At 49.5% G+C, this 70619-nt stretch overlaps 1 protein-coding gene across 1 annotated transcript; it reads left to right on the top strand.

Moving 5' to 3' along the window:
• Nucleotides 1-25064: 25064 nt before the first annotated feature.
• Nucleotides 25065-64690, top strand: SUSD3 (sushi domain containing 3). The gene is made up of 5 exons (XM_074602691.1): nucleotides 25065-25274; nucleotides 44553-44741; nucleotides 46251-46398; nucleotides 50029-50196; nucleotides 61895-64690. Exons 1-5 carry the CDS (start codon nucleotides 25193-25195, stop codon nucleotides 62106-62108), a joined length of 801 nt encoding a protein of 266 aa, XP_074458792.1. The 5' UTR covers nucleotides 25065-25192; the 3' UTR covers nucleotides 62109-64690.
• Nucleotides 64691-70619: the final 5929 nt, after the last annotated feature.

Here is a 70619-nt window from a genome sequence, read left to right as displayed (position 1 = left end):
AAGGGAGCTGCCAAGTGCAGGGGTAAAAGCAAGTGAGAACGCGAGCAGACGTGGCAAGTCTTTGATGACTTATTGTCTTTCCTAGATGAGGCCTTTGGCAGGTGTCTAATTCAGGGGATGAGGAGAAGCACAGGGATGAGGGTGAAGAGTAACTCATGGCTCGGAGAGTCACAGACTTCCAGGAACGAGCTGTCTCCAGTCTGAATGTCTTCTCCACCTGCATTTGGGCCTTCTATACTGCAGTAGCTGAGCTCTTTATAGCCGCGCCATGGTCTTTGCAGGTTGGACCAGTCCCGCTGTCAGCACCAAGACTGCAGAAATCAAACCAGTCACTGAAGAGATTTTTTCCCAAATCACTGTCACCACTTAAAATGATGGAGAAGGAATGAGAAATGGTCAGGGTGGAAGTTATGGTTTTGCTAAATGATGTGTGACCTTTTAATACCTCTGGCCCGGAATTACTTGGTCCTCACAATCCGATGCATCGTGAGAAACAGGAAATGGTAAGATGGACGGTCCTTGTCTATTGTGCCCACCGGGACCATCGGCACAGGGTGATCTGGGCTGGGGTCTGATAAAGGCAAATGGGACTCATCCATTCAGCTGGATTACTTAGTATTCTCCTTCATCTTTTATAAAATGTCTAGATTTCAGTGTGCTTGTTTGGTTTATTCATTCTCCAGCCTCCATGTTGCCTACTAGGGGGCACCCAACGTTCGTTTGACTTTTTCCAAACAGAGAAGAACAAATCTGAGGTTTTAGGAGAACTAGTGCCACCGTTTCAGAGCTTCGTTGTGAGCAAGTGAAGCCTTCTGGTAAATCTGAGGGACATGAGGCCCCAGGAGGTGAGCACAGTCACGTAACTGCGACAGCCCCTGTATGTCAAACTGCTTCTGAAGGCGGCCTGAGGGAGGGGGGAAGATGGGTCTCAAAGCGTTTCTCCTGTGCTCGTGGATTGCCTTGTTACTGACGGATGTTTATAGCTGCTTCAGAGGGGGAGATGACAAAGCTCTGAATTTCTTGTTTGGAGAGAGAAAATACAGTAGAGCAGTGAAACTGAGGTATGTGTCCCTGCGTGTGTATATGTGTTCATTGTAAACATCTTTACAGAGGGAACGAAGTAATTACTGTGCTGGAGCACGTTGGTGCCGTGTTTGTGCCAGTGCCCCTTCTCCGACACTGGCGTGGTGATGAGGCTGGTGGATTGGAGGCGACCACCGGTATTGGGAACCTCTCTCCAGCCGTGGCCAAGAGCAGATGTGAAGGAGCATCTACGGATGTGCTCTAGTGCGACTGCCACACGCCTGATGCTCAGAGGCATCCCAAGCTAGAGGCAGGCAGTACCTGGCCTTTAATAGCCCCTTAGAGGATTTTTGTCCTAGACCTTAGCTGATGGGGTTTTTTTCCACCGGTGTGTTTTTTAGGTTTGGTTTTCTTTTTTAATATATCCACAATATCCTGTGTCAAAGAATCCTACAACTAAACTCCGCTTTAGGTAGAAAGTACCTTCCTTGTTTTCGAGGCTGTCCTGATCAAGAGGGATGTGTCAGTGCTTTACTGGTTGCTGTTATTTCCTTTGTTCAGTCCCTTTAACAAGCTAGAAGAAGAATTATTAACCAATATCAGCTTCAGGCTTTTTTGAAGTTGATACTAGACTTGTGCTCGCATATACTTCAAGCACTGCCCTTTGCTAAATGAACAAGCTGATGATGTTGCAGAGCATCTGTGCAATTATATTCGAATACACCGCTTAGAGACTGGGACAAATCCATTGCATGAAGTGAAAAGGGCAAAAGGCTATAATAAAAATGGCTTAATAAAATGAATCATTGCAATAAGCAATTTAAAATTGCACAGGGGGAAATGCAGCACTGTGAAAAACGCCGAGCATTCACCACGAAAAAAAAACTTTATTTGTAAAAATGGACAGCGGGCAGCTCCTTGGCTGGTGCAAGTAGATGGATTTAGTTACAACTACGTCTGTTAGATTAGCTGAGGATCTGACCATGTGCTTTTGTTTGATCTGTAAGCATGAGATAATTTCTGCCTCCTGCCAAGCCTTAGATAATCAGGGACTTACAACCCGGCTTTTACAATCCCTAGATGTACAGGAGACTTGTGCAGTTTTTCAGTTCCATGATACTGTTTCCCTCTTGGAGCAGCCATCCCTGCCCTCCGGTACGAGCTCTGGACACCCGCGGATGCTCAGCACACCACCGTAGTCGTGCTGAGGGCTGTGGCTCAATGTCCCCAAACCCTGGGCACTGCTTTTTGGTTTGCTGTGGCGTCCAGCAGCCAGGAGAGCCAGCTCCGTGGTGGGCAGGGTAGGCAGCGGCTTGCTGCTGTTAGCCTTGGCATGGACTAAGGGGTTGGGATGCACTGTCTGGGTTCGTCTTCTCGGCCCCCAGGATAGTCTTTGAACAAAAAAAGCCCCACACGCCTCTGTTGACAAATGCGGCACACCAGCACTGACGACTTCCACGCTGGGGCTCCAAAATTCGTCCTTGTGTCCTATTGACAGGCAGGCGTGCGGCGGCACCGCCTGCGGGACCTCGGGCAGCCCCTGCCGTGGCCACCGAGGACGGGAGGCTGAGCCAGCACACAGCAGTGTGGAAACCAGGGAGGGAAGTCTTCAAAAAGAAAAAAAGAACACCTATGTAATCCAGTAGAAACTGCTGGGTGATGAGAGAGAGAGCTTTGCATAATTTAATCTGTACGGAGGTTGGGTTTTATCTTGCTAAAACTCATGTCGGTCTGCCAAATTATCACACGGCAAGGGAAGATTGCATTGCACACCCTATACAGCCAAAGCGTGGCTATCTGCGCTGCACTTCTTGTCCTGAGCGGTAACGGTGCGCCGAGTCAAGCTGTGGGTAGAAGTGGCAGTGCCCGGATGTGAGCACAAATATCTTTTAAAAAACTATTACTTCACTGAGCATTTTTTTTTTCCTAAGGTTAGTGATTGATTTGTGGTATTTGTGGCATTCAGATCAGAAAGACGTAGTTAAAAAAGTAAAGATGCTCTGGTTGTCAGGTCGTGAGATAGCGGTAAGGGCTCGAGAGAGCTGCCTTGCTGCGGCTGAGTGTGAACGTGAATTAAACTACTCACAGCACATGCAGCCCAGGAACGGGGCAAAAAATGTTGCCAAGGAAAGAAGCGTTTGAGTTCAAGTCGGCACCTGGGATAGGGGAAGTCGTTATTTCTCTTCGGCTAAGTCCGAGGACTCCCAGAATGAGAAACTGAGGCAGCTTCAGGCTGTGTCAGCGCTTTCAGACAGCAGCGTGTTAGGGCCGTGGTTGCCCACAGCAGGAAGCCATTCAGACAGCACACCAAGGCCATGGAAGCGGAGCTTTTGGGACTAAACTGAGCTGAAACTGCGCCTCAATGTGCTTGTAGGGCTGAGTGAATTTCACAGTTGCCGCAACAAAAAAAGGCGGTCTTGTGATTGATTGAATTGTTCCTCATCTTCTCAAGAGAGCTTTACTTTTAAATTGGGACTAATAAACAAAAAGAAAATGTGCTTGAGGCCCATAGGGTTTTCACGGGGTGGAGGAAAGGGGTCACTGCAGCTGTGTCTTGCTCTTGGGAGAAGGCGCACGGGGCGCTGGACGTGGAGGTGCCCCCTGGGAGCCGGCATCACCCCTCTCCCCGACCTCCGGCAGCCGCAGCTGCCCCTCGGGAAGGGAGATGCCAGGTCCCCACGGAGTCATTTGGAGACCAGGTCTCACCAGAATTCTACTGGCCTTTGTCTGCAAACAGCTCTTCAGTTAATTTTCTCCCTCTTCAGTGAATTTTCCCCAGTTTTCGTTAGCACGGAGACAACCAGCCACTACAGTGGTATTGCAATAGCTGCTACTTCTTTTTGCCTGAGAGATCATTTTTGTGTCAAATCTGTGGCATATTAGCACTTCCTCCCTAATTTCCAGAGTAAGCACGAGGCTTAGGATAATAATGCACTACTTTAAGTCTGTAATGGAGCCATCACTTAGGAACGGTACACCGATGCTTTACTATATTTCTTAGAGGTTGCTGTTTTGAAGGGATAAAGCTAATCCAATGTGCATCTCGTGAAAGTTTCTAAAACAGGCACCGGTATCACATGGGTTCAATCCTCTTCCGAGTTACGCAGATCCAAATCCCCAGGACTCGTTTGACCTGGGGACTTGGCAGTTGCGTGTCTGCCAGCGTCGTTACACAAACATTACCCCGGCGCCCTGGTCTGGGCCGCGCTTGGCCGGAGATGGAGCTGGTTCCACTAAGTGAATGGCATTTCTTTGAAATCAGGATTACGTACTTGGTATTGGAGCAAGTCACTCACGTGTCACCTTTCGCTCTCCCAAAAACATCCCCAAAACAGAGTAAAATTTGTAAAAAATTAATGATTCTTACAAAAAAAAAAGACAGAATGTAAAAAAATCTGGTTTCTGCGTCCTAACATTGGAACCATACTTTGGTTAAGAATTTCTGAGAAAATTTAGACTAGTTTTCACCTGGAGGAGAAACTTTAGCGAGGCGCTAAAGTTGGTCATGTTTTAGGTAGCTAAAACCAAAATGTAATAACAGCGACTGGGCCGGTAGCCTTTGCCCGTGAGAGCCAGAACTGACTCAGGTAGTAAACGCCATGGCTCTGGTGGCTCTTCCAAAGGAAGATGCTCTGAAGCTTTTTCCGGAGGTATGGATAAGATATGGTGACACCTGGAGCCTTTCACTGACCCAGGCCAAGAATGAGCTTAGTGAGAGTGAAATGGAAACGCCGACATGTGAAGGCAATACGGCACTGTCCTAAATGAAGCACTTTTTTTTTTCCTTATGGACAAGCCATCAAATTATTATTTGTAGAAACTCAGGCTGGGTACAAAATTTTAAGTCTATTTTGTCCGAAAGACCAGATAACCAATCTATTCTAAAAATATAAAAACAATAGTAAAAAAAAAATGTGACATTTCTTGTCAGCCGGCGTCAGAATGGCTTAAAAAGCGATGGCCCACCGCTCTCGAGATGACAAGGTGACAGCTTTCTTATATATCACCATTATAAAAGTGAATTTCAGTGGAAGACTGTGGTTGCTTGGGGTTATCTGCATTTCTTTAGAAATACAGTATCGTTTTAAAGGGTGCCGGCATTAATATGAAGAACTGCATTTATGGAGGAGAATATCGCCACCTCATTGTTAAGGGTTCATGGTGTCCTCGTTCCTTATTCAAGGCAACACAAAAAGCTATTTTCAATTTTAGTAGCAAACACGTATGAAAACTGATGTCAATGCCTTTGAAGTGGCACCCAAAACCCATAGAAGTTGGAATCTGGGAAAGCAAACAATCAATAATATGGTTTAGCAAGGAACAAGTGACCCATGCCACGGCACTGCAGGAGCGTAGCGGCAGAGTAAATATCTCAGCTGGGGTATGCTCGCCCCAGCCCGGTCAGCGCAGGGCAGGACCAATATTCCCAATAAAACGCTGAGCAAGAGAGAGAAACTATTATTTTAGCAGTAAAACTAGGTTTAAACCCATAAGTCCCCAGCTCTTTCAGCTGGAGATGTCGTTTACAGGGAGCGTTTCGAATGGGGAAGCGCAGCAGCAGGGTCTTGCGGGTGTAAAGGGCTGGAAGGGAGTATTGTCGCCATCTGCTTAGGCAGACACGAATGTCGCTAGGCTTCCCTTAGTTAACGTCTTTTAGGAAAACATCCACTCCTGATGTCACGATTGTTAAGGGCTGCAAATTCTCAGCTACAAAGTCCTGGAAAATCCCGGCTTGACGGTCCCCATCCCTGGGGACGCGTGTGCAGGCTTTCTAATGCCCCTCCGTGGGAGCTTGGCGTGGGCCGTGCTTTCATGTAGCTCATGAGACCAGCATGCCAAATAAATGTTTTGCCCCTGAGCTTAGGTATTTATAACCATCCATGAAGTAATCCCCTTACTCTTCCCTCCAGAAAAATCTATGAGATCTTTTTTTTTCTGGTATTTCCGGCACACCTCCCCAAGTCCTTTCCAAATCAGCGGTTTGCCTCTAACATTGACACCAGCGCTCAGCGCATTACTTCAGAAGCCGGCAAACTTGTGCTGGTTCCACAAATAATAGGCTTTTCCAGCTGTTTCTCCGTGTTTCTGTCTCTCCAGTCACAAGCGGTGTTCGTCCTTCGGGCCCCACGCGGAGCGGTGGATACAAGATCAGGCGTTTCTCCATTTGGACGCCCCAGCCGCCTTCAGCCACATCTTCCCGAAGCCCTCATCCCACCACGCTCTTTGGTCACGGGGCTGACACTCCGTGTTTCGCTGGTTTAAAATGCCCTTTAGCCTACAGCCAGCTTACCGACCGAACTGGATTTCTCTGTGTGTTACCCGTTTTCTTCTGTCTGTGTGCCATTGCCAAATTTCGTCCACGACGATTTTATATTCTGTCATCAGTAAAAATATTAAAGAGCCCGTCATGACAGGAACGTGCTGGGAATAGTGACGTGATGCCGATGATCCTCCAGTTGCGGCTGCGTTTTGAAGGCTGTCAGTCTGCCAGCCGTTAATCCATGTTAATCCTCCTGAAAGGAGGATTGCGATTCAGGAGTACAGCTCGCTCCGAGAGGGCTCACGTGGGAATTCAGCGTGCCTTAACTTCTGCACGCTGACTTCATGCCTTTAATGGGTTTGTCTTCACTTTCCGAGTGTCCCTACGGAAGCAGACTCCTCCGTGAGACATCCTCTTTCCAGGGTGGCTGTGACAGATGGGTCTACAATAGGCTGAACCTGCCAGGGGGTGAATGAAGCAGGAGAATGAGCAGGAGAAGCGCGTTTGGATAAACCTTTGCTTTTGCCTTTGTTTCTGTTTAACTAGCGAAGCACGGGATTAACTCCGAAGGATTAATTTTCCAGAAGAATCAAGGTTATAAAAAATGAAGCGTGCCTTGCAGAAGTACGGTTACCCCTGTTTCACAAGGTGTAAATCTCAAATATTCAAGCCCAGCTTTGTGGAGGCGTTTCTATATGGAGCTCCTATGTAATAAGTACTAGATACATAAATAAGAATAAGGCATCCAAATACCTTTGTAGAGCTAAGCCAAGATTCTTGCCCTTGACTAGAGAAGAAAGGCTTTAGAACGATGAAAATGCAAACCTGTCTGTTCCCATATCCCGAGCTGTTATCCCAATCATTCCATCTATGCTACGGATGCTTCAGGGCCAGGCTGTTACGGGCCTGTTTAAAAATGAACCCTAGAACTGCATCCCGTAGCAAATTAGAAAAAAGGAATGGATGTGTCTTTTTTATTATTATCATTTAATGTTGGTGTTTGCATAATCGCTCACTCCGGGAAGCATTGTGTGTTCGTGTTGACTTCGGTGGAGTTAGGAGCTACTCAGTTCTCCGTCCCGGGGTACCAGCTGTAGCACGACACACTTCTTTGGTTTGCAACTTCTTTACTTGACCAGGAATCTAAGTTCTGTTTGAGGCGAAACATAAAACTTTAATATTTGGACCGTGTACCAACCCTTGAGTGCTTCTGTGGCACCCCCCTGACCACCCACCAATCTCAAACCTTGTCCTGAAAGATCTCTGCCTTAGTGAGATATTTAGCGCGTTATTGGTGTTGTCCACTGCCCATCCATTTGTCCACGATGACTGAAATAATTGTTCCAGCCTGCGACAAAACTATTCCCTTCCCACAAGGGGGAAGAAAAGAGTGCATATGTATATCTCTGTGTGTGTATATTAAAAAAATAAAAATATACACATAATTATATACACATATATATACACATAAAAATATATACATATATACATGTGTCTGGTGTTCTGTGTGTGTGTGCCTGAATATATTATATATAAATTCTATCTATTTATATATATATAAAAAAAATTTATAAAATATATATGCACAAACACACAGAGCACCAGGGAGCTGATGTGCTAAAGTGTTTTTGAAAGATTGGCAAGCTCCTGAGCACGGTGCTCTAACGCCTGATATGAATCAACCCTGTGCTGAGCAGATGCAGCCATCTGGGGAACAAAAAGGGAGTTCGATTGTTCGGCGTCTGTTGGGAGGGAAGGGAAACCTGAAAGGTTCCGCTTCTTATCTGAACTCCCAAATGCAAAGAGGCTGGGGATTTGCAAAATGGAAAATGGTTTTAAAATGCATTACGAGGCGGTTCTGCTCTTTTCTGAGCCCTTTCCTGAATCCCCGTTAAAAACGCAAATGCAGAAGTCAGCGGCCCCCAAGACGAAGGGTGCCACTATATTCGGGAAAGCTCTGCCATTTCCCTGATATTATCATGTTATTTAAGGACTGGAAGCTTGAGAAGCAACGGAAGCCTCTGTAGCTCCTTTGAGCGGTCCTTTACCAGGTGGTCCTGCTTCTTGCGGCTCCGAGGGTAACTCACCTCTTCGGGTCAGGCAGGAGCTGCTGCCTGTGTCAGAGACGTCTTGAGAAGGAAATTCTTCTATCCCAGGTAAAAACCCGGAGTTTAAGGCAAGTGCAAATGTAAATCGCAACAGTATGTTTATACACACTATGGCTATATAAACACTGGGGGTTTATCTTTTTTTTTTTTTTGAGGGTTTTTTTTTTTTTTTTTTTTGCTTTTTTCAAAGAAAACTCCCCAGGTGAAGCATTGTTTGCGGGGCCTGCAGGCTGGTCCTTAGCTGAGTCATCTCTTTGCTCTGGTGTTGCCTTATCACTTGTGTTCGGGGCAGGCTGCACCCGTATCTGAAAGCATTGTGCATTGTGTGCTCCATTAGAGAAGAGAAGATAAGCCGCGCCCCAGCACTTCCCTAATATTCGATCTATTAATGGGAGAGCGGACTTGGTAACTCCTGCTGTTAAAAGCCAACCATCTGGGGCCCACGGAGGCTGCCCGGTTTCCAAGGCTCCATCGGAGGGAACTTGAACCGTGCCTGGCGTGGGGAGGGGGGTCCAGAGGGGCATCTCCTGCCTGAACGTCCCCGGCACCAGGCACCTGGAGCTTCCCCTGGGTTCCTGCTCTTCCATGGGGGACACGGGAAAGCCAGAGCCATCCCTAAGGAGAACAAAAGGGGGTGGGTCAGAGGAGATGATGACAGGACACTTTATTTACAGCTTGGCTCAAGCCGTGAGAAGCAGCTGGTTGGTATGTGGCAGGGGGGTGAAATCGCACTCCCCCTCCTCAGCCCCTTCGCGCAGCGCAGCAGCAGCTGGGGTCGGGTCCGCAGAGCTCACCTGTCCCCTGGACCGCTCCCCACCGCCTGGCAGACAGTTCCCACAGCTCTGCCAAGGTAAAACACACAGCCAAGCCCCGTGCCTTGCTTCCAAAGCGCAGTTTGCTCCTTCAGCCTGCTACTTGTACCGTTTTGGGTTTTTTTTTATTATTATTATTATTATCCTCACGCTGCCTGCCAATCGTGTTTTATTGCAGTGATTTGGGAATGGACTCCTTAATCTTTCACATTGTTAAGAGAATGATGGCAACTTCACTTCCCACTTCACAGAGAGCAAGGGGAAAGCGATTACTGCACTATAATGTGATACGTGCTAAATAGAGACCAGATCAAACCCCTGACAGCTAGAATTTCTCCTCTTGAGCTGAGGGGGTTGGGAAGACTCCGGCTTTCTTAGTCGCTCTGTTACTTTCTGTTAAGATTGCTGATGTCTAGAGCTATCGCTGATCAAACGCTCAGAGTAAAAACTGTAGATTATGATTGCTATTCAGAAGGTGACCCAGTATTCGGAACAATCGGTGCTTCGCCGGGCATAAAGGAAACCTTGCGTCTGCCGGTGGACTATGGAGAGCTCCTGCAGAAAAGTGGCATGAAATTTAACTAATTGGGTACGCTGTGATTCAGGTACGTCAGTCGCTGGAGTGATGACATATCCAGTTGTAAGGAAAGGTAGTGATGTTGTAAGATACAAGAAAAATGCTCCCATTTACTCCTCTCCACCTCCAAATTAATCTACTGCCAATTGAGACTCCTGACCTAGAATATCTGGGATAGGTTCCCACGTAACTGCCTCTGGTAGTAGGGGAATAGAGATCAATCTTAAGCAACTAATAAGGGCAAATAACATGTTTAGGAAGAAACTTTGTCACTAGTGTCTTCATCCCATGCAGCTGGAAGTAGCTGAGTGCATCCCGATGCTCTTAGGGATGCTATTCCTGCCCGCCTTCAGGAACTCCTTTTGTTGTTTTCTCGGGGATCCGCTGGAGCACATGAGCATTTCCATAGTGTGCTTTCAGATTTGTTAGCAGAATTAAAATAAGGCTGCCTTTTGAGGCACAGGTGACCGCGTGAGACCGGGAAAAGAGCAGGACCATTTACAGCAGCTGTGAGCGCTCTGGCCATGGGATATATTGGTTAAATTATACTGGGGTTTAGTAGCTGTACCTGATATTTAAGGTTTACATTTCTCCCGGCTTCTGTGTGTCCTTGCCCTTTTCTTAGTTTTCGGTGGCACTTCATCCAGATTTGGACGAAGGGAGTATAAGGGAGATGCTGATGAACTGGAGCAAATCCACCGGAGGACAAACGCAATAGCAGGGAAATTGGAAGAGGCAGCCAAGGGACCTGGACTTGCTTAGAGGGGACCCGATATCAACTTTCTGTCACCGATGAGGAAGAGCCAGGCTCCTTATTGAGGTGCAGGGCAGCAGAGTAACAGACAGCCAACATAAATTGAAGCAAAGGACCAGAGAGAAGGAAAAATATTTTTCATTTAGAGGATAATTAATCACAAGAACAGAAACCCACGGCACTCCGAAGGCATCGCTGACCTTGGAGGTCTTCGGCTCACCCCCTGGGTGAAGCGCTGAGGAGCTCGGTCTGAAATTTATGGTCACTCTGCTCTGAAAGCAGGAGGGCTGGAGGCTCGAGGCGCTTTGCGAGCTGAAAAAGTCACGGTTCTACAATGGTTTATATTTAAGCTTGGCTCTGTGCAGCGTCGCTCAGGTTTAATTAGGACTGGGCTCAGAGTTAGACCAGAAGGGAAGGCGGAATAACAAATGCTGCTCCTTGCTATGTCTCCTAGGGCTTGGACTGTTAGGTATAGGCTGGGTTTTGCTGCTAATATTATGCGTCTGCCAAAATAAGACAACTCGGGCCACTTTGCTTTAAAAAACCTTATGGGGGAGCTGAGGTTGCCCCATGAGAATCGTTGTCTTTGTTTTGCTAACGGGTAACTGAAATGGCAGGGTGGAAACATCTGTGCAAGCGAAGTTGTCTTGTTTTTAGAACAATAATACAAATGAAAAGCAACATATAAAATTCAGAATCAAGGTAATGTACTGTGGGAGGATCAGGGTCAGTCCAGCGAGTTGCCCTGGTAGAGTTTATCTGAATCTCTCACAGGGCGTAAAGAAGCTGTCAAAGTTGTCCTGCAGCGATTTGGACACAAGACCTGCTCCTGACCTTGCGACGGTTTTGCTGGGAGGCTTGGGTTGTCCCTGCGGAGCCACGCTGCCAGCACCGGGACCTGCAACCTGCGGAAACCAGCTAGAGATTGGGACTTCGTCTTTTATTTCCCGTCTTCTCCAAGGGTGAGAGCCTTTTTCCCATGAACTCAGGGGGCCAGACATACAGGAGCCACCTTCAAAGAACAAACCTACTGGGAAGGAAGTTTCCCTTCTCATTGATTTAAATAAGGAATAAGAAGTAGAAGGTCCTGTACGTAGCCAGAGCTCAGCTCTCGTCTGTCGCACGCTGCACTACGCACCTCATTAGTGTTACGTATGGGAAAGTTTGATTCTAAAATATCAGATCTATAAGAGATTTTATGACCGTGAAAGCTGGAGGTGACTGTGATCAACAGGGAAACTTACGTTTATGCTGGAAAATACTGGTGGAAAAGTCTCAAATTTTGGGACGCGGCAGGGAATGTTTCCCGCAGGACTGAATCCACATCTATGTAGAATACAGTGCTCCGGAATATTGCCCCCAGCAAAGTCTCTGCAAAAAGCGCTCTGCAGCTAATATTATATGGAGTCTCCTTTAAATCCCATTTCTTTCGATTTTTCAAGTAAATACAGTAAAGAAACACCGCGGAGCTGCGTTGGTGTGTGCAGAGGGCCTGCAGTGCTCTTCCCTCCCACAGGCAAGAAAAACGATTCTAAATATCCTGTTTTGTTCTTGCATCTTCCAGATGTGCTATCCCACCGTTCCTGGGGCTCCAGAGAAACTCTGCCGGATACAAAAAGCTCCCACAGAACTTGCTTTATCGTACCTCTCCTTCGTTTGACTGCAGTAGATTAGTTAAACTCCAGAGAGCTCTTCTGGGGGAAATTCTCATTTTGTGTTCTGCTTGGTTTTAAAAGAAAATATGAAATTGTCTCTTAGTTCTTTCCAGCTTATTGTTTCTCACAGGTACAGAACAGCGTCCTACACAACATCCATGCCAGAGTGAGCGGGAATTTGCTTTTATGCTATTTAAAATCCTGTATAAGCGCAAACCTAGATGTGAGCTCTGTATGTGATGATGCGATGTGAATGTGTATTTGGATCCATGCGTGTCCATCTATCTTTATAGACAATTAATACTTATACATTTATAATTTTAGTGTTTCCAGCATACAGGAGTGAAACTGATATAAAAGCTAAAATTACAAAAAGAAACTCTCTGCTTAAATTTGGGATATAGATTGAATCTCCCTGTCTCAGAGGCTTTGCTGATAAGGACTCTGATTTTGCTATTATGGAAGCAACACGATTCCTAGCCCGGGCTGACGGTGTGGTACAGCCAGTAAAGACTCTCTGTTTCTGTCTATAAGGTTTGTAGTTTGGACACCTTTGCTGCGCTAGATTTTATCCCAAATATTGAATACAGAGGTTAAAACCACCGCAGAAACTCCCAGGGACAGCGTTGTTATCAGACCCAAGGAGACAGGCTGGCTGCAGCCTGGTTCTGTCGAAATGTTTGCGAAGTCAATCTCCCGCCTGTGTGGGAGGTGGTGGTGAAGCCGTATCATCTTGAAGGTTAAATGCTTCACTGGCCAATAAAACATCGATATTTGCAGGGTCCATTTACATCCATCGATCGTTTCTATAATTGCTTCAGACGTGAAGATCCTTGAGTGGCAGCAATGGGTGACAAACGCATCTGTACAGTGTAAGAAAATGGATATATAGAGTCTTGTGGGTTTTTTGGGAATGCCGTCAGTCCCTTCTGTACCGTATTTTGGCTATGAGTAGCTACTAAGACAGACCTCTCTGACCCCTGACTGGCACAGGTCAGGGCCCATTTTTCCTCAGCTGCCTGTTGGCGTTGTCCTCCCCAGTGCTGCCAGCTCCGGCGCGGGGGAGCTTAGGGCTCTGGTGATGGCTCTGCGCAAACCAGGGGTGTTAAGGGCTGCGTACATGGAGGTGGCTGAAGTTCCCTTCTGTAACAGCTGAAAGGGCTCTTTCAGAGAAAGAAACAACAACAAAAAAGAAATATTTGCCCAAGGGATGAATGAATAAAGGTTTCTTCCATCACTTTTTCAATACGAGGAGGAGAGATGCTCTGGAAATCCGCTGTGTACTTTCTCATTTGGTGAAACGTTCCCTTTCCTGAATTTTTTATTTGATCATATATACCCCTTCTATTTTGAGGTTATGTTTTACTCTGCAGATTCCCATCTTTTCTTTTCCTGAATTGGAAGGCTAATTTAAAAGAATGAGACGTCATTAAGCCCTTTTGGGTCTAGAATTCTGGTCAAGTAATTTTGAATTTGTAGGAAATTATGCTTTCAGCTTTAACTTTCTAAATTCAGTGGCAGCAACAACTCGAATACTTCTCAGCTTTTTTCAGATTATGTTTATTTCCTTTTATGCAAGAATCGTAAAGGTAAGCTAATTTAGGAGATAGGGACCTCAGCCTGCGATCGTAGTCCATCCCGAGATGAAGCCACTGTGCCAGTCAGTAATTCTTGCCCCTCCACTTTCTGTTGGGGCAACACCTGCGGAGATAAAATGTGGTAGCACTAGGTATCATCTGTTTTGTTGGCTGAGGAATACACAGGGATTTTTTCCACGTCCAGCAGCTAAAACAGAACTTTCCTTCCAGCTGCGTTGATCATGTAATAGTCCCTTGTGGCACACATGGTGACGGGCCACCACGGCGAACTCCCTCCTGCACGGATCACCCCCTGAGCAAGGGGGTGATTTTTGGCAGAAGATAACTCGCGGTACAACGCAACTTGGTAAGCAGATGCAGAAATAAGAAAGTGGGCTGCGGATTCTCAAAGTTTTGTGATCTCGGCGTCAGCAATTTTAGACAGCATTTTTTGGATTTGAGCTCCCATTCTCTGCTAGTGTGGAGGTGGGTTTCCGAATTCCGGCAAGCTTTATTTATAATTTTTTTTTTTTCCCCCAGCTTATTGCTTGCTAGATTCCTTATTTAGGAGAATGTCATGGTTTGTCCTCAAACCAGGACAGAGAGTCATGATTTATGGTTCACCCGTGCGAATTCAAATGATTAATCTGTAGGAAAGCACGAACACGTGTGCTTTTTCCACATACTCGTCTGCCGTAATGGCTCAGTCTATAGACAGCAAGTACTTGGTGATGAGAAACTGGCTGCAGTGTGAATTGTGCCGTTGCCTTTACTGAGGGCAGGATCTCAGTACATAAAATTTCAGCTTCGTCTTCCGTGTGTCCGCAGAACAAAAGGAAGTGGAACGTGCTACTTCAACTGTACACGGCTTTTAAATGGGAAGTTTATCATTTCGACTGGGCAGCCTGAAATGTGGCCAGTTCATGGTATTTTTCGGAGATATTCGCTGACCGCGGGGCTGTGAACACGGTCTCCAAAGATGTGACGCAGCTGTACTGCTTTTTCACCTGGTGGTGGATATTAAACACTAAAGCAAAACAGACAACCAAGAAATGATGTGTTTTAGTAACCAAATAGCTGACCGTGCTTAGAAATCTCTCTTCCAGTTTTAATATATCATAGAATAAAAGCAATTTGTAATCAATTTAAACTGATGTAAGAAATTTCGATTAAAGATCACAGACTGTACATGGGCATGTTTCTCTGCCTTTCGCATCTTTTTCTTCCTCATTTCAATAGTTACTAGCAACCATTTCATTGGTTGCTTGTAAGATACCTTTTTTGCCAGTTAAACTGCAACGACTGTTGACGGCGTACCCTGGATTACAATTTTCATTGGAAAAGCTTTTGTACAACTTGAAGAACTCCGCACATATCTACAGATGCCTTCACAAGGCTCTTCTGCCTGGCGGAACCCCCGCCAGCAAGAGTAGGAGCATTCGGCACGCTTCAGCCAGCCGAACTCTGCGACATTCGTGGTCAGGAAATTAATTTTTTTTTGTTTGTGTACTTTGCTACTCGACCAGCTCCGGCTGGCGTTGACCTCCGTAGCAGAGTGTGGTTGGTCCGAACCCCAGCATAGGAAATACAACAGCAAACCACGCACAATTTCACGTCTTCGTTCCTCCTTTTCTCTCTCTTTGTGGCCAAGTGACTGGGATCCTCCAGTCTATGGGGCTGGCGCAGTTTTATGCATCTGCGTACTCCACAGCGGTGGCGTCTGTTGTCCTGAATGACTGTGGAGCACCATGGTGAGTAACTTGTGCGTTCACGCTCATTTAATTCATTGCTGGTGTTGTCTGAAATTTACCTTTTCCTCCTTCCTGCCGATTCTGTCATTTTGACAACAGCAGCATCATTTCTTAACCATTTCTGAGCCTAGGAGATGCCCAGAAGGAATTAGTCATTCCTTCCGGCTAACCAGTTTAACAGGACGGCCTGCCTGCCTTTGGGGGGAAAAAAAGGTCGGCAAAAAAGTTTATTTTTAATTTCATTTTCCTAACTTGCTTTTTATGTGTTATCCAGTTCTGTTCACTCTTTCCTCTCTCATGTGCTGCTAGCCTTCCGATGTTTAGGTTGGAAGCGTCTGAGATCCTGTGGGTGTCTGGCAGGGGACCGCAGTCAAGACCACACCAGATAAAGGTGAGTCTTATAAACCGCTGCATCCCTTGAAACTCAAGAACAATCTCCCGGAGCCTACGGGCAAGTTTTTCCAGAGACCTTTTTTGCCCTTTTACGATTTTAATACTTCATTCATGGCTGTGATATCACTTGCAGATCCACTCTTTGTATCGCTCTGGTACTCGCGTGGTCCCATTTTACTTTTGGGGGCGCAGGGATCAGTTTTGGCAGCTGCGATCAGAGGGCAGAAGAAACTGGCTGGCCACGCAGAGGGGGCTCGGAGTGCTGCTAACAAGTGAATGACTTGGGTTCTCTCCCGAGAAGCAGGTCAGATGTCCCGGCAGCGCCTCCACACATTTATTTGTGAGCGGAGCTGTTGGAGGGCTGTAGCCAAAGCCCAGCAGTTCTCAATTAAGCTCAAGCAGCCACGATATGACTTGTGGAATGAAATATTTTCTGTAAACTGCACACCTGGCAGACCTGGGTCAGAAAGACTGCCGTTCTTCTTGTCTTTTGTTTAGTAGAGGTAAGTTATTTCTTGCTTGAATCACACAGACTTGAGACCATCTCATTTAACAGCCCTTGTTAATATAATTCAATATGCCGGTAATTCTAACAACAACGCACATCAGTAATAGCACGGGTCTTGGTCTTCACTTCGGGCCAAATGTTTAAGCTGCAGTTCTTCCGTTCATGCTATTACAGGGTAGGCTCTAACAAATGGTTATTACAGAAAACTGCCTGCATCAAGTTACCTGCATAAAGCATAACTGTATTTTATACAGAGTAATAAATAGAGAATAAATAGATCCACTTGGCTTACTCCAGCCACCAGCAAATATACAGCTTGCAATTTTAGAAGTTGCTGATGTCTCTCTTCGTAACTTCTGTCAGGAATATATTATTTTCCTCATTGCTGTACTCATTAAAAATAAGCACCTGAGATTTCACAGAGGCTCAAGGTACAAAGAGTGAGTGGACACAATGAGGTAAAAGGTACTAATTACGGGAGAGAAGTCAGTAGGGCTTGGGGTGTTGCCAGATCCCGCAATGTGTTTTGGACAACTGTCACTCCAGGGGTTAGTTTGTGGTGGGAAAATAAAATCAACATAAATACCCTAATAATTACTTTCCTTGTCTGTGAAATCAGATTGACAAGTCCGGGGGTGGGGGGGAAATAACTCCTTTAACGAGCCTTCGCAAAGGTGATGACTGCTGTGCTTGTTCTTGCTGGTAGAAATTTGAACTTTGGGGAGCGTGTCGTGTCTGTCCTGGCTGTTTTTTGTTTTCAAGAGGAAAAAACAGGTCACAGAAGTGTACGTTTATTTTCAGTGTAAGCAAAATAGGTACATTCAGGAATGCATTTCACGCCTTTGCTCAGAGTCCATCTTAGTGGGCAACGCCATGCATGAGTGAGATGTACAGGCGCAAACTCCACTGCAGCCCCAGCCCAAGCTCTTGCTGGCTTCAATATTTTTTTGCTAATATAGAATGGGAATGAACTTTGCCCATCTTCTTGGGGATAACTTAAAAATTATGACTTGGACCTCAAGTTTATTTGTGAACCTGCTGGCATTCTCCTCTTTATATGCTTTAAAACAGGCCATTTCACCACCACTGATAACATTATGAACCTATATAAATCCTGTCCGCCGCACTGCACTCAATATCCTGTTGGCCTCCTGTATTGTGTCCCGTAACTTCTCCAGCGCAAACTCTCTCCGTTTGCTCCCGTTATCTCAGCCGTGAGGCTGGATTTGCCGCTCTGAGGAAGAAGAGCCCCGGTGATGGGGGCTGGAAATGCAGAAACCCAAGATCATTTCCGAGAATTGAGTAGAAGGTGTCATCGAGCAAGGTCACTGCGGCTTCCTCTGCCTCTTTTTTGGTAGTCCACAAGGAGGGAAGGGGTCATCCTTCCTGAGAAACGAATCCCCCCCTGCAGGGTGAATTCTGCCACTTGTTGGTAACGCCGGGGGATGCGGCTCTGCAGAAAGCGGCTGCTGTCTAAATTCAGTTTTCACAGCAGATCGGCTTTCCAAGAGCTCTAGTCTTTAGCGGAGAGGAAAATCCCCTGCTTACTTGCATTTTCATTCTGCCATACGATCTCTCTACTTAATGCCTCCCAGTACCTTTTCTTTGAAAGTGCCTCCTGATTTTTGGAGCTGTTTTCACATTCAGATCTTAAGTATAAGAGTAAAATAAAATTTTAGAAAATCCTGTTTGTCAGAGCAGATCTCACGCTGAGCAGTACCCCAATGTCCCACATTTTTGTGTGTTCAACAACACCTGATGTGAATTCAGCTCCGTTCCAAATGCTGCGGGAATGCAAAGAGTTTTCTACTTTGAAATGTCCATCGCCCAGCGCCTGGGCTGAGGGAACCTGAAATGTATTCTTTTCTTCTTCAGGTTCTGCTGGGTGGCCCCAGGCCTTGGTGTCTGTGGGGGCTCCTATCGGTTCTCCAGGTATTGCCCTCCTCGACTTCGCAGCTCCGCTCTTCCTCAGGTAACAGCCCCCGGCTCCCAACAGGCACCGAGAGCCTTCGCTGTTTGCGTATCCCTTGGCGAGGCACCGTCTCATCCCCTGCAACCTGCCGCCGGGTGCTTTTTCATGGACTGTCCTCTGCCTTCTGTCCTGCCGGAAAGCCTGGAAGTCTCACACATGCACACTTTTTTTTTTTTTTTTTTTTTTTTTTAAATGAGCCACTTGCTTTCCGTCTCTCCTTTCCCAGTTCCTCCTACCATTCTTTAGTATTTATTTCCTGTTCCTTTATATGCGTTCATTTCGATACCGCACCTCTTAAGAACACCTCCACCGGCTCCAAAGCTGGTATTTTAGCTTAAACGGGGACTGTGAAAGCTCAGCAAACCTGAGGCTGCTCTGCAGCACGCTCTCGCTCGTTTGTAGCAGGGCCCAGGGCTGTCAGACCCCACGGTGCGATGCAGCGTGCGTGTTTGGAATGTAGGGATTTGCGTGTTGTTACCATTTATTTTGTTTTCTTATTCCTATGGTCAGCACAAACAATTTAAATGGGGAAACAGAACTATCATTATTTGCTGCCCATTGTAACGTTAAGAAATTAAGCTGGAGAAGAACGTGTGACATACGCCAGATTACCACAGGCACCAAAGCCCAAACCAGCCCTGAATTTGTAAAGCCATCTCTGCTTCACTGTAACGGGGCTGATCAGCTCCGAACGACCCTGGAGGAGACAGTCTGCCTGCGAGCGTGCACAGCAACATTTTGTCTTGTGTTGAAGACACAAGCGGTTGTTCGCAGAACGTTTGGTTTTTTCCAAGCTACTGGCAAAACGGCATGTATATTGATGCCCCTTGGCCTGTCGCACTGTATTTATTCATTCCTGTTAGAGAGGGAACAAAAATGTTCCCTCTTTGAATTAGCTTAACGCTTTCAGACTCTGATGGGCTAAACATAGCTGTGTGTCACTGCGTTTTTCTGTACCGTGGCACTGCGCTGTACTTAGGAGCAGTGCAAGAAAACAGTTCCTGAGCTATGGCCCCATGCAGAACCCACCCCCGCCCTCGCACCCGGCTACGTCTCGTGGGGGAAAAAGCGTAGGGTCACTAGGCAAAAGGAAAAACATTGGGGTTTTTTTTGCAGCAGGTGAGCAGGTCACTTGTTATCAGCCGCGAGCTGTGACTGCACGGGCACAGCAGAGCTCTGTTCCACCGGTAGCCCAGGAGAGCCTGCGGAGGAGCCAAAACGGAGTTTGGCGTGGGCACGCGGCTTGTCCCTGGCAGAAATGGCTCTCCGGGTCCCCGTGTGCAGTATTCCTCGCTCCAAAATGAGATTGGTTTCCCCTGCCCTGAGGAGTTCCCATCATCGCTCCTCTCTGCTGGGAAAAGCAGCTTTTTATTCCCACTTTTTTTTTTTCTTTGGGCAAGGTCCTTTCCTGCTGCGCCATCGCTGTTTGAGGTCCTCTGAGAAGAGATTTTGCCAAAAGCCCTTTTATGAAAAGCCACGTAGAAACTATCAACTAGACTTTCCCTTTCTTCTGGCCTTTTGACTCCTTTAAACATCTCCAGAGGATTTTTGAGATATAACTTACTTCCGTTCGTAAGCCCCATGTTGACTTCTCCCCAATATATTAAGTGTATTAACCCAATATATTAAGTGTGTTAATGTGTTCACTGACCTTATTGGCTAAAGCACTTTCTCTTATCGCGGCTGGTACAGACTTCAGGCTCACCAACCTGAGGTCCCAACCGAAAGAAGTCCTTCTAAAAAGCTGGCGTCACATTTCCTCTATTTCAGACCTTGGGTAATCAAGAAGGTTTTAAGTGAGAGGTTATGCACCATTGTTAAAAATTAATTTGATTGTTTCACCCTGAGTTTCTTTGGCATTCTTGCTGAATGCCGCCTGCTCTTCTTCCTGCATGTTCCGCGCGCAGAGCCCTCAAAGAGGGGCGCTGGCTTTCCTCCCGAGTTTCCTTCAGGGTAAGCGAAGAATTAATTCAGCCTTTCTGCTACGACCTTATCTTCTGTGAGTGCCCCTTTCAGATCCTCATCAAGGACCTCACCAGCTCTCTGACAGACAGCCTTCCTGCTTGTAAGGCATCCAAAGACGGATTTATGATTCCTTTTGATGCTTTTTTGCAAATTGTTCTTCCCCTCTTTGGCCTGCTGCTTGTGCTTCAAGCGTGTTTAATCTGCCAGACTTTCTACTTTCCTCATTTGGGCACATCTTTAGATTTTTGGAAGGATACCTGCTTGCTTCTAACCATCTTTCATCCCTGCTGCTCGGTCCTGCCAGCTTTTCCTTGCTGATCCTTCTCAGGTCCTTGCTGACAAGCAGGTGGGTCCCGCATCTCTAGCCCAGTGGCCACCACCAGCCTCTGGTCTGCCTGGGAGGATTTGAGTCTCTTGGCTCTTCCTCAGGGGCTGTTTTCTAACAAGGTTTAACAAAACCTAGAATGGTTTGGGCTGGAAGGGACCTTAAAGACCACCTCGTTCCACCCCCTGCCCTGGGCAGGGACACCTCCCACCAGCCCAGGTCACTCCAAGCCCCGTCCAGCCTGGCCTGGAACACTTTTACGCAGTTGCCCTTTCTGAGGTCAGTACAGCGGTGGTGGACTGTCTGCTCTTGCAGAGGTTGGATCTGGAGTACGTTGCGGTCTGTAACACCGAGGCTCAGAGGCGGCAGCCGGTCTGCTCTGGGTCATTCCTTCTCTGGAAGGTCCCTCAAACAGGTACTCCCCGCAGCAGTCCTCAACTGCACCTGAAAATGCAGTCCCCGGGGCAGACCCTGAGCCGCACAGGCTGGGCCGAAGCCATCAGCAGCTGCTGTAGCTGAAGGAAAAGGCAAAGGCTTCAGGTTCCGGTTTCACAAAGGCTGGCTCGGGCTCACAGCCCCCTGCCAAGGCTAGAAGCCGCCTTCCCCCTCTGGTTTTGCTGGGCTAGCCGGTTTGGCCGGCACACCTTGCTGTCAGAGCTAGCAGAAGGGCAGGGGTGAGGAGGAGGAGGAGGAGGAGGAGAAGGAGGAGGAAGAGGAAAAGGTGGGGGCAGAGGAAAACCACCTCCTCCAGGCAGCTGTGCACCATGGATTCGGGAGTGCCCTGGGGATGGGAACAGTTCTCACAACCCAACAGATTATTTCACTGTCTAAAGACCTTCTAAGGGTCGAGTTTTTCTTTCAGGAACCTAATTGCTGAGCCCAAGGCGGACTTTTAGCAGTAACACACCTATGCATGTGTTATCTGATTAAATAGAAACCTGTGGCTGGGAGCTACGATCCTTCTTTTCAGGCGTTTACGGCCTGCTCAAGGCTCTGAGCAATGGAGGCAAACCCAAGGATGGTTGTCCGGGGGCCGAGGGGCGGATGCTCAGTTGGAGCTGAGGGAGAAGCGGGGTAAAGGGAAGCGGGGGTAAGAGGAGGTGGCAGCAGGGCTGGCTTCAGGGAGGGAGAGATCAGCTCGGTGCTGCTGGAGGGCTGGGAAGCTGGCACAGACGGGGAGCGTGTCCCTGCCCCACAGCCAGCGGGGCTCTGCGGCTGCCGGCCACCGGGACTGCCGCCTCAGCAGCCTTGTGCCCTTGGCATGCCTTGAGCCAGCCCTAATAACCCTGATTAGAAGAAAGGCAGCGCCTTAGGGCAGCTTAGCGAAATCCAGCCGTTGCACAATCCCTGCCCCAGCGGTGAGGGGTGCCTGGTGGTGGCTGCGCAGCTTCCCCCGGTGCTGGAGGCCAAATATGGGGTCCAACAGGGAAAAACGGGGCTGCAGCGTGGGAACTTCCATCATTTTTAAGACGCGCTCTCTGTTCTCTTCCTTCTCTCTCACCTTTTTTTCTTGTGTGTGTTCCCACTATACTGGTGAGATTTTTTTATACTAAATTCAGTGTGTTTGCGTGGGAGGGGTGGCTTTAAAAGCGAAATCATGTCACCATTGTTGATGACGGCAGATGACAGCACCTTACTTGGGCAAAATCCCCCTTCATTACAGCTGGATTTTGAGTAAGGATTGTAGTCGTTGAGTCAATGGAACTGGCCACCTTCTTCATTAACATCATAGAATCACAGAATCATAGAATGGTTTGGGCTGGAAGGGACCTTAAAGACCATCTCGTTCCACCCCCCTGCCCTGGGCAGGGACACCTCCCACCAGCCCAGGTCGCTCCAAGCCCCGTCCAACCTGGCCTTGAACCCCTCCAGGGATGGGGCAGCCACAGCTTCTCTGGGCAACCTGGGCCAGGGGCTCACCACCCTCACAGCCAAGAATTTCTTCCTCAGATCTCACCTAAATGTCCCCTCTTTCAGTTTAAAACCGTCACCCCTTGTCCCATCGCTCCCCTCCCTGATCCAGAGTCCCTCCCCAGCTTTCCTGGAGCCCCTTTAGGGACTGGAAGGGGCTGGAAGGTCTCCCCGGAGCCTTCTCTTCTCCAGGCTGAACCCCCCCAGCTCTCTCAGCCTGTCCTCCCAGCAGAGGGGCTCCAGCCCTCCCAGCATCTCCGGGGCCTCCTCTGGCCCCGCTCCAAAAGCTCCGTGTCCTTCATGAGCAAGACTTCCGCTGATGGCAAGCACTAGGTCCCCCTGTCCCCCAACAAGCCCTGTCCCTGAAGCCGGGGAGGTGAGTTAACCCCTGGGAGGGGGCAGCCGGGGCCAGGGGGGCTCTTTGCCTGCGGGGGCTCCAGGGCCCAATAAGCAAAAGCGCCTCAGGTGGGTTATCATTTCCATTACAAAGAAAAGCTAGATGTCGCCATGAGGTGAGTGGGATTCAGATACTGCTTCTGTAAGTGCCTGTAAGGGAAGACTGGACTTGCAACACCGTTGTGTTCAACTTTGTAACAGCAGTTGCGGTAACGAGGGCTTAAGGAAAAAGTCACTGATGTGGGGTATTCCTCTGGCCTCGCAGACGTGAAGGACTTGATTGCGGAGCTATGGTTCATTGCTGACTTAAATTCGATTGATGGGTATTTGGCATTACTGAAAACACAGACCTAATTCATAAGCTGCAGCATTTTGAAAAAGGCTGTTCTTTTGCTATAATGTGACCAAGTGTCACTTTTAAAATGTATTTTAGTTGTAGACATGGAAATAACAGTCCTTTATACTTGCAATATAAGCTCACAGGGAGGAGTGTGATGTCCAGTAGCACAGAGCAGCGGTGCCACCACTACCCTTGGGTACGGTCCTACTCCATGCGGTGCTGCCAGGAGAGCCTTAGGAGATTTTTCTCAAGTCTATTTGGGCTTGGTGCATCTTGGAATTTCGTCTCTCCAATCTGCTCCTGCAGACTTTTTTTCTTCTAATTCCACGCGGAAAAAAAATGAGAGGGTAAAACAGGCGGAGTGAGTGTTAATAGCCGCAGTGCTTAGTGTGGGCCCCAGCCCATATGCTCAGCACCAACACACGGAGCTCCTTCAGAAGAGCCTGCTGTTCCTCCTCTTGCTTTTCCTGGACACACGGTGTAAACCACTGAAGTTCGATTCTGACTCTACTACCAGTGTCAGCACGTCAGCCACCTCACCCAGCGCTGCTGGGACCCACGCTCCCCTGCCGCAGGTAGTGAGTGACTGCAGGTGGGTACGGCCAGGAGGTGACAGGCACCATACCACACCCAGAGGGAGCGCAGGGCCTTTGGGCGTCACTGAAGAGCCTCTGCGTGTTGGTGTGCGCCGTCCAGCTCCCAGGTAGTAAGATGATGGATCTTGGCACTATCCGGGGAGTTCAGTTTCCGATCCCAGTGAAAAAGAACACAACTTTGAAGACCAGAAGCTGCGTGCATGTGAGAGGTGCAGCTGCTGGCAGATAACGGCACAAGGACGGTAGGCAGCATGTTTGGAATGAGAAGACCAAGACCCATGAGACCAGCTGGCCCCACCGGAGGCTCTGCAAGCTGCGAGCACCAGCCCGGGTGCACTGGGGGCCAGGAGACAGGCGGGGCGGGCAGCAGGCAGGGCGGGCAGCAGGGAGCAGGCAGGGCGGGCAGCAGGCAGGGCAGGCAGCAGGCAGGGCAGGCAGTAGGCAGGGCAGGCAGCGGGGGCACAGCAGGCAGAGCAGGAAGCAGGGGGCAGCCAGAGCAGGCGCGGGGCGACAGCAGGCAAGGTGGGAGCAGCAGGCAGGGCAGGCAGCGGGGGGCCAGGCACAAAGCAGGGGAACCGCTGGCAGCGGGGGGGCAGGCAGCAGGCAGGGGAGGGCAAGCAGGGCAGGCAGCAGGCAGAGCAGGAAGCGGGGGGCAGCCAGGGCGGGCAGCGGGGGGGCAGCAGGTAGTGGGGAGCAGGCAGGGCAGGCAGCGGGGGGGCAGCAGGCGGGGGAGGGCAGGCAGGGCAGGCAGGGGAACCGCAGGCAGCGGGGGGGCAGGCAGCGGGCGGGGGAGGGCAGGCAGCGGGCAGGGCAGGCAGCGGGCAGGAGAATCGCAGGCAGCGGCTGGGGGTGGGGGAAGCAGAGCAGGCAGCGGGGGCAGCGGTGCCGCACCCCCGCCAGGCCGCTCCAGGGGAGCCGTGCGGGTCGGGGGAGGCCGGGCCGAGCCCCGGGTGCCGGTGGGGGCGGCCGCCGGGGGGGTGTCACAGCGGGGCGCTGCCCGGTGCCCCGGGGCCGCAGCGCGCAGGGGAAGCGCTCCGGCGGCGCCCGGGCTCCCGCCAGCCCCGAGCGGCCGCCGCCTCCCGCCTGCCGCCTCCCGCTCCTCCCCCTCCCGCTCCGCGCTGCCGGCGGAGGGGCCGCGGCGGCGGCGGCGGCTCCCGCGGGACGGCGGCCCGGCCCCCCCCGGCCCGGCCCGGCTCGGCCCCGGCGGCAGCGGGCGGAGGCGGCGAGGGCTGCACCTGCTGGGGCGGCGCGGCGGGGCTCGGCGGAGCCATGCCGGCAGCCACGGCGCCGGGGCTGGACGAACCGCGCACCGCCGCGCCCGGGCGGGACGGCGGCCCCCGCGGATACACAGGTACGAGCGCGGCCCCGGCCTCGGCTCCGCGGGGTCCCGCGTCGCTCCGCGCACAAGTTCCCTCCTGCGCCGCACCGGGAGCGGGGAGATGCCGGCGGGGGCAGCGCCGGAGCCGGGCAGGGTGTGGAACCCCCCCGTCCGCGTAGGGATGCGGGGTACCCGGGGCAGGATGCGGGACGCCCTGGACAGAGGTGGGTTTCCCCCGGGAAGGGGAGCGGGATCTCCCCCCCTCCGGCTCCGGACCCCCCCCTCTCCGGGCAGGTCACCCTCCCCGTTATCCCCTGTGCCGGCGGCGGGGCCGGTCCCTGCGGCCGTGGGGCACAGGGCGGCACCTCGCCCTCCCCCCGAAGTTCTCGGGGACACAACGGGTGTCCCGGAGCCGCCCGGCCAGGGGAGGGGGCTCGGCGCGGGGCCGGGCGGCGGCTGGACCCGGGGCTGCGCTGCGGGAGCCGGGCGGGGAAGGGACGGCCCCCGCGGGGACAGGCTGCGGCGCACCCCGGGGGTGCGGGCCCGGCGGGGTGCGGGCCGCCCAGGCACCCCCGGGATGGGCTCTCAGGGCCGGGGGGGGCTCCCTGCAGCGCACACACACACACACACCCCGGGGCCGGTCACCCCCGGGAGCGGTGGGGGGACGCGGCCCGAGGCGGGGGGTCGGGCGTTGGAGGGCCTGGCCGGGGGCAGCCCCGCTGCCTGGGCCTCCGCTGCGGTTCCGTCGCTCTTAAATAGGGTTCATTTGTGATGAATTAATTTATGGGAGTTCGGAGTCGGCCACCGGGGTGCAGCGGTGGCGAACGTGGCATCCAGCGTACTTTCTAAAGAGGGAAGGGGCAGGGCACGAATCTTCTCGCAGCCTTTTGGAAGCTGATGGTCCTCAAAGAGAAGCCGTCCCTGGAGAAACGTAAATTGACTGGGTAGAAAATGATGATGTTGGTGTTTTGATGGGATAGGATAACACACTGAGGAGTGGAATGAGAAACCAATCAAAGCTTTTCTGCGTCCTTTTCTCTCTCTTCGCCCTCGTTTTTGTTATTCAATTTGATCGTGTGGATCATAACATCCTTTCAAAACCTCTGAGTCGAATGAGTCTGATTAACTTGATGATAACAGGAGCTGATAGAGGGTCTGTCCCTGCCACGCGCGGGATGTGCACGCTGTCAGGGGGGGCAGCCTCTGCCAGTTTGGGGGTCCTGGGCTGTGGCCTTCCATCACAGCTGACTCGGCCAGTGGGAGCCGCCTGCTCGCAGCCCCGGCGAGCTCGGAGGCCTGGGAGCGAGGTGGGATGGAAGGAGCCCGCGGGGGCTCGTCACGGGTGGGATGGAAGGAGCCCGGTGCAGGTGGGCTGCTGTCGGCACAGCGCTGCCGGCCCGGGTCTGTCCCTGCCGTGCTGCAGGACACAGGGTAGGCACCCTGGCTTCAGTGCAAGCAGGGCTGAGCGCTCCTGAAGTGCAGGGACCTCCTTCGCAGCCTGTCCGCACGTATCCCTGCGATTTAATTTGCCCGTGGGGTCCTAGTAGACTTTATCGATGACCTGGTTTTGTTACGCTGACGGAAATGAGCAGACGTGTTTGGGCTAACAGTGTAGCGATGCTTTAAATTGCGTCCTCCGAATGTGCTTAACTGTGCATTTAATTTGAATTTAATAGAGCAGTTTATTTTAAAAATGCAAAACAAGTTCTGGGAAACCTACTTAAAGAAGGAACAACTCGAATGCAAGCGTAGACCCTGTTGCTCTAGTTTGATGCTAATGTTACTAATTATTGACTTTTTTTCTTTTGTAAAATCATGTTTATTTGGCTGCGTTTATTTGTTGCGTCAAATTGTCTTCTGGAGCTGGGTTTGCCCACAATTAAGGTGAGGTTCGGAAGTGGCGTGTCCCATCTTACACTCAGCCTTTCTGTTCCTGCCTAGGATGATCTTGCCCGATGTAGATCCGTGGCAAAACTCCCAGAAATGCAGGATCCACCAAAAAAAAATTTGGCATTCAGACTAGAATTCCTCCTTCGGTTAATCCCTCAGAGAGCTACAAACCTGGCTTCTCTCAGCCGTGTCTCCAACCAGAACAACAAACACCATTTTTTCCAAACTAGCCGCGCCAGAAGTGTGGAGCGGGAATTCTCGGTAAGGTGCTGGGGTGGAGTCGGCAGGATGGGGGCACGGCTGCGCCTGCACGGCTGCTGCGTCTGTGGTGGGAGACAGGGCTGGCACACGGGGCTTTGCCAGACCTTTGCAGGGTGTCCTGCTCCCTCCTCACCTCTCCCGCTACTCATGGGGGTTTGTCTTGGCCTTCAGATTTCTCCTTGGGTGAATATCCATTTGTTACTACGAATGCACTGAGTTAGGTGGCCGTGTGGCTTAGCTAAAATTATGACTACTTCTTGTATAATTTTAAATTAAGCTCTTGTTCAGGGCGCTTAATTTAAATGCGACTCTGTTATTTATGCATTTGTTTGCTGGAGAAGTGACCTCTAGAGAAAGCTGATGACAACCGTTACACAGTGCCTTTCATTGTGTTGCGTCGTTGTCGGCGATCATTTTTCATGCTGCTTTGACTGAGTGTCCCCCTTGTAAAATTTCAGGCCACGAGCAACAGGGTGATAACAAACATTTGCACGGACAAACTCCCTCACGCGTTCCTTTTGCAGAGGGTGAAAAAAAGAAAAAAAAAGTGGCAAGATTGCCCTTTGAATTAACGCAGGAACGCGGGAGGTTGAACGAAGTTCCTTGGCACAGCCTGATGCCTGTAGCACTTGGAGGGTCTTAGAGCTTCCTGAAACACGGCTGTGAAATTCAAACACCCTCTGCTTTCCCTGCGTTTTGAGGACTGGTTTCTCCCACTGGCAGGCTCACCCTGAGCAGGGAGAGCCGTGCCACCCTGTGCTTGCCGAGGTTCAGCAGCGCCGGCAGCAGAGGCTGTGCGAGCCCGGCTTGCGTCGCGGGAAAGTCGGCATGCCGCTCTGGTATTCCCCGTATCCGAAGGGCAGAGACGGGGGGAGAGTGCAGCAGAGGTCTCGAAGCTGAGAAGAATCCTTCCTCAATTCAGCCCCTTACAGTTTTAAATGATACAGATGTTTTTATGTGTTCCGTGTCGTACCGTGGTTGTTTTGCTGTCACGGCAGCGTTACAGCATCCCTGCCTTCCTGCAGTGGTTTACTATGGACAGATACTCATCGACCTTCTCTTGCCAGGCTCATTATATTATCTGGAAAAGCCTCTGGAACGCTGAAGCGCTCGTGTCAGCAGTGACCTGAGCTCTTTCCTGCCCTGCGGGAGCTGCCATGGAGCAGGGGTGCTGTCGTCAGCCCAGCCGCTGCCGTCTCGCTCAGCTGCTGTTGCCTCTGAAGCTGCTTAGGTTGTAGGGGGGCTCTTTGGGTGAAACAGGAAAGAGATGAGAAGGAACAAAGGCGTATCGCTATTTTTAGTCTCCGTGTTGGGGGGGCTGGGGCCTCTGGCCCTCTGTTTTTCCAGGGTGGTACCCTGGTTTTCGCTGCGATTCCTGCCTCGCTCCGCAGCGCAGCCCTGCGGCTCTTCCAGAGCGGGGTAGCACGTACTTCTGCAAACATCGACGTGCCATCTCCAGACACATCGGTGCAGCCACAGACAAATGGAATGTAGGACAGAAACACAGACACGGCAGGCGCAAGCCAGGTTATAAATGCTGGGTTGTTGTCTGTGGTTGTGGTTCTGCTTCGTCCCTCCGCCTTCCCAACGTGGGAAGAAGAGAAGCTGCCCAAGGTGAGGAGGAACGTGCTGCAGGACGCTGCGAACGCTGCCTCCAGCCCAAGCTGTGGAAGAAATTACGTAGCAGACACCATTTACGGGAAGAGACGCGATCTCTGGCTTAGGACAGACACAAGCTGCAGTTTGCTGGAGGATGGAAGTGGTATCACCACGTATTTGCTCGGTTGTGCTCTGGGTGACTCTTCGTGGCCATGGCGGGGTGTAGGTACCAGGCTGGATGGATCTTTGGCGTGACTCAAGGTGTCTGCTCTTTTGTTATGAGCAACTTTTTTTTCTGAAGTGAGTCTCCGTGCCAGCGCAGAAACTGAAATCGTGTCACTGAGAACTTACGGCTGCTCTTCCAGGAAAGCAAAAGCAAAGCTGCTCTTCAAAGCCAAGAGCACTGCTGCTCTGCAGAAGGGCTGCAAGGAGGTTTCTTGCCTTGTTCCCGTGATCCTGAGATGCGGCTCGGTTTTTAGGCTGGGGAAGAAGACATTAATCCCAAATTTCCATTTCCACAAGACCGAATGTGACACAACTTGGAGTATATGGGCTTGTAATTTCGTCAGGGTTATTTCTCCTTCCTTTTTCTCCCAAGAGATCAAAGTGAAACCTTTTATTAAATAAGGTGAAAGAAGTGACAGTTGCAGGATTTCGGCTAATTGGTTTTATCTCCTGTACTGCAAGATGCTAATCTTGGTGGTTAGGTGTTTGCACCAGGCGTTGTTATTGCTTTGAGGAAATAATTTTTGTGCTTGTCATAAAAACTCTAGAACGGTACAAAACAGGGGGGGGGGGGGGAGAAGTTATTTATTAGGTCGTCTGGTACAGTCCTCCATGGTGCAAGAATGTTCCCTATGGTATTCTCCAATACTTTGTCCTACCTACTCTTAAATTACCTAGGTTATAGAGATGAATTATGTCTAGACTTCTGAATTTCAGCTAGGGAATGAAGTGAGCTGGCCGTTTTGGACCCGAAACACTGATATTTCGAAAATCAGAAGTCAGCCTCAAAACACAGAAAGAAACCCACCCAAATGGCAAAAGATAATCCAGCCCTTTCTGGGGTTTCTGTGATCAGAAACGCGGTCTATTTTGGAGGGCCCAAACGCTGCCGGTTTGGCTGTTCCCGCCGTGGCAGAGCCAGGAGGTCTTCGGACTCCCATGAGAAAGCGAGGGCTCCCAACACGCGTCTGCAATACGGAGAATTTTAACTGTGCTGAAATGAGCGCTACTTCGCTTGTTCAGTCACGATTGCCACTGACTTTTTCTGTGCCTGGCAGTACAGAATCTTGCCTTCAGTAATTTGACGGGGACAAGCCAACATGTAGGATGCATTTAGGCATTTTATTGACACGCCGTCTTTCAAATGCAGTTGCAGATAAGCAAGCGTGTCACTCTGAGGAGCAGTTTTGACTAGCTCAGTGGATCAAAAGATTGGCAGGGAGATGATTTTGCAGTCTGGGTGGAGGTCTGCCTCTCGCACGCTTCGTTTTGTTTTAAGATGACAGTGAGAAATGCAGAAGTTGCAGAACGAGAAACCGCTCACCAAAATAAATCAATTCCTGTCTGTGTTGAGGGTCTCGGAGATGGGGTTGAGCTGGTGCCTGATTTACTTACCAGCTTTTTCCAGCGGATGCGAGCCCCTCTCGCCTTCCAGACCCTCTCTGGGTGCAGAGGTGCTGGCCCAACAGCCCCGGGTGGCTCGGGACGGCGGCGCTGGCACCAGCACGGCCGCAGTGGCCCAACCGGGAGACGTGGCGGTGGGTAGAGACACTCGTCAGGGAAGAGGATGCTTGCTCGTCCTCTAACGGGGCTGGAAGCGGTTATTAAGTATTAGTTCTGGGATGAAATAAAGCCAAACGCAGTGCTGCTCGCATGTACAAGTCTCCTCGGCAGAGGGTCTTTGATTGGGCAGGATTTTGAGGAGGGGTGAAAATGGGGCCAGGAGCCATAGGTGAAGGGAAGACGATGTACAAAAACCTGAGCGCGTGGGCGGGCTGGGGAACGGCGTTGGGGAAGGTGTTTTGGGCTGGGGTGGCTGAAGGAGGTGGAAAGGGGGAGTTCTGCTTGGTTCCTCCTGTCCGGGAGAGCAGAAATTTGTGCCCGCGTGTAGAAGAGCAGAATTACACCCGGGGGGATTTCTGCTCAGAACCGCAGTCATCTCTGAGACCGTGACCTTCACTAGTGGGTCGGTGTCCTGGTTGGAGGTCAAAAGGGGCGTCTGGACAGGACACACAGGTCTCGCTTCGCTCTAAAAGAGGTGCCCCACGAAGCCAGTGGCAGTTTTGCGTAGGCAAGAGAGGGCTCTGGTGTTTGGCCCATTATCATTGACAAATACAGAAATATAGATTGGGACTGGTTTTTTACCTCATTTTAAATACGAATCAGAGACTATCCTTGCCCCGTATTTCGGCCGTCCAAAAGCTGCCAGTGGTTTAGCTGAATTATCTGATGCAGATCTTCGTTTCTTAGACATGTGCAGTACAAGGAAGGGAAGGGCATGGGGCTGCTGTCCTTTGATCTGCTCGTAACTCACCCGTGTGTAACTCACCCTCAATCATTGACTTCTCTAATGGGAAAAAGCAAACGCGACGGACTGGTTCCCTGTCCTCATCCTGGCATCCCCGTCAATCTTCGTGCCATCTCTCTCTGATTCCTACGGCCAGGGAGGCCGAAAGCAGATGTGCTCATTGACTCGTACCGTTAATCATTGCCGTGCTTGAGCGATTTCTGGCAGGATGCTGCGTGCCTTTCACATGTTGCGGTTTTGCAGGTTGCTTTTGTGTCCGTGGGCAGGCTGCTGGCTGCGTGCCCCTCTGCTGTCACGGGTGAAGCCCAGGAACAGGAAAGCCGAACCTGGCAGCATTAAAAAAAAAAAAAAAAAAAAAAGAAAAATAAAAAGTGATAAAACCGCAGAGAAGGTTTTTTAAATCATGCCGTTAGTTTCTCAGTCCATGAATGATTTCTATCACCGTAATAGATTGCATGCTATTGCTAACTCTTTCAGACTGGTGTCTAAAAAAATCAATTATTCACAGAAATTCTTGCTGACAGTTGTGAATGCCGGGTCACAGCTCTGTGGTGCACATTTAGCAGCTTAACGCAGCGAACCAAGTACAGGAACTGCTTCAGTTTGCTATTGGGAAGGAAAAAGGATGTGCAGAAGCCGGAACAGGCTGGCCAGGGGCGGCAAATGCAGGCAAGATCTCCAGCATTCAGGTTGGTTTTTCTTAACAGGATGGCTGGAAATTCACCTAGAAAACTAACAAACCTGTATCCGATAGTCTGTTTTAAAACAAGAAAGTTTCAAAGAGAAAAGGCGGAGAAGTTTCTATATTCTTTACAAAAAAGGGCTTTGTGCAAATGTAATTCTTACGTTTTGGAGCTTTTTGGCCAGAAATGAGCGTGTAACCGTTAAGTAGCAAGCATTTCTAGTCCACCTAAAATGTCACATTGGGGGTGAATTTTCTAATGCCTGAAGGGGTTTTTGCCTGGCTCTGGACCCTTCCAACTCCAGCATTTTTCGGTCAAGGCTCGTGCCCCCCCATCAGCAGGGATTTCTGCCATCCCCGGAGGTTGTGCCCAGCCTGGAAAACAACACGCAGAAGCAAGAGGCCACCAGCTCCATCATCGGGAGCCATCTGCTCTTATCAGCGACATTCATTACCCCGAGCATGTTTGCGCGCCGCTGTAGACGAACCAGCCCAAGCAGTTGCTGCTGGCAGATAACCCGGAGCCGTCGCTGGCTGTATACAGCCAAACCCACAGCCGGGCTGAGCTCCGTTCCTCGGGGAGCCCGGCTTGGCGGCGAGGAGTGGGACCACGTCAGGTGCGGGTGACAGATGCGCGGGGATGCTGCCCGCCCTCCTGGGGGATGTTGCAGGAGGGATCCCCGAAGGTGGCAGCGCAGGGGGCTCTGCCCCATCCAACTGTCCAGTCGGGCATCCTTCATCCTTCCTCCGTCCGTGGCTCCCAACGAGCACTTGCTTTCCCTGTAAAAATAGGTTTGAGGTTTTCTTTTGGCTTCTCCAGTGACTCGCTTTTGCGTGAAGCCCTGCCTATTGCAAATTAAATAAACTGTTGAAAATCTGACAGGTCTTACAAGCAGGAGATGCCTGGTGTTGCCGGGGCACTGTACCTAGACTCATTTCCCCATCAGGTGTCTCCAGATAATCATTTTCTATCCCGTACCCTTTAAATACTGAGATTCTTCACTCGGCTCTGCCCAGCTCTCGTGCTTGGCCGTGCATCCCACTGCGGGACAGAAGAACGAACCACCGGTGGTTTTTATATTGAATCTGTAGAGCTTAATGGACAACATTGCAGCTGGTTCCTCTCTGTTTTACTTTCCTCGTCTGCAAGACACAGTAAAATCTGAATCTTGCTCAGTTTACCGAAGATCTATTGAAATGTGCAATTTTGGTGGTGAAACTTTGATCATTATTAAGGGAAGCCAGAAAATGTTGGATTTGTTACCAGCTGGCTTTCAGGGTAAATATAAAATTGATCCACTTAGGTGTTAAAAAAAAAAAAAGTGTACTCTGCAGAGAAAAAGCGGAAGGGTTTTGCAGAGCTCCTTAGAGGCGCTAAACCGTTTTGTAGGTGAAAAGCCACAGAGCTGAAGATTCTCTGTCAGCGAGCCCTTTTCTTGGGCCCATTGATAGGATGAGTGCTGATAAGGTGTTTGTATTAGAACTGCCCGGCCCGGGTGGTTTTGACATTTTTTCTTCTTTCTGCGTCTTAAAGGGAACAAAAGCAAGAGAGAGGATTCCGTCAGAGCATCCCCTTTCAGACAAAAGGGTCCGGTTTTCCAATTCGGGTTCCTACAAGTGGGTGCCTGCAGCCTTCTCCAGACCCCAGCAATGCTCGTCACCATCCCTGTGCGAAGGGAGGTCGCCGAGATAATTTTGCTCTTGGACGCGGTTGTTGGTGCTCGCTCGTGTCAGGCTACCGTCCGAGCATGGAGGAGGGCTCGCCAAAGACAGAGCGCAAGTAAAACTCGTCTGTTTTCCTCTTGATACCCGGCCCTTGTTAGCAAGGTGCTAAATACTGAGTTGGGTGCTGAAACCATGATTTCCCCAAATCATTTGCCTTCTGTAGCGTATTTACTTAACTTCCAGTTGGCAGTGATTGTTTTCTTGCAGTTATTGTGATGATGAAAAATGCGTTGAGCATTGGCCCGAGATAATCTCTTATCTCCACTACGGACAAGGGGAAATTTTAACATTTCTGGTCATCATACTTTCCGTTGGAAAATATACAGGATGTGCTTCATGGAGCCCACGTATCACTTTGCGCTGTCTGCAGAAATGTTACAGTCGGCTGCACAGGTTTAACAAATGAGAGACTATTCAGGAGCATGGGGGAAAAATAATGATGAAAGTTGAAAATATAAACTTACAACCTCACCAGCCTGATGTTTCACGAAGGACGCTTCCAGCAGCAAGGACGTGCTGCTCAAAGACTGGCTGAGGACAGAGAGGGACCTGGCGGCAGAGGGAGAGTGCAGGGATGCTCCTGGTCTTTGTTATTCCCCAAAGAGGAGGAAAATGATACAGAAACAGGTTCCTGACCTGCACATTTCAAATTCAGAGTAGAGCTGATGGATTCATTTGTCGTGGTTTAATTTCTCACATTCCTGATTCTGTTTGGCTTTCCCTAAAGACGGGGTGACAGATCCTGGGGCGACACTCACATCTTGCTTTGGATTTGAAGCTCTCCGGAGACTGTGGATGCAGAGATGCACGGGGGAGGCTCAGGACCATCTGTAGAAGACTGTGGTATTGTGTAACCAGTTACTTCTGTTCTCCTTCTTATAAATACCAATGCTTATTATGCAAGAAGCCGTGCTAACAGAGTTCGGAGGCAAGCGCAGCCAGGGCCGGACCCCTCGCTGCCGCGTGGGCACGGCGTGCTGGGACTCGGCTCTCTGGAGCGGTGGATTTCGGCTGCGTCCCGCTGCGATCACCTGTCCGTTGGGTCTGTCTGTTCTGGGACGTTTGGTACATTCAGGGTCTCAGCTGTAGTGCAGGTGAAAAGCTCATTTCAATTTAGTCCTCTTAATTTTCTTCTTTTGGGGATCTTTGTTTCAGAGTCTAGGCCACAAACTCTGCACTGTGCAAATAAGTAGTTTATTTATTATCTGCTTTAGAATGACAAAGAGGGGAGACGATCAGCAATATTAGCTCCATTCACTAAACAATCAGTCACAAAAGCGACTGTTGGCATCACTTCCATGGGTGATTTTTGATTGGGAACGGTTTAAATTAAGGCATAACTCTGGTGCGCTCCGTAGTGGAGATAGATGTAGATATAACATTTTTATTTTTTTTTTAATATGGAAGTAATGGTGAAGAGAGAAATAGATGAACGCTTCTAATGTGCTTTTGGTTTAACGGATCCTTCCTGTTCTCAAAAGTTGCACTATTATTAACTGTTCAGAAGTGTCATAACCTATTCTTTCAATTCTGTTGGTAAACAGACTAATAAAGCACAGAAAACCCATCTGTTCTTGCTTTACTGGGGACTTCATCGAATACCTCATTTTTCATTTAGCTCTCATTTCTCATTTAATTCTTCTCATAAGAAGAGAAATACTCCGTATTGCCCTCATTGCGAGATCCAAGAGTAAAATCTACAGACGAGAATAACTTGACTTTGATGTAAATTGGCAAAAAAAATCAATCATGGAGATGGCAGCACGGTGGCTGGAACAAATCCCCTCTTAAAAGAGCAACATAAAAGACATTATGAATAAGAATCATTTTGCACCAGTCCTACAGGTTATTTATGTTTGAGATAGGAGTGGATTACACATGCTGCCATCAAACCCTTGGTGCTACGTAGCTTGGGTTTCACGTGGATTAAAATTGCTCGCGGCCCTCTACTATTTCAGAGTGGAGCTGGGAAGTCTTTAGCGCTGACTCCTAAGTCTTAGTGCGTCTTGTTCACTACAGCGAGAAGCTCGAAAGCCGAATGAAAAATGCCGGGAGAGAGAAAAGAGGAAGGCTCAGTACTGTAAAGAGAGATGAACCCAGTTTGTCTGCTGCAGATCGGGATGTAAGATTTTGCAGCAGTGTAGCGTAAGGGTTTCTGTCGGAGATGGAAGCTAAGAATTTGCTGCTATCTGATGATTTTTGCCACCTCAGCAGGCGTGGAAGGACCCTGAAGTGGGCTTTACCATCCTTCACCCCCCACAGGGCGCCCTGAGTTGTCAGGGACCGACCGTGCAGTGGCCAGTACGTTCCTGTGTGTTCTCCCGTCTGGCTGTAGGGGCGTCGGCGCCATAGGGGGGGCAGCTCTGTAGGGTGAGTAACCAGCAGCCCCGCGGGAAGGGGGCGCAGCCATCCGGGGACAGCACCGGTGCCCGCTCCACCTCGGCCCCGCCGACCAGGTGGTTTAACGCCCTCGCTCGCCGCTTCTCTCCGGCTTCACACCAGCGTTGTCCGGTCGGAGGATGCGGCTCAGGAGGATCAGATTCCTGCTGAAGTGTCCCCAGCATCCAACAGCGGATGGGTCTGGGCTTCTGCTCATTTACCTGAGACGGTCACGTTGGTGAGCGCTCCTGCCCCCCTCGTGTCAGAGCTGCTTGGCGTTTGACACTGTGCTGTTTCTTTTCTCCGGACGCATTTCCTTCTCTCTTCTGTACGTGCGCCCTTCCCTGCTCCAAGCCAGGAAGGATTGTGTTCTGTCCGATGGCAGCTGCTGCCCAAACGCCGCCGTGGCCGATCTGAAATCGCGCAGGCGTCCCTGATGGAAAGCGTCTGTGCAGGAGGAAGCGCGCAGGGTGCTGAGATGTGCTGGCTTGTCCCGGGGGCTCCCACCTCGCCGGGGGCCCTGGGCAGGTCATGGTGAGGAGGAAAGCAACACTGCCCAAAACCCAACCACTGAGACTCGGCCTGGCGTAGGAGTCCCAGCACCCCTTCACGCTGCGGGGCTATTGCGTCTTGTTCATTGCCTTGCAAACAGCGTGTCGAAAAAGCAGTTTTACCTACCCAATGGACAATAGAAAAAAAAATTAGGGAAGTTGGCAGGAGCAAGCCTAAGGTATCTGCTGTAACACAGGTGTGAGCAGAGAGCTCGTCTCAGGATGGACGTGCAAACGCAGGAAGAAACTCGCTTCAGCTGCCTGTTTTCTCCCCTTCCCTCCTTCTCTCTTAATTGCGTGGAAATTCCTTATCAGTGGGAGAATGCGCTTTTTCAAAAAAGCATTTAGAATCATAGAATCATAGAATTGTTGAGGTTGGAAGGGACCTTTAAGATCATCGAGTCCAACCTTTAGCCTACCCTGACAAGAGCCACTTCTAAACCATGTCCCTCAGTGCCCCATCTACTCTTTTTTTAAACACCTCCAGAGATGGTGAATCCACCACCTCCCTGGGCAACCTATTCCAATGTTTAATAACCCTTTCAGTGAAAAAATGTCTCCTAATATCTAATCTAAACCTCCCCTGACGTAACTTGAACCCGTTTCCCCTCGTCCTATCACTTGTCACCAGGGAGAAGAGGTCAGCCCCCATCTCTCTACAACCTCCTTTCAGGTAGTTGTAGAGGGTGATAAGGTCTCCCCTCAGCCTCCTCTTCTCCAGGCTAAACAACCCCAGCTCCCTCAGTCGTTCCTTATAAGGTTTGTCCTCCAGGCCCCTCACCAGCTTTGTAGCCCTTCTCTGGACACGCTCCAACACCTCAATGTCCCTCTTGTAGCGAGGGGCCCAAAACTGAACGCAGTACTCGAGGTGGGGCCTCACCAGTGCCGAGTACAGGGGGATGATCACTTCCCTAGTCCGGCTCACCACACTATTCCTGATACAGGCCAGGATGCTGTTGGCCTTCTTGGCCACCTGGGCACACTGCTGGCTCATATTCAGCCGGCTGTCAACCAACACTCCCAAGTCCTTTTCTGTCGAGCTGCTTTCAAGCCATTCTGCCCCAATCCTGTAGCGCTGCATGGGGTTGTTGTGACCCAAGTGCAGGACCCGGCACTTGGCCTTGTTGAACCTCATACCATTGGTCACAGCCCATCGGTCCAGCCTGTCCAGATCCCTCTGCAGAGCCAACCTACCCTCAAGCAGATCAACACGCCCGCCCAGTTTAGTGTCATCTGCGAACTTACTGAGGGTGCATTCAATCCCTTCATCCAGATCATTGATAAAGATATTAAAGAGAACCGGCCCCAGCACCGAACCCTGGGGGACACCACTTGTGACTGGACACCAACTGGATTTAACTCCATTTACCACCACTCTCTGGGCACGGCCATCCAGCCAGTTTTTTACCCAGCGAAGAGTACACCTGTCCAGGCCATGAGCAGCCAGTTTCTCCAGGAGAATGCTGTGGGAAACGGTGTCAAAAGCTTTGCAAAAATCCAAGTAGATAACATCCACAGCTTTTCCCTCATCCACTAAGTGGGTCACCTTATCATAGAAGGATATCAGGTTTGATAGGCATGACCTGCCCTTCACAAACCCATGCTGACTGGGCCTGATCACCCTGTTCTCCTGCATGTGCCGTGTAATGGCACTGAGGAGGATCTGTTCCATGACCTTCCCAGGCACCGAGGTCAGGCTGACTGGCCTGTAGTTCCCCGGATCCTCCTTCCGGCCCTTCTTGTGGATGGGTGTCACATTTGCTAACCTCCAGTCAGCTGGGACCTCCCCGGTTGTCCAGGACTGCTCATAAATGATACCAAGTGGCCTGGCGAGCACCTCTGCCAGCTCTTTCAATACCCTTGGGTGGATCCCATCCGGCCCCATAGATTTGTGCACATCCAGGTGCTGAAGCAGGTCCCTCACCATTTCCCTTTGGATTAGAGGGGCTTCATTCTGCTCCCCATCCCTGTCTTGAGAAAAGACATTTCCATGAGTGTGCAACGGTGGCCTGTGACAACGACCAGAAATCGGGTTCCCTCTTTCACAATTTTAAAATTAATTTTTTCAGTAGAAACCCAGAGTGTTTTATAGGGAGTATTTTCATTTGGAAATGCTGAAATCAGGCAGCTGCAAGACCTACGTGTCGTTAACAAGTTGTGTTTTTCTCGGACTATGTCCTCTGACAGATGTCTTCTTCAGACAGATTTTTCTTCAGATTTCATGGTCTGCGGTTGTCCAGATGGTTCCTCCATGGGACTGGCCTGAGGGAACCGGGGTTCCTCCATGGAACTGGCCTCCAGCGTGGCTGCTGTTGCAGTTCTTGCAGGTCTCCATCAGCCTGTGGAGCATGCAGGTCCCCTGGGCAGCGGTGGCCCAGCCTGGTCCTGCCCGCCGGAGGTGGTCCTTACAGTCACGTGCATGCAGAGGGATGGGTTTGGTGCATGTGGTTTGTGCCACACCTGGACCTTCAATGCCTCCTCCGGGGGAATAACGGTGCAGGGCCATGCTCGTGTGTTGGAAGGGAGATGGGTCTGTAACAGCTTTCCAGCATCTCGGCTTCATAGTTACTCTTGGAAACCAGTGAAATAGGTAGGAAAAGTCAAATCATGCCATTGCTGACGTGCTTTTGTTAGGAAAGGTGGAAGCAGGTCGTTACCTGGTGCCACCAAGCAGTAGGAAGTCTCCATAGCATGCGTCCCAGTGTCCGCGGCACAGCTGGGGACCTCCTTCGGGCTCTGCAGCTTCCAGAGCCTGGACCTCAGCCCCTCTCTTTTACTGCTGGGTTGGTGCCGTGTTTAACACTGATTTCTTAAAAAGCTGTGCCAATGTCTGAATTTTCTGGTGGGAGGGTGAGGGCTCCTGGTCGCCATTTGTAGTTGTGCCATCAGGAGCCCGGCGCCGGCAGGGCTCACGGCCAGCTCTGCGAGGGAGGGCAGGCATGGTCGCGAGGGGAGCGATGCTGAGGCCGGGCGGTTTCACTCACACAAGATGCTTTACTGCTTCTGCTTTATTTCGTGTCTCACTTCTAGCTGCTTTTCTTTTGCTTTTTGGCATCGCGAGCTCTTCCAAGAGCTCTTCTGCGAGGCTGCTGCGGATGTTCAACATTACGCTTGTGGCTTCAGGGACGCTAATTTCTAAGGCGTGCTTCTGTAGGAGAATAGACGTGCAGAAATAATATCAGCGTGTTTATTTTCTGCAGGGTTTATAGAACCTAATGTTCTGTCTCTTTCTGGCATCTGGTTATTCCAGTGTGTTTTAGTTGCATTAAACAGTCAACAATAAGCAACACAAAGGCTTGAGTTACGCGTGTGTTGGAATAATGAGGCAAAGTCGTGGATTGCTCCCTTTCTGCACAAACAGCGAGTGGCAATCTTGAGAACATGCTTTCAGGTAATTATTGCTGTATTTTAGATCATTTTGGTATATACTTAGGTGACGTATTTGATGTTTAGTCTCGATGTTTCGCTACGGAAGGAGCACAGGAAATGTTTAATGGGCAAGTATGCCTAGGTTGCTCTCTCGTTTCTGTTTTCTTACCAGCAAAACATAAATCCGCAGCTTGTTGACAATGAAACCATATGGTAGCTCTTTCCGACAAATCGATTTTGCGATACAGATAATCCTGGCTGTGCATGAGAAGAGATATTTTGGATTATTTTGTCTTAATTCTTGCATTGCTGTCTGGTTTTCAGCGCCCGGAAATTATGCGCGTGGCTATTTCTGAACACAGTCGTGTGGGTGAATTAAGAATTAATGGAGTACACTACGCTTTAGTGTCTTTACTTTGAGGACAGTTATTTGTCACGTGAAATAATCTGTTTATTCGCTGTAGCCCCTCTGTGTTGGCAGACAGTAGCAGCAGATTCAGATACTTGTTGAACTCCGGGTATCCTCTTAGTGTGAAGCCAAGCTGAGAAATGTGTTTGTATAAACCAGCTCTTGCTTTACAAGGAGCTGCAGAAGAAGCTGCAGGAACCTGAAGGTGTTCGGGTCCTTGTGCCCTGAAGGGAAGTGGCCAGCTGATGGCTGACGGTCATCCGGGTTCACCGGAGCTGGCGCCGTGTGGCGACGTGGTGCGCGGAGCGGACGCGGCGGTTCGTTAATCCTTTTCAATGGGTAAAACGAGCAAGCGAGAGTCCTCACAGCTTCTGTTGGACTTCAAAATAAATAAATAAATAATAAAAAAAACCCCAAATAAAAAATGGCCAGCCTTTGCTTCACAGGGACACGTCAGCAAAGTGAGATCTCTTCTTGAGCGTGGAAGTAGTAGCCGGTATCTGGAAGCGTAAGCAGAGCTCGAGCCTGGGCGTGGAGAACCGCGGCGAGGATAATGGGAACCGGGCGCTGGAGGCACGTCTCCAGTCTAGGAACGACGCCGTGAAACTAATCACAGCTAAACAACACATCATGAATTTTCCCGTTTACTCTAAACTACGTAGAAATGGCTGATAGGCTGTTAATTCCGCAAGCGTTCCTCCTAGCTTTGGGTGCTGGCTGCCGGGCATGAAGCTGGGGGGTGGGAGATGCAGCTCTTGCAAAAGCTACGTGAACAATAAGTGGGGGTTTTATTCAGTTTCACATCTCTGGGTGCTAACAGTTACTGCAACCCAAGGCGTGAACGTGGTATTTTCTAGATATTTAGGAAATAAATATAAATCGAGATGTAAATCCGGTCAGCAGAAATGTTTATGCAGTGTTTGTGTTTTACTTCAGGAGGCAGTGCAGCCTCAGACACCAGCCTCGGCTGAAAACAAAAATATATTATACTTAATAATAATAGTATTAAAATTCTTGATTGGAGTAGATTTAGAGAGATATAAACGTGCCTGAAGAGTACTCAAAGGACAAATCTACATGCAACATCTGCTTATATAAATACAAGGACGGACGCTTACCGAAACAGCGATTTTTCTGGAGACGGAAGGGTAAAATCAGCCTAGCAGAGCAGTGGGTGCAGCAAGTGACCGCAAAAAAGTTATAGATAGGGACCAGCAACGAATGGTAGAGCTTACAGGAGAGATTTTACAAATGAGTTCATAGAAGACAATTGCCGATGGAAACTAGGGCGAATTTTATCCAGAGACACTCAATCCAAACTTGGATAAAATTCACAAAGTCCTAACAGCAGAAATCTGTCTATGCATTTCAATAGAAGCGTCGGTAAGAAGGAAGAAGTAGTGACACGTTTCATGTGTTGACTTTGGTGGGGAACCAAATCGCGTTGCGAAGCCCTCGGAAGAAGAAACGGCATTTCTGCTCTGGCTGAATGCAGGTGCATGAAGTGCAGTCGACGCACTTTCAGCTCTGCAGAGAGCCAGGCGCAGAAGCTTTCCCAAAGTCCGGCGCTCATTAGCTGTTGTTAAGGTGAGCCTCTGGGGCCCCGGCCCCAGGCACGGTCGTGCAGGAATGATTCCCTGGGGATGACACCGTGGCCGAAGTGAGGAAATACCCAATATCCATGGCTTCTGGGCGGTTAGAAATCTTTGTAGAGCTCAAGTGAAAAAAAACATATTTTAAAATCCGCAGCTGAGGAATAATGCTGTGATCACTGAGATCCAGAGGTTTTAATCCCTCGGCGCAGAGCGTCATGGTTAAGGACGGAGCAGGAAAGGGTCAGTAGCACCTGAACCAGCTGCAGCTGCACATGTTGCTCGGGATGGTCGATGCTGGATTAAATGAAATATGTCTTTCAAGAAAGGATCCAGTACCAAACGATCTGTTCTTTGGAGAGCAGAGGCTGAAGAGCGAGTCCAGGGAAAGTGGGAAGTCTGCTGGGAGCGTGTGATGAGGGCTGCTGCGGTGGCTGAGCGGGTGGGCTTTGCACCAAATTTGGCTCTGAATTACTTCCCGCATCTCATGCAGCCAAAATTGTCATCCATGTGAACTCTCAAGTGTGTGATCCGGCAGCTAAAAATAGCCTCGAAAGTGTAAAATGCAAAAAGGTAGATGTTTTGCAGCTTAGGACAATGGGTTTTTTAACAGTGAGCCTCTGAGTGACTAAGGCAAAAAGAAAAGCCCTAACTCATAACGCCCGTCTGGAGTGAGGAGGGAGGTTGTCCAGCCTACACATCCCGTGTGTTCCGGTAAAGGGATGTTGGATGGAAGGGCAGGAGATGAAGGGAAAAGACCCTCAAGGAAATATTTGCTCTCGTTGTGGCAAATTGCTGTCACAGTTAAGAGACTGAAAGAAGTGGCAGAACAAACAGAAATAATCCGCATGGAATTAAAAAAAGACATGTTTTTAAAAGCTAGTCCTCAGTACATATTTACTTAATAGATTACACCAGTAATTGTCACTGTGGCTTTTGTTCGGTCTTTTGCTGAGATTTTTGGGGGTTTCTAGGTAGCAAGCCTGTCTGCTGCGGTTTGATTGCACAAGCTTAACATTAATTAATGACCAGGCGGGGCGGGTTAGTATTAAAAATAAGATAGATTTGGTATCGACGTGTGATTCCGTCGAGGTGTTCTCAAGGAGGCTATTAAAACTCTACGTTTCTTTTTGCTCATAAGCGTGGGAGGCGGATTTTTCCCCCTTTTAATTTTTGTGCGTGGCGTCCCAGCGCATGCAGCTCTGGTCTTGCAACCGCCACGCAGTTGCCCCTGAGTCTGCTGAAGTCGCTCGGGAACGCGGTGGAGGAGAGGGAGCTCGGAGCCTGATGCAGAAGCAGTGCTGGTGTTTAGCAAAAGTTAAAAAAAAAAAAAAAAAAGATACGTAAACCAGCTTCCAGATTCTGCCAGTGCACGTGTACAAAACCAGAAGAATGTATTGATTGCCGTTGTCTTTGAAGTACATCTGGGTATTCTATGTTGTCTTAATGACCGATCATTGAAATTTGTGCTTAAAGTGAGTGTGAAACAAGGAATGTTGTGACAATAAATCCCAACGGATAAAGTTAGTGGCTGACATGAGGTGGCCACGAGGAGAACGGCTCCATGACTCAAAGAACGGCTGGATGAACACCAAAGGAATAGAAAGAGAAAAGCCGAGCGAGCAAAAATGTACTAAAAATGAATGATCCGCTATAAAGCGGAGCTTGCCACTTGAAAATGGAGATCAGCTGAGCGTAGCTGTGCTGTACGTGTGTGTCTCTCTCTGTCCCCTCCCTGTTGAGCAGCTGTTGAACCCAGCGGCTCCTTTCAGCCCCGACCAACAGGGGCGCAGGGCTTGTGAAAGGCAGGATGTTTCTGCAGGGTCACGGAAAGATGCTGCCAGGCAGACTGAAATGCTGCAATGTGTGATCGATCCATCAGGTCTTGGGAAGTTCGCATGGGGGAAGACGTGTCACGGATACTCCCTGCGTGAAAGGTGCCAGCCTGAGTACTTAATTAAACACACAGAGTCCAACAAGACAGGAATCTGTAGGAGACCACACCACTCATAGAATGACTCTTGTTTTTTTAAAAAAACCCCCACGCTCAGTATTTACCAGTCGAAGTAGACGGTGTTGCAACAGGAGTAAAACCCCGCTTTGTGCCAGGGGTGGGGGCGGTGGAGCTGCTGGATGGCACCGAAGGGGGTTTGGCCTTGGGCTGGCACTTGGCAGAGCGGTCAGCATCGCCCACCCCGAGCTCTGTTGTTTGTTTCCGCCGTTAGCCTGGACTGATTTACAATCCGATGGCAGTAAAACCGAAGAGGACCTTCGCTCTTGGCTCTGGCGCCGCATTGTCTGGCTTTGTTTTTGTCGTGCAGGGCAGTGCAGCCGTGTCCTCCCTCCCCAGCTCGGCACCCTGCAGGTCCTTCACGGCAACGGCACGGCCCTGGGGACGGTGATAACCTTCCAGTGCTCTGCCGAGCACCAGCTGGAGGGACCGGGCGTCATCACCTGCGTTTGGAAAGGGAACGGTACCCAGTGGACAGCCGGAGCGCCCTCCTGCAAGCGTAAGGTTCCTTCCGAACCATTCCCCATCCCTTCGGGCTGCGTGGTGTTTATTTTGCCCTGCCTATCTCCTGCAACGCTAGGATTAATTCTAGACATCTGGGCAAGGAAAAAGACAAATTCGATTTCCTTCAAAGTTGCCCCCACCGCCTGTAATTGCCCTCCATATGTGTTCTGACATCATTCATTATCGTGACACAGAAAAGACCCAGTCGGATTTATGCCTGTTCTCACGTCACCGGCTCCGGGAGTGTTGCACCCCGAGCGACTGTGGCTCTGCAGCTACAAGCTGTGCCCTTCTTTAAAAATGTATCGAGATGACCAACTGATGTGGGAACGTATTTGCAAACCCTCTAATCTCCTGGCATTCTTTTCTGACTATTTTTTTTTTTTGCTGTAAAAGAAACGGAGTGATATTTTTTGAACAATTTTAGGTTGCTGCCTGTGGGCAGCCTCATGGGAAAGTTACTATATTGACAAATCACGTTTGAATGGCAACAGCATTAACTACCTTTCACGCTGTGTTCCTTCTGATTTGTTGTAAGGCGGTTAGTGATTTGGGTAGAAGTAGGCCCGAGCAAAACGTGGCACCTCTGAGCTTTGAGAATCTCAGTCTGTGTCTCAGACCTTCTGTAATTTTAAGTCATCGGTAGATGGATGGCTCTTTTAGACACTTACCGCGCTCTCACAAACTCGTCTATTCTCTCTCATTTGAGGGTTGCCATTAAAGAAAAATGAGAAGAATCCTTCCCTCCAGAAATATAAAGCTTTGCTTTATGTGGAGCTCAGCCGAACCAGGTCTGATGCTGGTCATCGTGGTGTTGGAAGAACTGCACGAGTTTTGAAGCAAGACATGCTTAGGGCTCCATCCAAACGAGCTGGCAGAGATCTGCGTTAGCTGTGCCACACCACATTCCCACTCCTCCTTTTCTCTGGATAATTAACTTCCAACATCAGATCACTGCGAACCCTCAGCCCTGCAGATGCTGTCCCTTCTTCCATCCCGCGTCCTTCCCCAAACAGAGGAAGACCTGGTGTTTGCTGCCTGCCAAATAGGATGCAATTAGATGGACCTGTCCTTGCTCTAAAGGGCTTCTTTAACCCCCTTTACTCCTGTCAGGATCTGGTTTTGCAGCTCCAGTCCTTGTTAACGATTGCTTAGGAGAGCTGCTAGCTCATCTGCATTTGATATGCCGACAAAGTTGTGCTTTTTAGCTACTGCAGCGCTAAAGGCGTTGTGTTGGTTTAATTGCAGTGGTGAAATACTTGTGAACAATTCATTAGTAGCTTATAAATAGGAGATTTTTCAATAGCCCGGTTTCGGGCTTGCATAGCTCAAAGCTAAAGCCAATACACTCTGGTGTCTTGACACATACTAATGTGCAAGTCCTCACTGAGCTATTATTAGCAGAAGCGTGAGCAGGTAGGTTTCAGCATGGTTTAATGAAAATGTGAAAGATAAATTCATGGGTTGACCTTAGAAACATGCTTCTGTGTTTGCTTTGCTGCAGCCATATCAAAATATGAGACTTTTGGATTTAAGGTCGCAGTGATCGCCTCCATCGTGAGCTGTGCTGTCATTCTGCTGATGTCCATGGCTTTTTTAACTTGTTGTCTCATCAAGTGTGTGAAGAAAAGTGAAAGGAGGAGAACTCAAAGGTAGGTCAAGAAAAGATTTTTAAAACCAATGTAAGACTGTACATCAGAGGGCCCCCATGGCTGTGATAGCAGAGAGCGTCAAAGGACCCGATGCTCACAACACCGCAATGATGGTAATTACTTAAAACCCTTAGATTGTAGGTCAGGCTTTAGGCATAGAAAGACTTGGAATTCAAAAGTATTGAGGCACCTGATGTCTGTTAATATCAGATGACCTCAGCGGGTCTGGGCAGATCTGGATTTACCCGGGATTATGCAGAAGCTGAACATCCAAGTCTTACGTGCTGGCCCGGCATTTCTGTCCTTGAATTATTTAAGATTGGCTGCATTTTCCCTTCTCTTCTCTCTCTTTCCTTTTTCCCTTTGCTTTCCCTCCACACTGCTGGAAAAGTTAATCTGCCCGTGTCAAAAGCACCAAAGCCCTCCCCGTCTGCGGAGCATACTTCCAGCTGTCACAGCGCTGTGATATATAAACAGGCATGGGAAGAAGTAAAATTTATCAATCCTGTCCATTACAAACACGCAGCGTGAAGGGTGGTTGGGTGGCCACATCTGGCTGTGCGCTAGAGCCGAGCCGCCGTTGTTCATGAGGCCATCCCTCTGAAGTCACCTGCTGCAGAAGGCTTTCCACGGGCACCTCTTCTTCGTTTCCCTCTGGCTTCTCCTGCTGGTCGTTCCCCCCTGCCCCGCTGATGCCTGCTGCGCAGATGGAGGGCTGCACTTGTGGCTGATTTTAAGCCTCTTCTTGCTTCAGAGAAGTGTTTGGGGTGAGGTGGGGTAGCGGTGGAGTAGAGCGAGCCTGGGGGAGGACACAAGTGAAGGTCTCTCTGCTCTGAGCTGTGTTTTATCTAGAGGTGCGCAGGAACCGGCTTTGGGGGGGATGTTCTGTCATTTTGAAATCTGATTGTAACCAAAACACAGATTTTCTGTTTCCCTTGAAAGGATTTTGTGAGGCAAAAAAGAAAGACTTTGGTGTCATTCATAATATTGAGTTTTCACTGATAGCATGAAATAATTTTTGAAGTGAAAGGGTTGATTGGAATTTTTGGCATTGCCGCTTTTCTTTTTGATAAGACTATTCATATCAAAGTCCTTGTTTTTCATTTATTTTAGATGGAGTTTTGTCCAAATTCACATGACTAGGATGACTTGATGTTTTTCTCTTATAAAAGAAGAGCCCTTCACCCCGGATGCTTTGACCTGGTTCTGTCATAAGGACATGAAATGATTCCCTTTGTTGGGAGCTCCTCAGTTCCCTGCTGCTCTCTGTTCTCCCTTCACTGCCTCCTGAAGGAGCTACTTCAACCCGGCCTGTCCATGCCTAAGCCCTGCTCCTGGGGGGAAACTGGGGGCACTGTAGACATTGTGTGGCTTAGCCCCACTGTCAGAAGGCATCTGAGATGATGGAGAAACTGTCCATGTAGAATCATAGAAGGGTAGAATGGTTCGAGTTCGAAGGGAACTTAAAGATCATCTCGTTCCACCCCCTGCCCTGGGCAGGGACACCTCCCACCAGACCAGGTCACTCCAAGCCCCGTCCAACCTGGCCTTGGACACCTCCAGGGATGGGGCATTGACCACCTCTCTGGGCAACCTGGGCCAGGGGCTCACCACCCTCACAGCAAAGAATTTCTTCCTGATATCCCATCTAAATCTCCCCTCTTCCAGTTTAAAACTGTTACGCCTTGTCCCATTGCTCCACTCCCTGCTCCAGAGTCCCTCCCCAGCTTTCCTGGAGCCCCTTCAGGGACTGGAAGGGGCTGGAAGGTCTCCCCGGAGCCTTCTCTTCTCCAGGCTGAACCCCCCCAGCTCTCTCAGCCTGTCCCCACAGCAGAGGGGCTCCAGCCCTCCCAGCATCTCCGGGGCCTCCTCTGGCCCCGCTCCAACAGCTCCGTGTCCTTCTGCTGTTGGTGCCCCAGCGCTGGAGGCAGCGCTGCAGGGGGGTCTCCCCCAAGCGGAGCAGAGGGGCAGAATCCCCCCCCTCGCCCTGCTGCCCACGCTGCTGGGGATGCAGCCCAGGGTGCCGGTGGCTTTTTGGGCTGCCAGCGCACGTTGCTGGGTCACGTTGTGCTTCTCATCCACCAATACCCCCAAGTCCTTCTCCTCAGGGCTGCTCTCCAGCCATTCCTGTAGAAGCTTGTCATGCACGAAAGACCACTGCATCCCTGTGGGAAGCTTGCTCGACCGGCAGCCCGTGCTGCAGGGTGCCAGATGTGGTGGTATCGCTGCTGCAGCTGGCGGCACCCAAGGCCACAAGGGCGTGAGGGTCTGCAGGTAGAAAGGATCTCTTTTGTGAGGTCCGTTGACGTAGCCGTAAAATGCGGATCGACTTCTGGGTGCACAAATCATTAACCTGAAGCGAAGGTGCAGGCTTGATCACTTAATACAAAATGATACAGCTTGGTAGGGGATTAGATAAAAAAGTGTCTCTCGGACCATCGCTGAAGGAAAAGGTAGTCTGTATCTGTGGGGTAGGGAGGATGTCCTCATCTTGCCTTCCACTGTGAAGTCTGCCTGTCTACTTTTCTTTGACTTTTTTTAGTTGGTCTACTGGAAGAGATCACCTCTGCCTACGAACCTGTCTTCCAAGATATGTATTTGATGATCTTTGAAGTGCCATCTTGTGTTTTATCCCTTCGTTTGGAGAGAAAAAGGACAAAGGCTGCCGAAAACCCTCACGTATTTTAGCCTCCTTGCAGAGCTTGTCCCTCTGCGTGAGCGCAGCTGCCGTCTCCTTTGCCAGGAGCAGGATCGCATCCCGAGAGCGCAGAAGTGACACCAAAATCAGCATCGCCAGCCCTCGCAATCTAATCTTGTCCCATCAGCTAGTGTGAATGCCTGTGATTATGTGAAGCTCAGATTTCTTTTAAAAACAAGACAAGAAATTGTGATGATTTTTTTTTTTTTGCCCCAGAGTTGTAGCGAGCAGCATGAAAAAATCCTGAAGGCAAGCGAATAAGCCCTGCTCTTAGCGAAGGCAATGGTACCTGTCTCCTCTGGTTTGAAGTCCATTCATCTTTTCCACCCGCCTGGTGATTTTTGAACCCTTAGGAATGGCAGTGCCGCAAAAATTCACAGAAAATACTACTTTTTTGGTCTGAAATAATGTATTCCGTAAAACGGGGATAGTCTGTAGTCTTCTTGCGCACAACGGGGTCTGGGCTGACGTGGTGTCACTGATGAAGGGCCCTGAGACACTGACGCACAATCACGCCTTACGTGACTTATCCTCTTACCTGGAGTCTCAAAACCCACTGAATCAAACTGGCAGAACTGTTGGATTTTTTGTTCCTTTGAGCTGCCCACAGGTGCTCGTAAGGAAATTGCTCTTTTGTTGTTTTTTTTGTTTTTTGAGGAGCGCTGGATAGTACTTAAAATTCTGTTTTACAGGATAGTGTTTACGCTATTTAAGAAGTCCCCACCTTAAGGTATTTAAGCAGGTATTTAAGTAGGTATTTAAGTTTCTGGAAATTTGGTTTATACTTGAAGTTCAGCATGTGTTTAAGCGCTGTCTTCAGTAAAGCTGGATTTAGGTTTAAACTCCAGCGAGTCAGGGCTGTGGTCAGATGGAAGTTCCGATACGCAGCCGTTTATCACAGTGTTGTGTTTTACCCCGTGCTTTATTCGCAGAGATATGCAGCTGTGGTACCAGCTCAGGACCGAAGAACTGGAGCACATGCAAGCTGCTTACTTCGGGTTTAAGGGAAGAAACAATAACAACAACAACAAGAAACTCAGGAATAAATCCGTCTTTGATGATGTGGCTAACATGGCGTATGATAACCAAGGCTTCTACAGGTAAGGCTATTAAAATACGGTGGGTTTGAATGAATGTGTTGAACGAATCTTAGAAAGAGGATTCCTCGAAAGCGCGTTTCAAAGGGATGCCCCTGCAGGGGACATCATGCCAGTGGACTGTCGGGGCTCGTCCTTGAACTTGCCCGTCCTGTGGGGAACTAACGTTGCCAAAAGGGGAGAGAGCGGAGAAGCTGAGCGTGACCTCCTTCCTCGCAGCTTTTCGTCTGTCCCCAGCAGTGCTCGGATAAGCCTGGTCTGCAGGGGAGGCTGCACCAGATTAACTGAGAGAGGTTTTTAATTGGCTTTGTTAAACCGATGCTAAATCCTGACATCGGCAGGAAAGTCACTGCCCCGTATTGGTGAGGGCTATCAAGGTGCCAGCTTGCCTAAGAGCCTTAGGAGAGGAGCCAGACGGGGACACCTGGGGCTGCAGCACAGCCCAAGGTGAGCATCCAGTATTACCCTTCATCCCTCGCCGGCCGCGAAAGCTCTCCGGGGAAATCCCGTTGCGTTCTCAGGGTGCGCAGGGCAAACACGATGGGATCCTCGTCCGCCGGGCAGCGTGAACACCTGCAGCGGGGCAGCCCTGACGCCGGGGCCCTCCAGAGAAATGTCCACTCGGAAATCAAGTGCATCACGTACTGTGGATGCGTGGATGGGGGGCATAGGTATTTTTGGTGTCAGCCCGGAGCCACGTCTGAGAGTGTCCAGATGCGTTACGCTGGGTTTTTGCCGACAAAAGAAAACCAAAAAAACGAATACGCGTTAAATTCTAATCGCCGTTTTGCTATTACTATTCATATAAACACACGTCATTGTGTCCTTTACATCCTTTGGGTTCTGTTTCGTCGTCACGCGTGGTACTATATAGCACAATCCTTGTTTGCTTTTAATTCACTGCTCACTTGTACAGCTTCTATGTACGGCAGTATCTGGGATTTGTAGTAGTTACCTGCGGAAAATGATTTTGTGCAGATTATAAACCTGCTTCCCTGTCACAGTGCAGCTGGAATTATATTCAAACGGGAGCACTGGCACAAAAGCGTGCTGGCTGCTTAATCAATTCCTAGCTTTGGGTGATTTCAGAAAGATGTATAAAGCTAATTAAATGCTGATTATAAGCTACACAGTTTTTAGGAGACTCAGGAAGCACTTTTTCATTTCGGGCGGCGTCAATCTGCTACGATGTTAATGTTTTGCATAAGCGTAATTTGCTTTTAAAATACTAGGGATAACCTTATAAAGGGCTGTGAACAGAGGTCAGTGCTCGGCTGGAGCCTCCAGCTCCTTCTGGGTTCTTATCTGCACCCCTGCACTGAGCAGAAGCTGCCGCATCATGTTCGCCAAATTCTGTACAGTTTTTCTTCCTGAAAGAAACAGCTGGATAAGCAGCTTCTCTGGGGCCAGAAGTCAACAAGTTTAGTATTTCTTTAGGAAATGGGAGGATGTGTAAACTTCAGTGGGAATTGCAGAGGGCAGGAGGAGGAAAGCCCGTGAGCTCTTTTTTTTTCGCGCGTAGGACAATACGCGCGCTGCTTTAACCGCTGGTGCCAACCTCCTGACCTCACCCACCTCCTGGCGCGTGGGGTCCACTGTTAATCAAGGTCTACTTTATTTCCAGCAGGCAGAGGTGATGTGATCCTGGCTTATCACTAGCCAGAGCAAAAATCAGCCAGGAGAGCAGGTGTAGTGGCCTGTGCGCCCCAGAGCCAAAGCTGGTTCTCACATGGAGAGTGGGCGCCACTTCCAATCAGAGATGGAAATGGCATTGGAGAAGACAGGCTCTGAATAAAAGTGTCTTGGAATTGCTCTAGGAACAGGTGTGACCCTTTATCAATTTGTGCCTTGTTCCCATTCTTTACTCAAATAAGATCTATTTAATCAAGGTTCGTAAGAGACGCTAATTCCTACTGGTTAATTCTGTTAAATGGATAGAAGCGCAGGATGAGATGTGGGAATTCTGCCAATGTATTTCATGCCAGCTCTTGAAGACAACAAATGATCTGTCAGCTTTGTGTTTCACTTGCAAGATTTATTTTTTCTGTGTAGTGAATTACGCGTAGTTTCATCATCCTCTGCACATCCAGCTTTCTGGGAGCAGCAGGACATTGTCAGCAAATCCCTGGGGAGGTGCAAACGTGAAGCTGGCTTACGCTGGGAAGACCAGTGTGAAAGGACATGTCCACTACCTGGGTTATTTCTGCGGTACCTTTCTTCGTTTAACGTGAAGTGGACACGTTGGCAGCCTGTGCGTGGAGGAAACCGTAGAATCAGAATGGTTTGTGTTGGAAGGGACCTTAGAGATCACCCAGTGCCACCCCCTGCCCTGGGCAGGGACACCTCCCACCAGCCCAGGTCGCTCCAAGCCCCGTCCAACCTGGTCTTGAACCCCTCCAGGGATGGGGCAGCCACAGCTTCTCTGGGCAACCTGGGCCAGGGGCTCACCACCCTCACAGCAAAGAATTTCTTCCTGATATCTCATCTAAATCTCCCCTCTTTCAGTTTAAAACCGTCACCCCTTGTCCTATTGCTCCACTCCTTGATCAAAAGTCCCCTCCCCAGCTTTCCTGGAGCCCCTTTAGGGACTGGAAGGGGCTGGAAGGTCTCCCCGGAGCCTTCTCTTCTCCAGGCTGAACCCCCCCCAGCTCTCTCAGCCTGTCCTCCCAGCAGAGGGGCTCCAGCCCTCCCAGCATCTCCGGGGCCTCCTCTGGCCCCGCTCCAACAGCTCCGTGTCCTTCCTGTGCTGAGGCTCTAGCCATGGGGTGTTGCTGCAGCACACAATGTTGTGAAGCTGTTGCAACATTGATTATCCGAGGACATAAATAAAGGCGTGTGGCACGGTTGGAAAAAAAGCGGCAAAACTGAGGACAAGCAAGCCCAAAAGAGAGCTGTATATTGGTGTGCGCGTGCGAACCGAAGCGCGCGTTCGGGGTCACAAAGAAGCCATATGATAATTTAACCAAGGCTCCTCAAGGAAGGTTGAGACCGGACATTAGGAGCATTTCTTTACCCAGAGGATGATCAAACCCCGGAACAGGCTTCCTGGAGGGGCTGCTGATGCCCCAAGCCTGTCAGCGTACAAGAGGCATTTGGATAGTGCCCTTAAAAATATGCTTTAATTTTTAGACAGCCCTGAACTGGTCAGGCACTTGGACTAGATGATCGTTTAGGTCCCTTCCAACTGAAGTATTCTGTCCTGTCCTATCCTACCCTTGTGTTAGTGTTTCAGACATTCGGAGGAATTTGTGCAACGCCTCACCAGACCTATGAGCAAATCAGAGACCTTCCTTTGTTTTCCTGATAAGGGACTGTCCTAAGGAACACGGGAGGCTGATGGGTTTCTCCCCGCCTCTGCCCGGGCTGCGCACGCGTTGTCCTCCGGGCTGCAGCCATGGGGGGTGGCTCTGCAGCCCACTTCGCGGGGGACGGCAGCGAACTGAGTGGTGCCCTCGTCTGAGAAAGGAGTGGGTGGAGGCTTGGCAATTTATGTCGGTTTTGTGGTGGCGCTTCCTTTTCTTAAAGAAAAGTGTTCTGCTGCTTCTTCATGTAACCTATGAAGTATCTGGAAGAGTGAGAACTCCTCCACCCTTGAAGAAGACCTTCTTGAGTGTATCTTAGCCTATTTTTGACTAGAAACGGATGTAGGTCAGGCTGCTTTTCCAACTTAATTGAAATAGATTCAGAGATTAACTCGAGATATTAACATTTTGATTCGCCACTTTAAAGATCAAAAGCACTGTAAGAACAAATAAAATAAAAAGCCAATTCTTTCAGGGAAGCCAACATAAAATAAAATAAAACCCCAGTTATTTCAGACAGGTAAGATATTCGTTCTGGTTTACAGGGTAATTTAGGATTAAAAATTATCATCTGTTAAAGTGGCGGCTTAGCTTGCCGATGAGAGAATTTTGACTGTATCGAGGTGACATAATGTGGACGCGGAATGCTTGATGTGTAGAAGTTACAAATAATGCAGAAGCCCAGCTGTGGGACAGTAGGGGCTCCAGGGTGCTCCTCTGGACCTGCCTGCCACAAAAGGAGATCTCTTTCCCCTCATGTTAGAAGCACGGAACAAATGGGAGGAATAAAGAGTTTTCCAGGGAACTGCTGAATTTTAATGGCAACTACCATTCTGGCTTCTCGGCTGCTTGAACAAATTGCTTTAAAACGCTGAGAAATATGTCTACAAATACCTGGGATCATTAACTACGGAGCGCAGTTGGTGTTGATGCCGCCTCTTTCGTTGCGATGTAAGGAATCGTAATGAGGATAAAAATACCTATTTTTAGCAGAAAGTCTCGTATGCGGGAGCTGTAAGCGTTTACAGCATATTTGCTCTGCTGGGAGGGACGGGTCTTCCCCAGCATTGCTTCTCAGAAGTCTGGAGCGGAGGGCAGAGAGAGCAGGTTGCTGCACGATGCAGAGGTTTGAGACAGATTAGCTGAAGAAAAGGGTCTGTCGTCTCTGGGAGGGAGATTAGCTGCAGCTCTGCGCCACGTAGTTAGAGGAGAACAATGTGCATGAACCTCCAAAACAGCCCCCCGAGAGGATGGCGAGGCAGAGGCAGGGTTTGTCAACACGGGGATATATTGGGAATAGCTCTCCCAGCCTGACTGCCGTCTGTATCGGGAGAAAAGCCGGAAGGCAGTAGATTATGTTCGTCTCTCTTTAAGATTTAAAAGTCTTCCCGATTCTGCACGAGAGCGAAACCAGGACTTTTGGCATCGTTCATCCGAAGTGAGAGACCTTCCTCGAAGCAGCAGAGAGCACCACACCTGCTTGGGGTTAGACCTGAGCACTGGGGGCCTTTGATATTGCAGGGGAACTAGCACTTGAAACGCCGTGCTGGGTTTAAGAGGGTTTTTGAAATGGGTACGTTCCTGAGCAGGATATGTTATTTTCGAGGCAGTTGTTTACTGATGAAAAATAAGACCTGGCCCTGCAGTAATCTTTCTCTGGAATAATTGCTTGGGCAACCACCACCTGGGATGAACAGTCCTCTTCCATCCCCAGCAAATGCCCGGGTGGGAGAGCTTCGACTTAGTCGGCTGCCTGAGCAGGGAGGTTGCCCTCTGCCCCGGCACAGGCAGAGGGCAAAATATAAGTAAAGAGAAGCTTAATGACAGTTGTCCTTCCTCTGGGCCAGCTGCTGGTAATGTTTGAGAGGTGGAGGTGAACGTCAGTAAGACACGATATTGAAGAAACCGGTGTTGAAAAGAAGAGCGTGGTCACCTAACGCAGGCGCGGGGGTCGGCTCACCCGCTGCCGTGGGTCGGCTGTGGCTGCTCCTGGGTGAATGGTCGGTTCAGGTGGGTTGAGGCCACTTTGGCCTTGAGATCCCCTGCCCGGAGTCGGGCAGAGAAGTTTGCTTGTGACTCCCAAACTGGAGTAGCAGTCTCCTCTTTTCCATGAAGTAGTCCCAGCCATGCCTCTAGGAGAACTGATGAAAATGTGCACAATCTAGCGTGAGAGCAAACAGCAAGCCCTTTTTGACGTGCAAGACATTAAAGAACTGGGCGCCCCACTGTATTTTACGCTGTCTTTTATATTCACACATAAGCACGGGCAGCAAGGTGGCTGTCCCGGGAGAAATACAGATAGCCAGTAATGAGAAAAAGCTGAGAGAGCTCGTTTCAGTTTGCATCAGCTTCCTGACAATGGTAAGAAAAAGCCACACCTAGGGAAACCTCAGTTTTCTTTGCTTTTTCAGCACAAGAAAACCTGTAACCTGTCCTGGAATAGACACTCCCTTGGCTCGGGGATGTGCTGTTATTTTGCAGGGGAGAATTGACAGCCCGGTACTTACCACACTCAGGGAGAACCGAATTTAGCTGTAGACTAACTCCTTTTCACCCTCTGTCAGCAAAGACGACAACCGGAAAGAAACTAGTCCAGCGCAAAAATACATCTAAAGAGCAGCAAAGAAATTTTGTGATTTTTTTTTTTCCTGGTTTGGAAGCACTTGGAAGAAGTTGTGCATTCCAAATTTGGCCTGTTTTGAGGTGAATTATTTTACACAGCTCTAGGCCAAGTTATAAAACATTCTCTGTGAAGTAGCTGATCTGACTGCAGGAGTGGGTCAAATGGAAAGCCCGTGTCTCAGTAGGTTTAGAGTCCTCCTTTCAGATATCCACTACAGCTGGACAATATTATCAAGAAAAAAAAGTCTCTTCCGGAGAGAAACAGGCTCGTATATTCTCCCGCGGAAGATATTTTTAGTACCTGAAATTTTTGTACCAGAGCACTTTCTGACGACAAGATGCATTACCAGTGTACCTGGCAAAATGCAAGTAGGGACAATGCAAGAGCAAAGGCGTCCAAGTGAAAAGGTTTTGCAAAAAAACCCCAAAGCCAGCACGCTCTCAGGAGAGGCAACTCGGCATTTTCAGTCCGTACAAGGAGTCACCTGCCAGGTTGGTAAAATGAGCTCGTAGCTTTGTCCTCCACAGTAAAACAAAATGTGTTTTCTTTTCCTCTTTGATTTAGTGGCTATAATGGTTGAAGCTTTCCAGTGCCTTGTGTAAGGAGTTGCAAGGAAGGTGCGAATCAGATACTCGTGTTGCTCTGAACAATGTCTGCCCGGCCCTGCTGAGGAACGTGGCTGTAAGCCAAAGGACCTTCTAGAAGTATGGACAAGATGGGATGGGACACTTGGCCACATTCCTACCTTGCCCTCTGCCCCCTTAAGGACACTTTCCCAGCTGCTTTTCCCTTCGGAACACCTAAGTAGAAGAGATTAAAAAGATGAAGGATCTGATGCCCTTCTAGCAGGATAGTGTGGTGTAGATTTACCACAGTGAAAGGGGTCAACACTTGAAGAAATACCCACGTTGAGAGACAGGTTGCTGCAAAGCTTGATGAAAAACCTAAGCAGAACAAGAAAAACCCACCAGGATACCTACAATGTCTGTCAGGAGATGCATCAGCGGGAGAATTAAGGGGGCAAAACATCTTTTGCAACAGTGACTTGGTGAAGGCTGTTAGAGTTCCTGGGGAAAGTGATTTATCTGTGTGCTTTTGAAGGTGAGCAGTCTCCTTCAGCACAAGAAGGACATGGATCTGTTGGAGCGAGTCCAGAGGAGGCCACAAAGATGCTCCAAGGGCTGGAGCCCCTCTGCTGTGACGACAGGCTGAGAGAGTTGGGGTTGTTCAGTCTGGAGAAGAGAAGGCTCTGGGGAGACCTTAGAGCCCCGTCCAGGACCTGAAGGGGGCCTACAGGAAAGCTGGGGAGGGGCTGTTGGCAAGGGCAGGTAGCGATAGGATGAGGGGCAATGGTTTAAACTAGAGCAGGGCAGGGTTAGATGAGACATTGGGAAGAAGTTCTTTACACTGAGGGTGGTGAGACGCTGGCCCAGGTTGCCCAGAGAGGGGGTGGAGGCCCCATCCCTGGAGACATTCAAGGCCAGGCTGGATGAGGCTCTGCGCAACCTGATCTAGTTGAAGATGTCCCTGCTGACTGCAGGGGGTTGGACTAGATGGCCTTTAGAGGTCCCTTCCCACCCAACACATCCTATGATTCTATGACGAGAGAGCTGGAGCCTTCACTCCCTCCGAAAGATCCGTGTGTTGTTTTTTACGATGGGCCTCGCTGTCCGAAATAGCTCTCGTTTGTCTGCATGCTGGGGCAGGCCCAGCCCAGCCCTGCTGGCGGCCGTGGGCCGTGTGCCGGAGGGTTCCTCAGCACACCTGAGCGCTGCGAATGTGCCCGGCTGCGGCGACGGGGCTTAGATGGCAGAGAGCCACCAGCGGGCTGCTCCCGGGGCTGCAGGAAGAGAGGTAGGACCCGTCATCACCACGGTGTTTAATGTTTTGCTACCTAGAGTGAAATGGCTGCAAAGAGCAAACAACCTGTTTGATACAATCGTACGTAATTAATACAGTTCCCTACACGTGCGATGTTTGATCGTGTGGCACCTGGGGCCGGAGGGGAGGAGACCTCGCACAGGAGAGGGGCAGATTTCCTTCAAGCTTCTGCATAGATTCTCCCACCCTGAGAGCTGTCCCACTTTGAGCTTCTCTGTTCATGGAGGCTTTCTTTTTTTCCTCTAGTTTGTCATTACTGTGCTCTGTGTTGCCCACCGCCACCTTTCAGAGACTAAAATCTTCCCGTACCTTTTGACACAGATATTTCAAAGAAAGAGCGGGCGGGGGAAGTGAGCTGTGGTTTCACCCTGGGGCCCTGTCGCGAAGGGTAGGATAGCTGGCTGCTAAATTATACCGATTTCTGAATTTCAGTCTTAATTGTCATCACAACGAGCGTGGAGGGTGTGTGCACAGCAACATGTGCTTTCAATAAAGCTGCTATTATTGTTTTCGTAATGCTTCCCTGATTACCCCAGGGTCTTGTACAAAGTCACCAGACATACAGCAACAGAAAAAAAAAAATCCCCTCCCGTCCTGCAGTATAAAAATCTCTTTTCAGAGCCAGTGCCAGCGCCGCAGCATTGCTCTGCCCCACTGCTCGGCGTTCTCACACTCCTCGGATGTCCCGTTAACAGTGTTTTCCCCTCCAGCTAGGAACAGTCACACAAAGCAAAATTCTTGTGAATCCTCTAAAACCCATTGACAAATGCTGCGGTGGCTGTTCTTCTCCCCAGATGGGAGCTCTGACTTTATCTCTCAAAGAAAGTCTGTCCTTGTCAAATGTACTGTGCACCTACCTAGGCTGGTCGGCACCTGGCGTCCTTGGGTGCGTTTGCATTGCCAGATGGGAGTACCCAGGGAGGTCTTCTGATCCTCTTACTGTGATGTTTTGAAGTAGCCCGGCTGGAAAGTGGAGTTAAGGAAAGTTGAAGCACTTGAAAAAAAAAGTCACGCTCATTTAGGCTAGGATACGGTACAGAGCTCCCGAGGATGAAAGCGCGAACGGAAGGCTGCCTCTGACCGATAGCCGTGCGGTGCAGAGGAGAGCCCGCTTCGGGCACATCCATCTGTGCCTTGTCGGCACTGCAGCCCTCTTAATAGCTCTTCTCGGCCTCTGCTTAGGTGGAACTCCACTGACTTCACCGTCCCTCTGACATCCACAGGGTTCGATGTACTGCACTGAATGGAGGGTGCCTCGTCCTAGACTTATTTCGGTCAATGGAAGCTTAATAGTCACAGAATCCCAGGCTGGCAGGGGTGGGAAGGGACCTCTGGAGATCATCCCATCCAACCCCCTGCCAGAGCAGGGTCACCCAGAGCAGGTGGCACAGGAACGCGTCCAGGCGGGGTTGGGATGTCTCCAGAGACGGAGACTCCCCCACCTCTCTGGGCAGCCTGTGCCAGGGCTCTGCCACCCTCACAGCAAAGAAGTTCCTCCTCAGGTTTAGGTGGAACTTCCCATGCTCAAGTTTGTGCCCGTTACCTCTTGTCCCGTCCCCGGGCACCAGTTCCCAAAATGGGAGGAAGAGGTTGCTCAGCCAGGAGAGTTGTCCTCCAAGTACAGCTTCAGCCAGTTTGGCTTTCTGAGTTGGTGTGGACGGTGGGTAACTGCAGAGTTTCACAATGCAGAGTTTTTTATAGGAGAAAACATCAGAATGGGATGAATTCTGTACAATAACCGGAATATCTAGATTTGAGTTATAATCCTGGCAGGTCTGTTTGCAGAAGTAGTGGCTACCCCATGCAAAGCTTTACGCCAGTTCTTCTCCCTGTTACATGCTGTTTGGATTTGATTTTTATTTTGTAACTATTGACTACTGCCTCAAGAAGATGGAACTGAGTTCCTCCTACTATAAAAAAAAAAAAAAAAAGTACAGTAGCAAGTATCTCAGATTTTCTTTCAGCAGCAAGATCTGCAGCGTTACTCGCTGTAGCTTCTGTTCGCTGATGGCGGGCCACAGGGGTACTCGGAGAGGTGTTCTGGTGTCCAGCACAAAGATCCTTGAGGGCTTGTTGACGTACCAAGATTAAATGGCGTGGTTAAAACAGTACAGGTCATTACAAAGTGGATAAAGTTACCAGGCTGTTTTTTGAAAGACAGATGAATTAGGTGTTGTCCAAAGCACGGGTGGGTAAATCCTGCTCATCTGAGCACCTCCTCGATGAGTATGTTCTGACTGCGCTGATACAGGGCCTTCGCACATCAAATGCAGGGGTGGTTTAAGATGCCTTTACCCTGGCTGACTGTAGCTCATGCCCCAAATAGTTTTGTAATACAGATTTCCAGTGAAGAGCAAGATTTGTTCTCCTGTACAGGAAATATGTATCTGCAGTAGAGCCACTCTGTACCAGAACAGCAAGCTCTCGGTTATCTGGCTTTACTTTCTGTTATTTCCCCTGGGGTTCCTATACGTATGCACGTTCCGTGTATGAGCATTTCTGCAACTGATAGTTGCAGAATGCAGCTTCTGTTTCCTGACCAGCTTTTCATGTTGGCCAGGATGTGGGTGTGCAGGCTGCTGCCTTCAGCGGCCAGAGGAAGCCGGAGGAGCCACGTGAGTTCACCTGCAGTGGATCTGGGGCAGGCGACCTCAGCAGCTGCCCTGCCTGTAACTGATGCTTTACAAAAGCCCGCACACTCGGACTACAGTAACTTGGCACGACCCCGAAAGGGCTGTCTCTTACCTGCTTCTGGTTCACAGAGCGGTGGGCTTAATGCCAGCTGCATCCATCCTGCCTCTTGCAGCAGGGTTCAAGAACAAGCTGATCCCATGCCCCTGTTCTCTGGAATGAGCTGTGTGGTGTTTGCCGAGCATCTTTTCAGCAGCTCTGCCACCTCCGTCTGCCACTGCTGCTGCTCTGCCCTCGCCATCCGCTGCTGGCTTATTTGCTGTCTGGGTCGGTAGCCTGTGCTGGCTTAGTCCGCAGCTGGGCAAACCCTGCTGTGGAAGGGCAGGATGCAGGATGGATCCGTGACCGCCAGCGCTGCATACACCCTCAGCTGGCAAATATGGAGTCCCGGCGTGCCATCCCTTCTGGGAGGGCAAGGTGGGAGCCAGGTCAGGCTGTCAAGGGCTAGAACAAGCCAAGTGCAGGTGTGCTGCACCGGCATCACTGCAGATAACACCCCAGATGCCACCACGCACAACTGGCTCCATGCTCCCAGCAGTGCTCTGCCAATCAAGCAGGGACTTCCCCTTCCCCTTCCCCTTCCCCCTTCCCCCTTCCCCCTTCCCTTCCCCCTTCCCCTTCCCCTTCCCCTTCCCCTTCCCCTTTCCCTTCCCCTTCCCCTTCCCCTCCCTTCCCTTCCCTTCCCTTCCCTTCCCTTCCCTTCCCTTCCCCTTCCCCTTCCCTTCCTCTTCCCTTCCCCCTTCCCCTTCCCCTTCCCCTTCCCTTCCCCCTTCCCCTTCCCCTTCCCCTTCCCTTCCCCTTCCCCTTCCCCTTCCCCTTCCCCTTCCCCTTCCCCTTCCCCTTCCCCTTCCCTTCCCAGGCTCAGCGTTCCAGTGTCCTTAGGAAGGCTCTCCCAATACCATAGCATTAAATTGAAGCTGGGGACTCGTTTGATGGAGAACAAACAAACAAACAAATAACATCTACCCCAACCCCAAATAAAACGGACCTCACAAGTCTTTTCAAGGTCTGCATCAGCTTTTACAGAGAGACAATTACTTGCCCCACTGCTGCCAACTGGTTTTGATGCTGGGACGAGCGAGTCCATATGTTACAGTACGAGTTGTTTGCAAAATGCTCGATGTGCAAATAAAATGGATTGGAAGTTTCTGTCTCCTCACCAGAGCTAAGGAAACAGAAGTAACTTTTTCCTTCGTGCTTACAGGTTCCAGGAGGAGTGGACCCGGGACATCGTAGCTCCTGGGCATTGCAAAGGCACTGATCGTCTCCCTAAGTTACCCAAAAGCAGTGGCGCGCCTGTGAAACAAGCTGTAGCGGGACATGGCGCGGCGGTACAGCCGGTGAACTCAATCCATGTTGTTGAAGTCTATGGACATAAGGATGGCTATAACAAACCGAGCTGTTGGATACCTGGATAGCCGGTGGCGGAAACACAATTGCTCCTCTGGACCAAAATGAAATTTGGATAGAAATATGTGCCTTAAAGACAACGTAGAGAGTTAATTATTCATATGAATTCAAAAGTTTTCTATATTCCAAGATGGTTATTTAACAGAGATACTTCAAGGTCTGATAAAATAAAAAAATGGACATTGAGGCTGGCAGTCCGTCGCCATTCTCTACGGCGTGCTACGTACTGTGACCATGGCAAAAGCATAATATCATTCTTCTGTACATTTAGAAAGAACTGGGAGCCAGTTTGCATACTTGCCTCATACAGAGTCACTGATGATAATTACACATTCATAAGATTGCAACCTTCTTTTAACCAGTGTTTTTTTGTAAGCATTTCAGAATGAAAAATCCCCCGTATTTTTACACAGTAGTGTGATAGAGCTACAATAAAATTTTGTTTTTAATTAAAAGCCCCCGTTGTTTTATATCAGGAAGGCCTTTTTGTTTAATTCCTCGGCTCCGCATTTGGAGCCCGTGGGAGGCTGGGTGCAGCAGAGGCCCGGCTCCGGATCCAGCAGCCCGTGGGGGAGCGGGCAGAGCGGGTGGCGGGCTCTGCTTTGCCCGCCCCAGCCCGCACACCTGTGGCCGGCAGACGTGCGGCAAGCGAGCGCCCGGGTGCAGGCTGGTGTGGGGGGAATCATAGAATCATAGAATTGCTGAGGTTGGAAGGGACCTTTAAGATCATCGAGTCCAACCTTTAACCTACCCTGACAAAAGCCACTTCTAAACCATGTCCCTCAGTGCCCCATCTACCCTTTTTTTAAACACCTCCAGGGATGGTGAATCCACCACCTCCCTGGGCAGCCTATTCCAATGTTTAATAACCCTCTCAGTGAAAAAATGTTTCCTAATATCCAATCTAAACCTCCCCTGACATAACTTGAACCCGTTTCCTCTCGTCCTGTCACTCGTCACCAGGGAGAAGAGGTGCTCTGCCAATCAAGCAGGGACTTCCAGAAGGCCAAGCGTGGCTGGGGCGGTGGCTGCAGCATCGCGGGGAGAGCCCGCTAGGCAAAGGGGAGATGTAGTTTTTTGGAAACCTGCCTTCCTTTCCTATTATAAATCCGTTCACTGTGTGAGGAGACAGGGTGGGTTTTTTTCTTGTTTTGTCCGTTTTGAAAAATAACTGATATGGCTCTTCCTCTGCTGTTTGTATGCACATACGTGTATGTCTTACAGTCACACATTGTGGTTATTTTTGTTCAAGTTGAAACCTTATTTATTCTCCTGTCATCAGCTGCCTAATGGGTATTGACACTTTCCTGTCATGATGGAAATACGATCTTAGAGCAATACCCAGGAGCTGTTTTATTGTTTGTCCCGCTTGTTATGAACTAGGTATCCCCTTAAGACCTTCAGGCCTTAAGTTTCAGTTTGGAAATTCAACTTACTGGAGCTTGCTGGCAGGCCGAGAAATGCTGCGTTCCACCCTGGCCATCCTGGGCAGACGTCAAAAACGCGTGCTGGAGCTTCAGCCATGTGGAAGCCACAGCGAAGGAGCTTTGCTTTTGTTCCTAATAAGCTCAGTTCTTCTATACATTACAACGGGCCGCACCCCTGCGATGCACTTCGTAGTCTGTGCTGCGAAAAGGGGAATGGATATACGTCTCAATGCTTGTTCCAATTAAGTAATCCATTCATTAAATTAACTAGCCAATGTTTTATCAGGACAATCGTGCCGTGAACCATTTTGTCTGCAGTTTTTTCAGTCCCCTGCCAGACCCAGCCGGCGTCTGTCCCCAGACGCGCCCTTGCATCCCATGTGCAGCACCGCCTGCGGGCTGCGCGTGGGGCTGGCACCGGCGCCGTGCCCTGTCCCCTCGGCTGCAGGCACTGCCAGCCCGGCTGCAGGCGCTCCAGCCAGCTCGCAGGGTCGCTGGCCGTGTTTGGGGTCAGAAAGTTCTTGAGAAGACGTGTTCAGTCTCAGCGCGAGCAGTCCCTAAGAGGGGCCAGCTGCAGGCCCTAGCAGGGTGCCCTCAAGTGGAAAATGAGGTGCAAGGATGCGAAATCTCTGCACAAAGCTATGGGCTTCCAGCTGCTGCAGCAGCAGCTCTTCCTCGCTGCTGGCATGGGACTTTCTGGCAGGACAACTGGGAATGGCTGGGCTCCATCCGCCAGAGGAAAACACTTGGACAGCATCAATGGCGGAAGGGCACAGGTGGACGAAAATACAAACAAAATGCGTGAAAGGAGCATAGAGAGGAACAAAGGCTGGGAAAACCAACCAAAACATCTGAGATGCTCCTGTGCAAATGGCCGGGATGATAGAATTAAATGCAAAAAAAAAAAAAAAAAAGACTTTCAACATAATAAAAGGCACAACTTAATAAGAATTACAGTGCTTGTGGGACAAATGATAGGACTAGGATCTTGGCATGGTGAATGATAGCTCGTTCCAGGTAGGGCACATGAGAATAAAGGTCTGTATGCTCTCTGAAGTTCAGCGTGGGGTGAAATGCTTGTTAATTAACGTCTGTGGTTGGAGACCAGAGAGCGAAGGAGCGCAGGCTGCTGGGCGTTCAGCACCGACTCTGCAGCTGGGAGGAGGACCTGGCAGAAACGTGCTCGGGGGAATAACAGAACCATCTTAAATATTGGGTGACTTTATTTCTCTAATCCGCTGCTGGAAAAGTGTACAACCATCAGGTGTTTGAACATATGTCTTGGTGACTGCTTTATTTCTGAAGGTGGTGGCAAGTGGGGTGGCAGTTGCTTCTGACTATAGCAGGGACAAACCTGTTAAAAATCAAGAGAGACATTCGGGTGAATGCGAAAGTAAGTGACATCACATTTTTAAGGAAAGGAGGAAGAGCAGCGGAATAAGGAAAATGGACTTCAAAAAGGAAAATTTTGCTACACCAAAATAGCAAGTACAAAGGATGCATGCAGAAACAATCTGATAGATGGAGCACAGGAGAGCTGGCAGTCGCTAGCAGAGACTGTTTAAAGGCATGTCAGGCAAACCCATGCAGAGGATCGCAAAAATCTGATACAGCTGCCTCAGGAACTGTGAGGACATGAAAATCAGAGCGGGAAAAACTCAAAAAATGGAAATGTGGCAGATGACTGAGGAGCAGCACAAAAAGAGGTTAATGGAGCTGTTCAGAAAGGGAATGCGAGTTACAGCAGGCAAGGGAAATGAAAGAAGAGAAAAATACAGTGGAAGAAACGGAGAGTAAAAGCACAGGTAAGTTATTTCTTGGGAAAAGCAAAAATGGACCCAGAGATGACAACCACTGAATGTCTACTTTGGGTCAGGCATCACTGAAAAGTTGACTGGTTAATGCAATGAATTTTAACACAGGACTAGGACTGCAGCCTAGAATAAAGCAAGAAAAAGATCACAAATGTTAAGACAAATTTGATTCCTTGATGAATTTCATCCTAAAGCACTAAGGAATTAGCTAAGCAATACTTAAACCATCATTGATAGAGCTTCAGGGAACTGTGAAAAGACGAGGGAGGTCTTAGAAGATGGGAAAGGGCAAATCTAACTTGAACTAGGGGAGAGTAGGGAACCTCCAGAAGTAACAGAATGAAGGTGCTTCTCTGATACCCAGAAAGAGTGTAGGAGAAATGATTAAACAATCCATTTGCAAAGGCGGCACATCCCAACCTAGGATTAAACAGAGCTGTAGGCACAGGAGGCAACTGTTCTACTAATAATATCATGCCCGACTATTTAAAAGCGGAGAAGGTACACGTGGCCCAGCTACGCCTGATCCTGCCTCTCTGCAGCTTTTTTGAATTTCCTTCCTTTTCCACATCTCTGCCATTGCGGTAATTGGATTTCATGATTTAGCTCCCTGGCGTTTTAATTTTATCGTGTGATTTTTAAAATGCAATACTATGACGGCAAGTCCCGGAGTGAAATGAACTCACTTGTTGGGCCATCTGGGCCAACACAGCGCGTGCCAAGGGAGCCCAGTTACCCTGCGCTGCAGAGGAGGCCAGCCTGGGTAACGTTTGAGGGGGGAAAGTAAAACCGTGAGACGACAAGGACGTTGCTAGCCACGGGGAGCAACAGCGAAGGTAGGGAAATTTACTGTCTCTGTGCCAGAGCACTGGATTACTATCATTTATTTAGGCATCCAACGCAAGAGGCAGCAAAGTCACAAGACGATAAGGAAACAACACCCATACTGTTTTTACAAGATTTGTGGCTCCATTCCCTCTGGGACTGTGCTTAGTTTATGACAGCTGCACCCCCTGGAGTTAGCTTTATCGCTCACGTAAACGTTATTTATTGTTGGAAGGAAAGTAAGTGTTGCGCAGGAAGGAGATGAAAGCAGCTGAGAATCTAAAATAGACACGTAAAAACTCATATTTATTAAGTTAACCCTTAAATGTTTGCCAGCCAGTGATTTCAGGTGGTTTTAGGCTCCCGTTTCTGCTACAGAGGACTTGCGCTTCCTTGTGTATTTTATGGAACTGATGGCTTGCACTTAAAGAACAAGTTAAAATGCCACGAACTACATAAGCAAGCAGAAGACGCCCCCTCCCTGCATGGTTGCTTACAATTTAATTGCTGTATGTTACAGAATGGCAGAGATATTTCTTCACAGATTAAAAACTGGCAACAGCATTTATCAGAGCAATTGCTTATTTGCATTCCCTCCCCCTGTTTTTTAAAAGCGTTTTCCCTCGAGCAGGCATCTCTGCTGGGGCTGTCGCACGGGGCTGTCGTTAGCTTTGGCTGCTTGCAAAAAACCGAAAGACAGTTTTTAAGATCTTACGCTAAATACTAAACAAGGAAGGGCTTTTAAGCCAGCTGACATGCCGCTTGCTCTAGGAGGGTATCTGATCTTTACTTCCTTCTGGATGAAAATTCGTTCTTTGAAACAAAGGAAAGAAGGCATTTGCCATGCTGGAAACCTGGAGAGCCTGAGCCTGGGAGGTGGGGAGGGGGAACCCACTGAAGCCCCTACCTGCAGCAGGGTGTCCTTGAAGAAATATCTCCTGCCTGTATTTGTGGGATATTGCAGAGCACAGTGTTGCCAGATCCTGGGATTTTTGTCACAAATCTCGTGATATTTCGTATTCTCTTAAGCCACAAATGGTAGAGTTGGATGAATATGTGAAAATCACGGCTTCTATTTAAAAATAAGTAAGTGTCTCACATTTGTATTTGAAAGGAGACGTTTCAGTCCTGAAGCGTCAAACAGCAGAAAAAAACACACCAGTCTTTGAAGTTTCTTTGGTGGTAATGACGTGATTTGGGGGAGGCCTGACTAACGATTCAGGAATACCTCACGCTGTCAAATGCGTGTATGACCTTGACATGTCTTCTACAGTTGAAAGAAAGGGAAAGACTACGTTTTGATCTGGATGGAACAACAAAGCTTGGGATGGACGCCGGGCTATGTACCATAGAGTTAACATTGCTTTCATTGAGCCTTCCACATGGATTTTTGGCCGTGCAGGCTTTTGGATATTATCCCGGAAGTCTCTAAAGATGCTGTTTTCCTCAGCACGCTCTGCTGCTGTCAGTCGAACTTTTGGTTACGGGCTAGTATTGCTCAGAGTTTCCGTGAGAAGTTCGGGACCCAGAAAAGAGGGAGGACTGTGAAACTGATGTCCGTGACAACCTGCCGGAGGTGGCCGATACCACCAGTCTGAAACGGCACAGGGTGGGAAACCAGGAGCCCTCTGGTTACACCAGACACCAGCTGTAAGAACAGGATATAAACGACTGATGGTTTGGGGTGGACAGGAGACAGAGGTCTCGAACAATTTTGCTCCCAAAACCATCCCAGTCATCAGTGATGTCTTGGAAGCAGACTAACTAAATGAATCTGCTATAACTTACTGTCAGATGTAAATGGCTTTTGCAACTATTTTTTTTTTTTTAACAATGTCACACAGCACAACTTTTTAATAACTGTAATTAAATGGTAGATGTAATTGAATCTTCTGCTTGGAAGGCCCAAGAAGAAAATTTGGTAACGTGCCAGCTGGTAGCTTTTGAGATGACTTTCAGTTGCATCCTTTCATAATGTTGGTAGCCCAGCAAGAAGCTGTTAAACTGTGATACATATTTTATTTTGTTCAGACATTTCTTAAGTGTTCTGTGGAAGTTTCAGGGAAGAGCCACGTAAACACTACCTGATGACATCTGATACGGTTTACAAGTTATCTGCAGAATTTACACTATATTTAAATACTGTAGTGCAGAAGTTCTTGTGCCCAGAAAAAATACCTGAGGAAAGAGTAGAAAGCAACATCACAAAAAGTCCTGGACAATAGTCCAGAAAAGCTAGTGACATATGTTTAAAATGTCCTTGGGACTTGTTTCACCTCATCTTGGGCTCATTGCAAGAAACAGCTTGACAAGTCAGACCACGGGCAAGAGTCGGGTAACAACCTCCAACAGGGGTAAAGCTAGGTTCCTCTATGACTCTTCAATAAACTCTTGCTGTGGGGTTGAGCAGTACCTTTCAGATTTGGGGCGGTATTTAGAGTGACACCTCACAACACCTGACTGTGTGAAATGGGATCAGATCCTGTCCCTCTAGAAGTGATACGAGGAACCTCATTTTTTTCTTCCTTCAGTAACATGAGGAACTGATCTTTTCTGCTTGATTTTTTAAGGACTATTATTAGGAAGAGATAGACAATTGACAGAGCCAGCGCTGAAAGGCTCTTGTATAAGGCCCAGAAAAGCTACCCACACCCTGGGCTGCATCCCCAGCAGCGTGGGCAGCAGGGCGAGGGGGGGGATTCTCCCCATCTAGACTGCTTTCATGAGAACCCCCTGCAGGGCTGCCTCCAGCTCCGGGGCACCAACAGCAGAAGGACACGGAGCTGTTGGAGCAGGGCCAGAGGAGGCCACGAGGATGCTGAGACGGCTGGAGCCCCTCTGCTGTGAGGGCAGGCTGAGAGAGCTGGGGGGGTTCAGCCTGGAGAAGAGAAGGCTCCAGGGAGACCTTCCAGCCCCTTCCAGTCCCTAGAGGGGCTCCAGGAAAGCTGGGGAGGGACTTTTGATCAAGGAGTGGAGCTTGATCCAAAAAAAAGGGATCCAAAAAAAAAGGATTTAAAACCGTCACAAGGGGTGACGGTTTTAAATTGGAAGAGGGGAGATTTAGATGAGATATCAGGAAGAAATTCTTTGCTGTGAGGGTGGTGAGCCCCTGGCCCAGGTTGCCCAGAGAAGCTGTGGCTGCCCCATCCCTGGAGGGGTTCAAGGCCAGGTTGGACGGGGCTTGGAGCAACCTGGGCTGGTGGGAGGTGTCCCTGCCCAGGGCAGGGGGGTGGAACTAGATGGTCTTTAAGGTCCCTTCCAACTCTAACCATTCTGTGATTCTGTGATTCTGTAATTATTCCACGACCAATAGCCATTTCTACTGTCACTGCACCCAAACCGTACCAGCTGGTGGGAACACTGTGTAGTCGCCAGCCCGGCACATCAAGATGTTTCAAAAGCCAGTCACCATTCCTGGTAGCTAACGCAATGATGGAAACACGAAACTCCTCTGGCACCGCAGCAAGTGAGGCAGGGGAAGTTCATCTCGCGTAAAGCAGAGCAGAAGCAGCTTGTTCCCTGGATCCCCGGTGCTATACTTAAGCATGTGTGTGTTCAGACTGCTCGTGTGTTTCAAGGTCAAGGTCATATGGAAATGCTCACAGTAGTGTTTCCCACGGGAGGTGTGTTGCATTGATGAGCTGGAGTCTGCAGTAGCTTCTAATCCATGCCCAGACACCCAGATGCTTTCATTCATAAAGCCGGTGGGCTGCATTTTGGCTGCCCACCATCCTTTCTGTCCTTCCTGTCCCGTGGGGGTCAGGTGAGGCACTGAGCTGGCAGGGTGATGACTTCCATGTGAGGACACCGAAGACAAAGTGGCTTTGTTCTCTCCCTGGAACTCTGCTGAACGTCAGTTTGCCAAATCTCTCAGCTGTTTATTTATGTCCCTATTTTAAGGGGAGGGTGCTCAAATGGCTTTATTTGCTTCCTGCCTTCAAAGAATGTTAATGCTTTGGGTTTTTTAGAAAATAAATTAGTGGAGTATTTTTTCTCATGTGCATAATTTGATTTGTACTTTACAAGAGACCAGATATTGAGATACGTGTGTTTTTGAACATGTATGTGAAGCTGGCTGTTCATTATCCCATGTGCAACCTAACAGCCAACACAGGAATATTCTGTAATATTTATCAAGATGGTTTATGGTCAGCGTACAATGGCTTATTCTATATGCTGGCTTTTCCATTGTGCCAAGAACAAAAGGTGCTCAATTTTTCCATTACCTGCATCATCTTCTTGTTTTAATAATGCCATCAAAATTTCAAGGATAGGGTGTCATACATACAGCAGAATCGGGGGGGGTAGGGGGGGTGTAATTCACTCATGTAATGAATATAAGAAGTTAAAACTGAGCAGGGATTTCTGGACCTGCGGATGCTCCAGGCTATGATTTCACCCAAGTTGGTTCTGTTCACATATTAAAGTTTGGCTTAGCTGGTCGGGAATAAAG

Source organism: Larus michahellis, chromosome 10 (genome assembly GCF_964199755.1).
Source record: "Larus michahellis chromosome 10, bLarMic1.1, whole genome shotgun sequence".
NCBI classification, from domain to species: domain Eukaryota; kingdom Metazoa; phylum Chordata; class Aves; order Charadriiformes; family Laridae; genus Larus; species Larus michahellis.
The sequence above is the reverse complement of the archived record's forward strand: the minus strand, read 5'-3'. Positions and strand labels throughout refer to the sequence as shown.

Coding starts and splice junctions, on each gene's coding strand:
- SUSD3 (XM_074602691.1), top strand. CDS start 25,193: ATGCCGGCAGCCACGGCGCCGGGGCTGGACGAACCGCGCACCGCCGCG. Junction 44,742..46,250: donor CGGAGCGCCCTCCTGCAAGC/GTAAGGTTCCTT, acceptor GCTTTGCTGCAG/CCATATCAAAATATGAGACT. Junction 50,197..61,894: donor GATAACCAAGGCTTCTACAG/GTAAGGCTATTA, acceptor TCGTGCTTACAG/GTTCCAGGAGGAGTGGACCC.